Raw genomic sequence first — 72,089 nt, forward strand, 5'->3', positions numbered from 1 at the left:
AGATGGTTTTCTCCTTTTTGTGCAGAAGGTTTTTGCCTTGATGTGATCCCATTTGTCCAATTTTGCTTTGGTTGCCTGTGCTTTGGGAATATTATTCAAGAAGTCCTTGCTCAGACCAAGGTCTTGAAAGCTTTCTCAATGTTTTCTTTTAGTAGTTTCATAGTTTTAGGTATTAGGTTTAAGTCTTCAATCCATTTTGATTTGATTTTTATATATGGTGTCAGTTAAGGCTCCAGCTTCATTCTTGCATGCGGATATCCGGTTTCCTGGCACTATTTATTGAAGTGACTGCTCTTTCCTCATTGTTCTTGGCATCTTTTCAAAGATAATTTCACTCTAGACGTGTGATTTATTTCTGGATTCTTCACTGCACTCCTTTGGTGTATGTGCCTGTTTTTATTTGTTTTGGTTAATACAGCTCTATAGTATAGTGAAGTCAGGTAATGGGATTCCCTCAGTTTTGTTCTTTCTACTCAGAATAGCTTTGGCTTTTCTGGGGCTTTTTTTTTTTTTTTAATTCCATACAAGTTTTAAGATTTATGTGTGTGTGTGTGTGTGTATTTCTGTCAAGCATGTCATTGTTATTTTTATAGAAATTGCATTGTATATGTGGATTGCTTTGGGTATTATGGATATTTTAACCATATTCTTTTCCTCCAATCCATGAGCATGGAATATTTCTCCATTTTTGTGTATCCTTTTCAATTTTTTTTATCAATGTTTTAGAGATTTTCTTCTTTGTCTAAGCTTATTTCTAAGTATTTTGTTTCTTTTGTAGCTATTGCAAGGGCATTAGTTTATTTGGTTTCTTTTTCAGATTGTTTACTGTTAGAATACAAACATGCTTCTGATTTTGTATCCTGAAACTTTATTGTATTTTATCAGTTCTAATATGTTTTTATGGTGAAGGCTTTAAATTGTTTGAGATATAAAATTATATTGTCTACCAACAAAGATGATTCGACTTTTGCTTTTATTTCTTCTTGTCTGATTGCTCTAGCTTGACTTTCCAGCACTATTTTGACTAACTGCTGTAAAAATAGGCATCCTTGTCATGTTCTATATCTTAAGCTTTCAGTTTTTCCCCACTTGGTTGATGGTCACTGTTGGTCTATCACATGTGACTTTTATCATGTTAAGATACATTTCTTCTATATACAGATTTTGAGAGTTTTTATCATGAAGGGATATTAAATTTTATCAAATGCTTTTTCAGTATAAATTAAAATGATCATGTGGTTTTGTCCTTCTTTCTGTTGATATGTGTAACACATCAAATGATTTGCATGTGTTGAAACATCCTTGCATTTGTGTAATGAATCCTCCTTTATCATAAGGAATATCCTTTTAATGTGTGGTGAAATCATTTATAGATTTGCAGTTATTTTGGTGGGAATTTTATCTTCTATGTTCATTGGAGATACTAGCCTATAGTTGTGTGTGTGTCTTTTCTAATTTTGGTATCAGAGTGATACAGACTTCATAAAATGAGTTGGAGAGTATTTCCTATTCCTCAACTTTGTCAAACAGTTTAAGTAAGATTGATATTAATTCTTTTCTGACTGTATGCTTGGTAGAATTCATGACTGAAATTCTTTGTTGAGCACTTTGATGGGGGGATTTTTATTACTGGGATTTTCTTTGATGGGGGCTTTCTATTATTGCTTCCATCTCATTACTTGTTATTGGTTTATACATGTTTTGGATTTCTTCTTGGTTCCATCTCGATAGGTTGCACTTGTCTAGGAATCTATCTTTTTCTTCTAAGTTTTCCAATTTAATGTCATATCCTTTGAATTTCTACAGTATTAGTTGTAATGTCTCATTTTTAATTTGGGTCTTCTTTTTTCTTCATTAGCCTGGCTAAAGGTATGCCAATTTTTTTTATCTGTCAAAAAATCAATGTTTTATTACGTTTCATTGATATTTTTAATTTTTGGTTTAGATTTCATTTATTTCTTCTGTGATCCTTATTTCTTTTCTTGTACTAATTTATTTTCATGTACTAATTTTGGGTTTGGCTTGCTGTTGTTTTTCTACTTATTTGTACCTTTTTTTTTTGTTTGTTTGTTTGAAGCTTTCTACTTCTTTGATTTAAGCACTTATCATTATAAACTTATTCTTATATTGATTTTTGCTATATTCCATATGTTTTGTTATTTTTTTTCATTTGTTCTGTGAATTTCTTTTAAACTTTTTTCTTACATGTGTTTGTATATTTTTCAATGTTCTTTCTGTTATTGGTTTTTAGTTTTGTTCCATTGTGGTCAGAGAAAATATTTGTTATAATTTCTTTTAAAAAAATATTTAAGACTTGTTTTGTGGCTTAACAGATGGCCTATCCTTGAGTATGATCTGTGAGCTGAGAAGAATGAACATTCCGTAACTGTTGGATGAAATGGCCTTTTAGTATCTATTGTGCTCATTTGGCCTACAGTGCACATGAAGTTCAACGTTTCTTTGTTGACTGTCTCGGATGATTTGTTCAAGGTTGAAAGTGGAGCCTAGAATTCTCCCATATTTATTATATTAGGGTCTACGTTTCTCTTTAGCTCTGATAATATTTGCTTTAAATGTCTGAGTGCGCCAGTGCTAGGTATATAAATGTGTGTATATTTAGAATTGTTATATCCACTTGCTGAATTGGCCCCTTTTCATTATATAATGACCTTCTTTGTCTCTTCATAATTTTTATACTGGTCTATTTTATCTAATTGAAGTGTAGCTATTCTCGCTCTTTGTTTACATTTGCATGCAGTATCTTTTTTTCAGTCTATGTGCATTTTGGTAGCTGAAGCATGTCTCTTGCAGGTAACATATCTGCATGGCTCTTTTTTTTTTCTTTTTCCATTCAGCCACTCAACGTTTTGATTGGAGGGTTTAGTCCACTCACATTCAGTGTTGTCAGTGATAGGCGAGGACTAACTCCTAACTCCTGCCATGTTATTATTTGACTTTTGATTACTTTTTGTTCTTCTCTTCCTTCATTACTTCCTTTCTTTCTTTCTGTGTTAAAAGTGGTTTTCTTTGATAGTTTGTTTTAATTTCTTGCTTTTTATATTTTGTCTATCTATTATCAGTGATTCTATATATAAGTGTAAGATACTGATTATTTCATTATGTCTTCTAATTAATTTATTATGTTCTGAACATTTATTTGGCAAAACATATTATTTTATTATAACATACTTTTAAACTCATATTCGCAATATTTATGAATCAATATTTATTGATTTTAAAAGGCATTTGTCTCCAAATAACCATAAGCTTTATAGATTTTTAAAAGAAATTGTGTTGAGGATAAATACTACAATCATAGCTTAAGACAATGCTGTTTTAAATAGGCTTAATCCTGCAATTACCCAGAGAAAATAATCTTCCTGTCAATCATTAAATAGGTTATCATATAAGAAAACTGGTGTTTAAGGGTGGGCCTTTAAGAGAAGCAAAAGACTTCTAACGATTTAATAAGAAGGATGTCTAAGAGATTTTTTTCTATTATTAGGGATAAAAATTTTCTGTGCTATGTAGAGTAGAGTAAGAACAAGAAAGTTGCCCTGTTATGTGTTCACAAACCGAAAGTCAATTTAATTCCTTTTAGGTGCTTTGCCTAGTTACCTTTTCTTATCCATTAGTAAAATTTAATCTCTCAACTACATAAGAATACGCTGAGAAATATATCTTATCTGCAAGATGAGGGCAGATAGGTTAGGAGGAAGAAGTGCTCTATTAAATGCAGTTTAAATGGTGACAGTATGGTAACTCTTAGAGAACAAGGAAGGAGCCATAAGCTTCATTTCTTCCTTTACCTGTTGATATTTACTATATCCATTTACAGCTTTAGGAAAACTAGTTTGAATGTCTTAAATGACCTGGCACATACTTCCCACTTTCTAGAGTAATAGATTTCAGATAAACAGAGAGGTATTCTATCTTACTTTTTTTTTTTTTTGCCTTCTCTGGCTATCATGACAGTCCTGTTTTGCTTCATCTCTATCGGTAGATTCTTTTATCTGGTCCTACTTTTAAATCATAGTGCTTCCTGACTTGCTGGACTCAGTCTGATGTCCCTCTCATGATACGTTATCAACTAAAGAAATCTTTCTCACAAGAATCTGCAACCTTGACACTGATGACTTCCGAATTTAAACACGTAGTTCTTGAGTTCTGAATCAAATTTTTCCAATTTTTCTTTAGCCATTTTCCATCTGGATTTATCAAATCTTAATATTACTAAACAGAATCATTTCTCACTCATTACCTAGCTTTTTGTTTCCCCCAAATTGTGCCTTGTCTTGTAGAGTTTATCTAGATTAATGATTGGTGTTGCCCTTATCCCAGTTGACCTAGATTTATCAACCCTTTGTTGCACAATAAATCAACAAATTCTTTAAATTAACCTCCTAAATATCCACATTATTGCCACTTACTCCTCAACCACATTGTTGCTATTAACTGCCTGTATGGACTATAGCAATAAATTAATGAATAATTTCCTGCTTTCTAACTATACATATTTTTTTTAAATTTTCCTAAAATAGAGCGTGGGACATGATTACACAGAGAACAACAATAATATAGTGTCTGAGGAAATTTTAATATGGGCACAATTATTTACCTTTATGCCTTTGAAAGGCGAAACCTATGCCTACCTCCTTGAAGCTGGGATCTGGGACTACTTCAGCCCTAGAATATGTAGATCTGACACTCTTCCAATTTCTAGGAGAAAGACTTAATAAGTTGGCAATATCACTAAGTTTCCCTTGGATGTTTGTTCTTCAGTGTAACTGCCATATCTGTGGAGAGGCTCATGTAGAAAGGGGGATATCAGATGACACTAATGTGCAAGGGAGGGCAGTAAACTATCTCCTAATTTGATCTGCCAACCCTGATTGAGCTGCCCCAGCTGGCATCATATGGTTTGTTTCCACCAGGTCCTGAACAAAATGTAAAATCATGAGCAAAATGAATGAATGTTATTTTGTTAAGCTATTATATTTTGAACTTTTTGTAATATATGATACAACTTTTGCTTATTTCACATAGAAAATATGTATTTACTTTTATTTAATGTATAATAAATCTTATGCCCTCAATGATCTATCTATTAGAACGTGAAGTGTACCATACAATATATAAAGAACTCTGAAGAAAGCTCCAAATGTCCCCTAGTTATGAGGCATTAAAAGTGGCATTCTTCTGCTCATTATCAGTATATCACAACATATAGCAGTTAACTTGATCCTGGTTAGAAGCCATATAGATGTTGCCTAAACTAATTTTCACAAAATGCACAAATAATCTCTTTAAATATACATTGTATTAAAGGTGATATTATTATTATAGACTTATCAGAATGAGCAAAATATTCCTAACCTAGGGCAGCACCTGTGGCTCAAAGGAGTAGGGCGCCAGCCCCATATACCAGAGCAGTGGGTTCAAACACAGTCCCAGCCAAAAAAAAAAAAAAGAAAAGAAAAAGTCATAACCTAATACTATGTTTGTTTAGATTTGTCATCAGCATATTGCAAAACCAAATATAATCTAATAATATTTGTAATAAAATTGTCCAGAAATTTTATAAAAATTGAATTATTAAGAGCACTAAATAAAATTTATATCATATTTTAAATATTGATTCTTGTTCTTATATCTATTATAACTTAAGATGTTACTAATGATGTAAAAAGAAATTAAATCTCAAAGAAATTTTTATTCCCAAATATTTCATCTTCTTTGGCACTACTGTGAATGGGATAGAGTCCTTAACTACTTTTTCAACTTGACTATTGTTGGTATATATAAAGGCTACTGATTTATGAATGTTGATTTTGTAACCTGAGACGCTGCTGTATTCCTTGATCACTTCTAAGAGTTTTGTAGTAGAGTCCCTAGTGTTTTCGAGATATACTATCATATCATCCACGAAGAGCGAAAGTTTGATCTCTTCTGACCCTATATGGATACCCTTGATCGCCCTTTCTTCCCTAATTGCAGTGGCTAAAACTTCCATTACAATGTTAAAAAGCAAAGGAGACAATGGGCAGCCTTGTCTGGTTCCTGATCTGAGTGGAAATGATTCCAATTTAACTCCATTCAATATGATATTGGCTGTGGGTTTGCTGTAGATGGTCTCTATCAGTTTAAGAAATGTCCCTTCTATACCGGTTTTCTTAAGCGTTCTGATCATGAAGGGATGCTTGATATTATCAAAAGCTTTTTCTGCATCGATTGAGAGAATCATACGGTCTTTGGTTTTTAATTTGTTTATGTGCTGGATTACATTTATAGATTTACGTATATTGAACCAGCCTTGAGACCCTGGGATAAAACCGACTTGGTCATGATGTATAATTGTTTGACGTGTTGCTGGATTCTGTTTGTTAGGATCTTGTTGAATATTTTTGCATCTATATTCATTAGTGGATATGGGTCTATAATTTTCTTTTCATGTTGGGTCTTTTCCTGGTCTGGAACAGAATAGAGAACCAAGAGATGAATCCAGCTACTTACCATTATTTAATCTTTGACAAGCCAATTAAAAACATTCAGTGGGGAAAATATTCCCTATTTAACAAATGGTGCTGGGTGAACTGGCTGGCAACCTGTAGAAGACTGAAACTGGAGCCACACCTTTCACCATTAACTAAGATAGACTCTCACTGGATCAAAGATTTAAACTTAAGACATGAAACTATAAAAATACTAGAGGAGAGTGCAGGGAAAACCCTTGAAGAAATCGGTCTGGGCAAGTATTTTATGAGGAGGACCCCCGGGCAATTGAAGCAGCTTCAAAAATACACTACTGGGACTTGATCAAACTAAAAAGCTTCTGCACAGCCAAGAACACAGTAAGTAAAGCAATATATGTAAAGTAATATATGTATAATAGCCCTCAGAATGGGAGAAGATATTTGCAGGTTATGTCTCCAACAAAGGTTTAATAACCAGAATCCACAGAGAACTCAAACGCATTAGCAAGAATAGAACAAGGGATCCCATGGCAGGCTGGGCAAGGGATTTGAAGAGAAACTTCTCTGAAGAAGACAGGCACGTGGCCTTCAGACATATGAAAAAATGCTCATCATCTTTAATCATCAGAGAAATGCAAATCAAAACTACTTTGAGATACCATCTAACTCCAGTGAGACTAGCCTATATCACAAAATCCCAAGACCAGAGATGTTGGCGTGGATGTGGAGAAAAGGGAACGCTTTTGCACTGCTGGTGGGAATGCAAATTAATACATTCCTTTTTGAAAGAGATATGGAGAACACTTAGAGATCTAAAAATAGATCTGCCATTCAATCCTGTAATCCCTCTACTGGGCATATACCCAGAAGACCAAAAAGCACATCATAACAAAGATATTTGTACCCGAATGTTTATTGCTGCTCAATTCATAATTGCTAAGTCATGGAAAAAGCCCAATTGCCCATCGATCCACGAATGGATTAATAGATTGTGGTATATGTACACCATGGAATATTATGCAGCCTTAAAGAAAGATGGAGACTTTACCTCTTTCATGTTTACATGGATGGAGCTGGAACATATTCTTCTTAGTAAAGTATCTTAAGAATGGAAGAAAAAGTACTCAATGTACTCAGCCCTACTATGAAACTGATTTAGGGTTTTCACATGAAAGCTGTAACCCAGTTACAACCTAAGAATAGCAGGAAGGGGGAAAGGGAAGGGAGGGATGGGGAAGGTGGGTAGAGGGAAGGGGATTGGTGGGATTACACCAGCGGTGCATCTTACAAGGGTATATGTGAAACTTGGTAAACGGTCTGTGAAGCTAGTGAATGATGCCCCATGATCACATCAATGTACACAGCTATGATTTAATAAAAAAAAATAATAAAAAAAGAAATTTTTAAAAGGCAAAAACACAAAGCAAGTTTCAACCATTGTTCTAAGCAATATTTATAGTTATATGATATTTAATACATTACTTTACAAAACTCACTGTACTTACCAGTAAATGCTTATAGGGCTCACTTGATTTCTCTCACTGGACAGTGAAAGAAAATAATCCACATACCTTTTTGGAAATAATTTTCTTCCTACTATAGTAACAGTAGCCAAATTAATGTACAGAAAAAATAAGAGAACAAATGAAAATATGTCCCTCTACCCACAAGAACTACTGAAAGATACTGGGTAAAACTTCAGGGAATGAGAAAGTCTCATCCTGTATATTATTTCTGATCTTGATTCAAAGTCTGTACTTCTTTCCTTTCGGCATCCTCCTTTCCTTCCTCCCTCTCTTCCTTTCACACTTGATCTTGGTTTATTGCTCTTTTTAATTTCGCATTATTATATATATATATATATTTTGAGACAGGTTCTCACTCTGTGATTCAGGCTCAAGTACAGTGGCCAATTGTAACCTCAAACTCCTGGGTTCAAGTGATCCTCTCTTCTCAGCTTCCAGAGTGGCTGAGACTATAGGCACGAACTACCACCATACTTGGATTTTATGTATTTATTTATTTATTTCCTGTGGAGACAGGGTTTCACTACATTGCCCAGGATGATCTCAAACTCCTGGCCTCAAGCAATTCTGCCACCTCAGCCTCCCAGAGTGCTGGGATTATGGAAATGAGCCACCATACCTGGCTCTCATTATGATTCTAAGTGTTGATGTCTATTTGGGGCAACAATAGGACTGTTCCATAAAGTAAGAGGTATATGTGCTCTCACATTCCTTCAGAAATCTTCCTCTTCTACCTTGGGTACACATTATATATCTGTGTAACGAACATATAGATTGAAGTTTATGTACAGATTCATGGAAAGCTTTACTGAAAAACAAATAATAGAAGCCAAAGGCCCATGTCATGTTGGAGATAAAATTTTCACTTTAATAGAAAAATCTACATGAAAGAAGCAAAAACCCAATGTCAAAAAAACCACTAAAGCATTGCAGCATTTCCAACTTAGTTCTTAGAAATTAATCTATATCTGAAACAGTGCACATGTTTAGCTGGGGAGAGAAAATGGCATGACACCTAAATTCATGTTCTTTGAAAGCCAGAAGAGCTATAATTACTGGGTAGCAGATAAACTTAGTGGGGTAAAATCTAGGTTTTTTTTTTTTTTTTTTTTTTTAGAAAGAGAAGACAACAGAAAGTATTAGTGTACATAAACATTAATATTGGTAAATATTATTTTGGACAAAGTTTCTTTCACTTGAGTGTGTGTGTGTGTTTGAATGAGTGTCTATATATGTGTGTTTACTAGGACCTTATATAAAATTCATAGAGTGTTAATTATAATTAAAAATACAATCTAGCACTTTAGGTGAAGGGTAAGTTATGGTTGAACAAACACTTTTGTCTCTAGATATGTTAAAAGACAAATAAGAAAATTCTGAAAAATCAAAGACCTAAGGCTGCAGTTCAGAAGGAGTTCAGATTTCAGAGGTTAAATAAGACTTAGTTAAACATGGATAAATTGAGTATCCACAAATTTAAGGCACATCTAAATCATTTCAAAATCATTTTGGAAAATCAAAGGCGGTATTAATAACTTTGGTCACAGAAAATTACTAACGCACCTAAAAGAAAACAAAGAAGAACACTTGGAGAGACGAACAGAATGGCTCCCCCAAAGTGGAAAGAATCGAGACATTATTAAGAGCACTCCCTTAAAGCTTCAAGCAAAAGACAACCATTTCCTGAAGAATGAATTACTTATCTCCACAAGTGGTTGTGTAAGATTTGGTTAAACATAGAGGAGGAGAAGAAGAACAGAGAAAATAGTCATAGCATTTCAAATGATAGCTGGAGATGCAGGCATGGCCTGGACTCCACAGGAGTCAAAATCTTAGCCAACTTCACAGCCTTCAAATGCTCCTCCAGTTGAGCTGATTTCCATTTACCATAGGCTGTCCCTCTAGAAAGAGGCATGCATCTACTAAATCTTATGCATTTACTTTTATATTTCCTAGTCTTTGTCCAGTCTTACCTTCTTACATTTCCTGAGGCTTCCAACTGTCCATTGATCTTAGACTTTTTAGCCTTGCATCTTGGGCATTGCCCCCACATTTTACCTTGGGTTGCCTCAATCTTTCTGTGTGTCATTATTCTGAATATTTCAGTATATAACTTGTCTCATTTTTCTCTATTTATAGGTTCTAACATACATTTGCCTTTGTAATTAATGCTAGGAACATTTTTCACTCCAATAAATCTTATTGTAAGTAGTCTAATTTTACCTAGGAATTCAAGCAACATCTAACACATGCCTTGATTCTACCCATTGCAGTGTTTTTCGACCTTTTTTAAAATCTCACAACACACTTGATCCTACAGTTTAACTTCTGTGGAACACTTAAATTATGGTGATCAAAAAAAAAAAAGAGTGAGAAAAAGAATATACTTACAGGTTTGAACTTCTTTTGATAATAATTTAATTAATGTTCTTTAAAAATGTTCACAGCTCACCTAAGATCCTCTCACGGCACACCAATGTCCACAGCACACCGGTTGAAAATCACTGTTTTAGGGTTTACCTGTCGCCTCTGTAGTTTACATCTCACGTCTGACTCATCTTTCATGTTATGATTTTATAGACATTCTCCTACTCAGCCTATCCTACAAGGAATTATCAATAATCAAGACCTACAAAACTCATATCTGAATTGATAACATCAGTTAGCATGATCTAATATATTCTTACCGTGAAAGAAAGCTTTAAAATTCAGAAAGTGGCAGGAAATACAGAAAAATATGCAATTTATAAAAGGCTATACAAATGTGAAGCACAGAAGGCGAAACTATCTAAACTAATGGAAATGTTTTTATTCTTATCTCTTTTCTTCTATCCTCCATTTATTGTCTTACAATCTGCATGTGAGTTCCTCCATTCCTCTTAAAAAAGTGGGTTGTACACAAACAATTCCAACACATGACCCTCATGGTTTGAATCACTGATAAAAGCTGCTACTATTGGGTGGCTGTGCTCCTTGCTTCTTCATCACCCACCACTCATTGACAGAATAGCAACGTTATGTTGACAATTTTTTGATAAAAATATTAAACAGTTAAAGTGCTAATTTAGTGTATATATATATATATATATATATATATAAATCTCACACAGACTCACGCAGATTTACACATTTCACCTTGATAGAATAGCAGGGAGCAATTTTATTGCAAAATAGAAATTATGCTTAAGGGCGGCGCCTGTGGCTCAGTCGGTAAGGCGCCGGCCCCATATACCGAGGGTGGCGGGTTCAAACCCGGCCCCGGCTGAACTGCAACCAAAAAATAGCTGGGCGTTGTGGCAGGCGCCTGTAGTCCCAGCTACTTGGGAGGCTGAGGCAAGAGAATCGCTTAAGCCCCGGAGTTGGAGGTTGCTGTGAGCTGTATGATGCCATGGCACTCTGCCGAGGGCCATAAAAGTGAGACTCTGTCTCTACAAAAAAAAAAAAAAAAAAGAAATTATGCTTAAATTGACTTATAGACAATCTAATAGAAGGCTGAATTTACAATACAAACAATTTTTGTGAAAATTGTAGTATGTGTATTCTTGCTCATGACTTTATACTAGTGCCACATACTACAGCAAAAGGAAAGCTGAAGGATGGATTAGGTGTGGTGGCTCACATCTATAATTATAGCACTTTGGAGGCAGAGGCAAGAGGATCGTTTGAGGTCAGGAATTCAAAACCAGCTTCTAAGACCTCATCTCTACAAAGAATAGAAAAATTAGTTAGCCGTTGTGGCAGATGCCTATAATCCCAGTGACTAGAGAGGCTGAGGCAGGAGGATTGCTTCAGCCCAAGCGTTTGAATTTGCAGTGATCTATAATGACACCAGTGCACTGTAGCCCAGGCAAAAAAGCAAGACCTTATCTTAAAATAAGACAGAAAAAAATTAAAAGAAAAAAAGAACAAAAAAATAGAATTAAAAAGAAAAAAAAGCTAAAGGAACCCTTCTGAGGAAATTTTTTAAAATGTGTTATAAACATCATTCAATAATTTTATAGTTAGTACAGTAAATTTTCAAACATCTGGTGATAATCTGAAATGGGTTAACACTAGGAGATACTTATTGAAGGCTGTGAACTCTGCCATGGATCAGTCATCCATTGCAAAGTTGAGGGATTTGAGACAAATACTGCATAATTATCAGAAAAAATAGCCTGACAAAGCTCTTTGTAAACCTGGATACTCAAATGAATATTTTGTCCAAATTTAAGAAATGTCCTTTGCCATATGATAGGATCCTGGGAGAAGGCTCTTCACAGATCTCTTCTATTTCTGGCTGATAAGTAGATGTCTTAACAACATTGTTTTCCAGACTATATCTTCACGTATTTTTATAACACAAAAGGCATGTTTGTTTACTGTCCAGTGTAATCAAGATTATGTGTTCATCTGGGACAAAATTAGAACAGGGTAGCCTATAGCCCATTACAAAATATGGGAGTGTTTAAGTGTGAATATATTTATCAGTGACACAGACCCACCGAGTTTAAAAGCATTCACCTTGGTCTGTCTGTGTTGCCCCCATGAGATTTGGAGAACCAGGGAAATCAGTAGGAACATGAAACTCATACCGCTTTCTATTCTGTGAATAATAAACCTCTTTATCTCTAGCCCAGGGGTTTCATGTCTTTTGTCATTATCCATGGAACTTTTCACTACAGTATATCAGCTCCATATAGGATATGGCTTGAAACAAAATGAACTGAAGTTAGGAATTCCAGGCAGAGATTTTCATGGATTTGATACAAATTGCAAAAGATATCATGGCCACATTCACTTTATTTCCTGGTACTTCCCTATTTAGGGAATAAGCAATATAGAAACTCCAGAAAAATATACTCTATATATCTTACTGTTAATAAGTTTATGGCACTGGACAGTAAACAAACACACCTTTTTTATTACAAAAATACATGAAGATGTAGTCTGGTTATAAGACGGAAATTGAAGAGACTACTCAAATAATCTAAAACAAATCAATTCTTCATAAGCACATAAAGTTCATGAGTTCCTACAGCTTTGGGGCTAGTGTAAAGGCACAACATGATGGTTGGAAATCATGTAAAGTGAGAATCACAAAACAAATCAATTCTTTGTAAGCACATAAAGTTCACTAGTTCCTACAGCTTTGGGAACTAGTGTAAAGGTTCGACGTGATGGCTGGAAATGATCTAATGTGAGAATCTTACCCAAAGTCATATGTACTCTCAACTGAAGGTAAAATCTTCCTGTTCTGAAGTTAAATTTTGCACTGAAAGTTAGATTACGTAATATAGAAAATAAGATCTAGGAATTTAGTAGAGTGACCACCAGCTGTCTGAGTTAGGTGAGTTTAATGATTGTGTAAAATAAATATGACATCATTATTTTTCAAGAAAGCTATAGCAAAATATTATTGGCATCTGTTTTGTAGGTGATGCAATATAAAGTGTACATGGACATACTTGTCAACTTCAAGAGAAATTGACCACAAACTCTGCTCTGGGAAAGTCATAGTCATCTATGTGCTATAATCACATCATACTAAAGTAATACAGTTTTACTTTAGTATAATTTATACATACACACACACATATGTATACATATACATGTTACTATAAATACACAGTAATTATAATACAATAATACTGCATTAGCAATAAATTAACAGCAATATTTTAATGTTATTAAGAAAAGGAAAGAGAAAAAGAAAACATTTTATTTTATCTTTATTGCCCATGCTTATTTATTCTTTTTGTACATTCAATTTTCTAATCAATTTTCCTTCTGTGGAAGATCTCCAGTGAACATTTTTTGCAGGGAAGGCTGCTGACAGAAAATTCCATCACTTTTAGTTTGTCTCTGAAAACTTTTATTTTTTTTTCTTCTCTTTAGAAAGATAATTCTGTTGCATGTAGAATTCTAGCTTGACATTTACATTTTCCAACCATTTCACATTTTCATTTATTTATCTTCTTCACATGCTTTTTCATGAGATGTCTTCTGTAACTTTTATTCTTCTATTTCTATAGGTAAAGCATTATAGGATTTTCTCTTTACTTTTGGTTTTCTGAAGTTTTAATATAATATGACTGTTTTTCATTTGTTTTGTTTTTGTTTATATTTATCACAGTTATCTTTGAGTTTTCTGGATCTGGATCCGCAATGAGGTATCATTTATGTTGGAAAGTTCTCTGCCTTTACTGCTTCAGATAGTTCTTCTGTTTTGTTCTCCCCACACTCACATTCTTGGATGTTCTGTTCTGTATTTTCCTATTTGTTTGTTTGTATTCATTGGTTTTCTTTGAATATCAATTGCAGAAAATCCTATTGACCTCTCTTCAGGTTCATTCATTCCTTGGCCATCAAGTCTACTGATGAGCCTGTAGAAATTATTCTTCCTTTGTGTTACAATGTTCTGATTTTTTTCTTTTTTATTTATTTATTTTATTAAATCATAGCTGTGTACATTAATGCAATCATGGGATACGATGGGCTGGTTTTATATACAATTTGAAATACTTTCATCACACTGGTCAACATAGCCTTTCTGGCTTTTTCTTAGTTATTATGTTAAAACATTTATATTCTACATTTAGTAAGTGTTACATGTACCCTTGTAAGATGCACAGTAGGTGTGGTCCCACCAATTACCCTCCCTCCACTGATCCTCTCTCCTCCCCTCCCCTCCCTTTTCCCTTTCCCCATTGCTAAATCATGTAAGAAGCCCAAGTGCCCTTCAACCCACGAATGGATTAATAAATTGTGGTATATTTACACCCTGGAATATTATGCAGCCTTAAAGAAAGATGGTGACTTTACCTCTTTCATGTTTACATGGATGGAGCCGGAACATATTCTTCTTAACAAAGTATCTCAAGAATGGAATAAAAATTATCCAGTGTACTCAGCCCTACTATGAAACTAATTTATAGCTTTCATATGAAAGCTAAAACCCAATGTTCTTTTTTATCATTTTCATTTGAGTCTTTCTAACACATTTATCTCTTTGTATACGTTGCTCACCTGTTCTGGAATGTTTTCTAACTTCTCCATTAGAGCTCTTTGCATATTAGTTATGCTTATTTTAATTCCCTTCGCGGTAATTCCAACGTCTGTCTCACATATGAGCTGGGTTCTGATGATTCCTTTGTTTCTTTAGAAAATGTTATTTTCTTCTCTTTTGGTCATACCTTGTAATATTATATTTGTTGAAAGCTAGACATGTATTGGGTAATGAAAATTGAGAAAAATAGGCCATTACTGTGAGAATAGATTAGCTAGGAGTTGGGCTATGTTTTATGTTTGCTACAGCTGTAGGTGCTAACAGCTTCACATTCTTCTTCTCATGTTGTGTTCTGCTCTGTGTCCTATATTTACTTAGTGCTTTTCTAAACACTCCTCTTTAGGGGAATTCTGTGTGTTATAGATCTTTCAGCTTCATTCAGTGTTACAATACTAGAGCCCTGTTAGGGTGGAGACAAGGTGTTGAACATTAGGCGGAACATGGTATAATCTTACAATTCAATGCAATATTTTAGTCAACCAATGCTTCTGGGCTGAACCTTTGCAATTGTTTCTCAAGTGATACAACCTTCCTGCTTCCTCTCCTTTCCCTGGGTGCAATTTTATTAGCCTATTTCCATGGAACCTCGTTTTCTATTGACTTTTTTTTTCTTTTTATTTAGGCAGGAAGGTTACAGGGAGCTTAAATGGGAGGAATGTCCTTCCCTGAGCTGGGATGAGGCTCTATCTAATCCAGAAAAGGAAAAGCCTTTGTTCTTTAAGACTAGCCTGGATTGTGGAAAAATTCTGGCAATATTACACAGAGAAATACTGCTTTCCCTCTGTCAGAGGTGAGAGGGACATTTTCTCAGACTATAACTGTATAAGCTTGATTGGGTTCTTTGGCAAATAAATATTTCCCCACTTCCCAACTCACCCCAAGACTACAGTCTTGAGGGAATTTTCACTCCCATTAGTCCACGATCAGTTTTCAGAAATTTATTAAAATCATTATTTATACTTTTTTGCTCATTTTACCAGTTGACAACTTCAGCAGCTTCTGCTCCGGATGGCAGGTATTGGCTGTAACTCTCTGGATACACTTTTCTCTTCAGTTGGAATTGGTTTGGAATATAGTTTGCCCTGGGATCTTTGTTTTTTTATGGAATAAGAAAAATTGTTGCTAATTAGTGTCTAACTTTTCTTTTTTAATGAGGAGAGTGATGACTTTCAAACTTTTTGCATGGCAAAGCTAAAACCAAAAGGCCATAGTCATGTTTTAATTGTTTTTATAATGATTTTTTATTGTTTTATCAATACACATATTCAGATAAATAAGAGTTAAGAGAAAAAATAAGGTACCTCACATCCATAAAAAGCTAAATTTGCCATATTATTTGACAATACTCTGTCTCTTCTGCACACCTTCTTACATTTCAGAATAACTTGTGTTTCCTTTCCCTTCTCTGAAACAACCACCCTGTGTCCATCTACTTTCCCCTTCTGTATACTCTATTAATGCACAAAAAACTTGCCAAGTTAAGCGTAGTGAACAGATCTTTGCCAACTTGGGTATGAGCAAGCACAAGTTCAAGAATTTCTTTATAGGATCTTTCATCAGAAAGTCATTGGTATAGAATACTGAGCCCTTCTTTGCCACCAGCTACCAAAAATGAGGAAAAATGGATCTTGAATAGAATTGATTCAGCAGTGGAAAAAACAGGCAGTGTGTGTATATTCTGTGGCAATGACTTCAATTCTTTCATTTATAGGGTAATTATTTATAACCTGGATCTGTTGTTACAAAACCATGCTAGAGTAAAGTAAATGAAAGAATGGTGTTTTGATTCCTAAAAATTTTCTAGATGAATAGTGACCATGACCTTTTAAAGAATTTATACACTAATTACAAAATTGCTCTAAGATGAAAAATAGTACCTAGTCTTTTTATGCCCTTTGAAGAATTATGGTTTTATGAAATTTGTTCAGGTTTCTTTCATCATATTCTTTTGATTTTCTTTTCCAAGGGAATTTCATGACCTTAACTTGGCTTCCTAAACTAATTTCTTCCAATGAGAGAGAAATACATCGATGGTAAACAAGAGGGAGACAATCTAGATAGTTACAATTTCCATGGACAATGAATCTACTGGCATTCTCCTTAACAAATCAGTATTCTGTAAATTTGCTTAGACCATATCAGGCTGTTAGGGCCTAATAAGAATTCAGTTTTTAAAAAATGATCTGAACTGAGACTCTTAAGAACAACATTATAGGTCATCAAAGGAAATATGACCATACACATAATTTGGGGTTTGCAAATACGCATTATACTATTCACTATAAGTTTACATAAGTTACTAAATACCGATGAGGAGACATACTGACCTTGGCTTATCAGCAATGCCCAAAATGCGACACAACTAACTCAGCAAAATGCAATTAGCTTAATGGATTATTAATATAATCATTGCTGTGGGCACTAATTAAGATGAAAATTAATTTCATAACCTGGTATAAGAAAACATCTAATCACATAAATTATCACTGTTATAGAAAACTGTTTGCCTTAGGAAGACAAATTTTTAAGAGAATGAGAATAAGCCACCTTATAAAAACTATTTTCATAGACACCTAATATTTAATTTTTATTTAATACATATGAAATGCCTTATAAGATTATGTATGATAAATGTTATGGTTAACAATAAATTTACTTTCAGAATTTTTTCCAGAATCTTTCTACAAAATATGTAGAAATCCAGATAAATTATATACTACCTAAAATGCTACAGTTTCTGTCATGTGCTATTGTTTTTCTAAAAAAATCAATGTAAGACTTTCTCACTAATTCTTCGAAGTTGTCAGTTTCTAAATAGATATAAAGCAACCCAATTAGAAGGAATACCTTAAATGATCTGAATGACTTAGAATAAAATTTCATTCATAGAGCATTCAATCACTTATTAAATATTAGCTGACCTTCCTCTGATCTGTACACCAGAAAAGCAAAGCTGTAGCGGGGAAAAGCATGCCTATTCTGTACAGAAATCAAAACAAAAGGTCCTGCCCTTTTGGAGATTATAACCAGTGACATGGATCTATTGTTTCAACATAAAGTGACTAGTGACAAAATAGAGTCCTGAACAAGTTAATAAACAATCCAAATAAAAAACTGGTTTATCTTCTGTAATAGCTCTATAAGAGAGGTTGCTCAGAAGTTTAAGTTATTTTAGTGAATATATTCTCTGCAGGAAATTAAGGGTGACATTAGAGGAGCATAATTAGAGATTAATATTATTTTAGAAATTTTTAAAAATAGCATTAAATAGTAGAAGAAAAATATGCTCAGTCATAAACTGAGAATTAAAAGTAAAAGGAGTGAGGAAATATAAAGCAGCTGGTTTAACAATACCATGCATTAAGGTGTGAAAACCTAACAAGTAATTCTGTTTTTTATTCATCCATTTATTCTTTAATAAACATTCCTTAAGTACATTCCATATCTCAGTCATTGCACTAAAATATGAGGATACATAAATCAATAATCAATTACCTCACATGAAATTCTTTTGATCACATGACACCAATATGATAGTTATTGTTTTGGAACAAAGATTCCACAATATTCACATGCAATTGTTCTGGATCTATCCATAGCATAGCAAAACAATAGAAAGAACAGTGAATAAGAGCAGCTCTTGTCTGGTCCAGAACAACAGACCCTGATCAGGAAGTTGATGGGAAGGGATCTTGGAAGGACTAAACAGAGAAGACAAAGGTGGGATTTCTGGCTGTGTATACATATGTCATGCCCCGCCTGAAAGCATGAAGTCTTTGTCCGACATATACTTGTCTTTCTGCTACCGCCATAGTCACAAAGACATATGGATAACTCCGGCAGTGTGAACACTGTCTCATTTCAGCATCTTTGAGGGTAAAGACCACAGAGCTGGTCCTTTTGGTGGTAGTGTAGAAGCAGAACTGGGGTTGCCGCAGTTACATCAACCTGTCGATTTGACTGTTCTCCTTTCACTGTATTATTGCTGAGGAAGATTTTTTTCCTCCCAAAAACAGAGAAGAGGGGGGAGAGTTATAACATCTACATTTATCCTTTCCTTGAGGAAAACACAGATCAAAACCAATGGTTACTTCCAGGAGCACCAGGCACTAATTCAGTCATTTCTTGAAAAATAGGAAAAGATAAGGAAAGTACAATGGAATAAACGGAAGACAATTTCTTTCCTCAAGATCATTAGGATAAATTTGATCTAGAATCTTCCGAAAACTCACAAGAATCCTCATAACTTTTTAAACACACATTTGAGACATTTTATATACTTGGTATTTTTCTTTTTCCATTTCCTTTATCCTCTCAAACCACTCTTCCAGCAGCACAAAACCAATTCCACTCCTATGTTTTTGTTGTTTAAATGTGTCTACCATGACCTCAATTTTGCTAGCACCAACAGCCAAATTTTAGCATTCCAGTTCCTCAACTCGAAGCAATGTTTGAAATAGTTTTCCACACTTCATATTCCTTGGACACTTTTCTTCCCAGAGTTTTGTGAAAGCATGTTCACAGATAAGGAAAAGTATGAGGCAAGGCAAAGTTTTTTGCTTTGTCTTGTTTTGAGATATGTGGTTGAGAGATACTCCCACAGTGGAAAATTATATTTCTGGCATTCCTCACTCTAAACAATGTTGTTCTGTATTGAGAGAGAAGTGCTGGTATAAACTGTAAGGCACCTGAAGGAGAGATGAACTCGGTGCGTTAGGAAATAAGAGGAAAGATCTATGGGTAAACCTTCTTCCCTTGGTTATTTGTCCTTTCTTTCTTCACTTTTACTGTGTCCTCTGAAAGATTCCTGTGTTTGGGAAATTCTAGGAATATCCTCATGAAATCTGAAGAATCTTCAGTAGGTTATAAAATATTAGCAAATAACTATTTCTGGTGATTTTGTTAATAGAATAAAACTGGATATATTGTTTTGGACAAGATAGCATGATATCATGAGAAATAAATGAGAATATTTAATGAAATTTGTTGTGCTATCTCATACAATAATGTAGATTGTATAACAAAAGTATGATGAAAATATCTGGATTTTGACAGTTACCCATTGCTTGAATAATTTTAACACAGTGGCTGTTTGTAAACATATTGACCATTTGGGACAGAGGGCTGTCCTATAAAGGCTGCAGGAGCTAGTTAAATATTTGTTTCTTTCCACTGTTAAAAGAATCTGTAGATTGTACCTTTAACTAGAGAAATAAAATGTCAGCCTTATGAGAAAAATCTTACCATGGAAATTTCTCTTATGAGGAAAAAATGGCATAAAATACACTTACTAGTATTTTTTCTCTTCTTTTTTTTTAGAATTCAAATTTATTTATTTTTAAGTCTTTTTTTACTGTTAAATCATAGCTGTGTACATTACTGCAATCAAGGGGTACAATGTGCTGGTTTCATATACAATCTGAAATATTCTCATCAAACTGTTCAAAGTAGCCTTCATGGCATTTTCTTAGTTATTATATGTATACTTTTGTATTCTGCCTTTAGTAAGTTTTGCCTGTACCCATTCTAAGATGCACCGTAGGTGTGGCCCCACCCATTACCCTCCCTCCACCCTAACCTCTCCCCTCCCTTCCTACTATCAGGCTATAGTATTTTTTCTATAGCCTGATGAAAATTCTGGAAAACAAACATCATTTAAAACTGGTTTGGTTAAAGTGATAAGGTGAAAGTGTTCATTCAGTGACATGAATCATGTGAGAAATAGGGGTCTATTCTTCCAAGAATCAGGAATTTTTATGAAAGCCATTTTCACTGGAAATATAATTCTAAATAATATTTTCAAAAATAATTTTAGTTGGCATCAAATCCTGATTGCTGATTTTCTATGGAAGAAATGAAAATTAAAAAATTCTCTGGTTGAAAAAGTCTGGGTCTGATTGTGGGAGGACATTAACAATCGGGCACACTCAACAGGTAACCCCCAGCAGGATTCTCATCAAGAAAACTATAATCAGCTTTGAGGTGAAAGGTTCTGCTCACTGGCATATTTTACATTTATTTTTCTATCTCTTTGTCATCATTAAATTCGGCAAATTGGGTCCACAAGGTCAGTTCTTATCTACTTATAAACAAGCTGAATTTTCTTCCCTGAAAATGCAAAACAGGAGAAAAATCTCTTCATCTTTTCCCATTTTAATTTCTTCCTTTGAAGAAGTTGATATGATTTGACTAAAGCTAACTTGTTGCTCACCTCTGGGCTTCTCATTTTCACTCCTCTTTTTTTTTTTTTTTTTTTGTAGAGACAGAGTCTCACTGTACCACCCTCGGGTAGAGTGCCGTGGCATCACACGGCTCACAGCAACCTCCAACTCTTGGGTTTACGTGATTCTCCTGCCTCAGCCTCCCGAGCAGCTGGGACTACAGGCGCCCACCACAACGCCCGGCTATTTTTCTGTTGCAGTTTGGCCGGGCTGGGTCCGAACCCGCCACCCTCGGCATATGGGGCCGGCACCCTACTCACTGAGCCACAGGCGCCGCCCTCACTCCTCTTTTTTACATCGTTTCTTCCACCAACTTTTTTATTTCTTGGTAGTTCTCAAGTTTCTAATTTTAGTTTTCTGCAACATGCTCCTATCGGAGAAAATCATCCATGACTTTACCTATTGCTAAAATTCTAGGGGCTATCAAACCAATAATTTCAGACCCTACTTTTCTCTGAGTTTCATATCCAAATTCCTCTACACTGAATTTACCAGGGATAACTATAATAAACATGACCAGCGGAGAGCTCATTATCTCCCTCAATGCCTTCAAATTGCAACTCAGTCCAGGTATGCCATAAAAATAGTACTTCCGGCAAGGTGCCCAGTAGCCAGTGGTGCAAGCTGCTTTCAGCTCATGTGTTGAACTACTTGGTCATGGAGGCTGACTTGACCAAAGAGCTTGACGAGGAGGAGCAACTGGTGAGACGGCATCATAAAGAGAAGAAGGAGTTGCAAGCTAAACTTCAGGGAATGAAGAATGTTGTTCCTGTAGGAAAATATTTAAAAATAAACATATCCTACATCAAGCACAGAAAGTGAACTCAGTGGTGAGTTTAAAATGACTTGCTTTTCTTCCAGAGGCTTAAGGGACTTGGCCCCCCTAGCATATACTCAGAGTTGGCTTCCCTGGAGTTATAAATTCCATAAGCCATTTCTCTGAAGCTGTATACCCTGTGAAGCCTGAGATCAAAGGGCATGCCACCCTTCCTCAGAGATATAGGCCAGAGGGTTGACTTTTGTTAACAATATATTGTCAGAGGTCTATAGGTGCTCTGCCCTGAGGGAAAGACACAGTCATTACTTCATACTGAGTAAACTGAGTGAATGCTTGAAGATATTCTTCCATTAACTCTCTTCCCCTGTGGCTACTTTCTTCTTTATAATTTTGTTTACACACCTGCGCAGAGATTAGTCAGTGTCTGGAAGAAGATGTTTACTACAAAAGTGATTGTGTTGATGTGGTAACAGGATATTTCCTTTCTAGTTGATTTCAGATAGATAAATTGAGGTAATTGTGAAACTAATAGATAATAGATTAAGTGTGTATGCGACTAGAAAGGTATAAAATCAAACCCCTAAATAAAGATCTTTGCTACACGCCATCTCATCTTATGTAGTCTGTTTCTTGACTTAATAATTACAGGAGCAAGTTTACACCCACGGCAAAGCTGCTGTTCGTTCACATCCCTGGTCACGCAACAGTTCCCAAGAATGACAAAAAGAAGAGGAAGCAACTCATTGAAGATGTTGCTAAGTTGAAAAAAGAAATAGAGCAAGACATGATTGCAAGAGGGACTTTACCTAATAATTGCAATCAGTGTAACCTGGCTTATTGTACCCTCAATGAATCTCCAACAATAAAAAAAAAAAAAAAGAAAAAAAATATGCGGGAAACAGAAGAGTAGAGAAAAATAGAAAAAAAAAAGAAAGAAAAAAGAAATAGAGCAGAAACAGAGAGAGGAACTGGAGCAATTGAAACTGAATTCTAAGGAGAATAAGATAGATTCTGTTGCTGTTAACATTTCAAACTTGTTACTTGAAAATCAGCCACCTCGGATATCAAAGGCACAAAAGAGATGGGAAAAAAAAGCTGCATTGGAAAAGGAGCGAGAAGAAAGGATAGCTGAAGCTGAAATTCAGAATTTATCCAGAGCCAGACATATAGAAAGTGAAAAACTTCTCAAATATTGGCAGCTAGACAGTTAGAAACTAAGCAGATTCCATCTGATGGCCACTGTATGTATAGAGCCATTGAAGATCCGCTGAAAGAACAGGATTGCACTCTGACTGTGGTTGCCTTAAGAAGTCAAACCGCTGAATATATGCAAAGCCATGTGGCAGACTTTCTGCCATTTTTAACAAACCCCAGTACTGGAGATATGTATACTCCGGAAGAGTTTGGAAAGTCCTGCAATGATATTGTAAACACAGCTGCATGGGGAGGTCAGCTTGAGCTAAGAGCTCTATCTCACATTTTACAAACACCAATAGAGATAATACAGGCAGATTCTTCTCCTATTGTAGTTGGTGAAGAATAAAAAAAAAAAAAATTAATACTTGTATATATGAGATATGCATATGGCTTAGGAGAACATTATAATTCTGTTACACAGTTGGTAAACACAGCTACTGAAAATTGCAGCTAGTTTACAAAATGTTAAACAATTATGTTTCAGTAAGGTGTGCTGACCCAAGTATTTACCAAGCGCCGGTTGTTCTGAATGCTACTGAAAAACACAACTACCTTAAATCAGTTTTATGGCAAAGCTACTTACTAGTAGGATTTTAAGAAATATATGAAAGATTAACTTTAACCAGTGTCCTTTCAGTGGAATTTAAAAAACTTGTAAGCCCATTGTGGAAAACATCATTCATAGGTCAAGATAGTACCCTATTGTTGATACTTTTATTTATGTTGTATCTTGAATATTCTGTGTTAGAATACATTTTAAATGTTTAAATATCCCCCTTGTTCCTGAAAGCTTTCAGAGAAACCATTTTGATGTAATTTTTCTTGAAGTGAAATGACTTCGTCTCCTTGTTATTGCAATTGATAATGTTGTACTGTGTTAAATTTAGTTAATGCTTACAAATGAACTTGATTGCAGAAACCTTGGTATCGTTGGGATTAATGCAATGAAGCTTTTTATATAGTCTTATCAAAGTACAGCTAAGAAAGTTGCTTTAATAATTAAGAATTTTATTTATTTATTTATTTATTTATTTTTTATTAAATCATAGCTGTGTACATTAGTATGATCATGGGGCACCATACACTTGGTTCATAGACCGTTTGACACATTTTCATCACACTAGTTAACATAGCTTTCTTGGCATTTTCTTAGTTATTTTGCTAAGACCTTTACATTCCACATTTACTAGGAGGGAGGGGAGAGGTAGATGGAGGGACGGGGATTAATGGGATTACACCTGCAGTGCATCTTACAAGGGAATAATTAAGAATTTTTAAATATTCAGATGGGAATCACTTGTTAAGCTTAAAGAAATGAGGCAAACTCAAAAGTAAATAGGTGTTTTCTGACAATTTAAAACTCTAAAGAATTAGATATTAGTTATGCAACAGAGCTTTCTTTTTTTTTTTTTTTTTTTTGCCGGGGCTGGGTTTGAACCTCCACCTCCGGCATATGGGACCAGCGCCCTACTCCTTGAGCCACAGGCACCGCCCTGCAATAGAGCTTTCTAATTCACTTGTTATTCTTCACAGTTTCTTAAATTTCATACTGGAGTCAGTACCATCATCCCCAGATTTCTTCTCTAACTTTACACTGTTATATTTTCTGCTGTGTTTTTTCCAGTCACTGTTCAACTATGTTGCTGTTCTTACTGCCTTTTTCACTAAAAATTGTTCTGTGGCCTCTTTTATTCTTTACCTTGTACAAGTTGAGGGAGTAGCAATGTAAAATGTCCACAGCCACATTTACTTAATTTGTCTTAAAGCTATCTTTGTTATCTAGGATTTTTTTTTTTGCTTCATTTTCTAGCATTGGAAGAACATCTTTGTTACTTGTAATTTTATTAACTTGATTAATATCACTTGTCTGTCAAGTCAAATATTTGAGAATTTTTATGTTGTATGTATGAACAAAGGTGAAAGCCACTGTTAGGTACCTAAGATCTGCTTAGTAAAATCAACACAGGATGGTTTTTGGTGTGAACGATTTATCCAGCTCAAATTTCAAGTTACTCCATAACAGTATTTTTTCAAAGAAGATTGTACCTATATATACAAATGTGTCTGATAATTTGTTATCTAAGGAAGTGTTACAAAATGAGAATTTTTTTTATTTGATCTGTTTCTCCCAAATTAGTAATATAACTAGTCAGATTTACCACCAAGTTTATAACATTGAGTTTTTGCTCCATGAATACAACTAAGTTTTATAAGTAAATGTTTATAATATTAAAAATGGTGTGTCAGTTTCTCAGGCCCAGCAGGTGACAGTGTGGGGGCTGATATGGACTATGGCTAGTGAGAGTAGCAAGTACTACCAAACAAAATATATTCTGAAGGCTGCCTGTTTTATAACCCTTGATTTGAATTTTGCGGGATCTGAAATTTATGAAAGAATGAAATTATAAAATAGTAAATGCTTTGGGTTTATTTTGAAGTAATCTGTTACTAAAAAATTAAAATATCAGCATTAAGAAATAATAAAGCAAGATATCATTGAACCTAGTATTATAAATTCTATTTACATCAGAAGTATTCTAAAGTAACTTATTGGTAGCTTCATTTTCTGGCGAGAGTTAGAATTTCCTTCATTATATGTTTATTTTTTCATTTCTGTTATATTTTTAAATTTTTAAGTGGCTGATGGTTATAAACAAAATTTGTATGGTTTTATGTTCCTTCATAAAACTTCAGAAAAATACCATCTTAGCCATAACCTTAAAAAGTTTTTAAAAATGGCAGATGTTAATTTAAAAGCAGCATTTACTAATTTAGTTTGTTGTATGATGATGGTCTAATGGAAGTTATATAAGCTTTCTTTTGTCCTAACTTGGAAAAGTGTACGTCAGAGTTCTGGAACATGTCTTTAGCCAACCATTTTTATCCACTTAAATATATTTACAAATTGTGTAAAGCAAAAAAGAATGTGTGTAAAGCAAAAAAGAATGTGTGTAACCACAGTGAGCAATATAGTTCTGCTCATACTATCTGATGTTTGCCAATAAATAAATAAATAAATAAAAGATTAATTAAATTAAAAAAATGATGCTTCCAAGGATAATTTTTTAATATATTTACAATTGCTTCTCCCTGAGACGCCATGTTTTTCTGTCACTAGTTGGTCATTTGTGAATAAAAAATTCCTTTTACCTCACACTTCTTGTCTTCTTTTAAGGCTTTATTTTTTCCCCACCTAAGTAGCTGGGAATTTAGCCATTCCCCAATTTTTACCTCCATTTCCCTAATTTTTCTCCCTTTCAGAGTTCCTCAAACATGATCTTTATTTTCATTTTCCATTGTAAAACAAAAACAAAAAAATCAATGAGCAGTTCTCCATTGTTTTTAATTTAAATTTATAGACACTTTCAACTTACTTAAGATTCTACATAAATAAACCTGTACGTTTAGGACTCAGTCTTTTTTTCTAAATCTGTGTTATGTTTAATACACCAGCATATAGAGCTCCTTGCATATATACAGCCATGCAGCCACTTTCTCCAGTTTAGGACTTTGGACATATTATTATTTATTTCAAGAAAAATCTCTCCATATATTTTTAATTCAAATGTATAATCACTCATTAAATATGATAAACGTATGAGAAACAAAACTGAGACAGTGAAAATTAGCTTGCTACTATAACACTAATTATTTTCCCCTTGCCAATTTTTACTTTAAAATTGCTATTTGCTTATCTCTATTATTTATGGGGGGACTCTAACGCTATAAGATTTTGATAGACACCTTAGAACTTGATTTTTCTAAATGAAAATCACAGTTAAGAGTATCTAAATTATTATCCGGATTGTTGCTTCTCAAATCGAATAAGCATACAGATTTGCTAAGATGTTTTTGATAGAGAAGGTATAGGATAGGGCCTGAGATTTTCATTTCTGACAAGTTCCCAGGTGATAACCCAATGCTGATCCAAGAGCTGCACTTTGAGCACCAAGAATCTAAATTTTTTTTTCATTGAACTTCAGTAATTATGAAATTCATTATATATATTTGCTAAATACGAACACTCTGGAACCCGGACAGACAGAAATTTCAATCTATTGAGTCTGCGGTGTCTGCATTTCAATAAACTCCCATTTTTGATTAAAAATTAAAAAAATCATTGCCTCAAGGAAAAAATGTATCATAACCATTCTTTTTGAAGATTGAATTCATCATCATGTGTTTTCTTTATGTAATTAATAACAGAAAGATGGGTGATATTTTATATCGCAATAATAAATACTTAAATATTAAGGTAAAACTCTAGCCTTAACCCTCTCTTTATAGATTAAGCTTGAAATGCCTGCATGTATTCAGAAAACAGGTAACACAATTCATATATAAACATTATCTTAATGTTGTAGATAACTCTATCTACAACATTTCCAATATTACAGTAAGTCCAAAAAAAAAAAAGTTGCAAAAAAACATTTTCTAAAAGTATATTGAGCTGGGATGGTTTGATTATTTCCAACGAAGAAAATTTCAAACTTCTTAAACAAGTTCTCTTTTAAAGTAAATAAGAAGAAAAATTCTCTTATGAAACTATACAAAAGCCCCCCTCCATGTGACATACATTGTGAAAAGTAACATACATGTTTGTTTATATATTAATATATCTTACATATATTTGTGTGTATATATCATATACATATATATAAGTCATATTTTCATTTTGTCTAGAAATGTGGGATGAACAGACAAGTTCAAAACAAATACCAAATCAGTAAGATCAAGTAAATGGTAGGACCTTCTTAGGTTGGTTCAGATGAAAGATGGTATTGGCTGGTAGCACAGTGGCCGTAGGAGTGGCACCAGTGTTGCCAGCAGTTAAAGGGAGAATTGGGGAAGCAAAAAAGACTAAGACAAAATTTTCACAGAAATAAAAGAAAAAAAAAAGGTTGAGAGTTACGTTTTAGTTGCTAAGAGAGGAGATTATGACAGTGACAACGCCTCATCTTTTCCTTCCACTGTTGACCTAAATGGACATTTAATTGCTTTTCAAATAATAACAAGTGTGTTTTCTCTCTCTGTTTTGCAAGAACTTGAATTATTTAGCCAGAAGTTTATTCCTTACCCAAGTTAGGCTTAATTATCCTCTGTAAAGCCTTTTAGTCAAGTCAGTCTACCTGACCTCTGCCCTCACAATTGTGTATCTCTGCTGCATTCCAGTCTTGTTATAAGTAAAAGTAGTTACACTGTATTAGTAGTCATAATATTTTTACAAGTAACCAAGAAATTAGAAATGTCTGCACCAAAGCAACTATCAGCAGAGAAGCAAACAGTTCAATCATGTCTATCTTTGCTTTAATGGAAATCACAACTGAGAAGAAAATGAGAGAGATTATTACACAACCTTACAGAAGATCTCTTTTGCTTCTCATGAAATATTTCTCCTTGGTGAAAGAACCAGGATACCGAGGGCTACCAATAACAAAAAGAAATCATAAACCTTTGTAATTCTTAGAGTAGAATTCTCTCAGCAGAGTGAATGTATTTTATTATGAGTTAGTAAGAGCCACGCAGAGAAATCACTCACAAAAAATAGCAGTGCACTTGGGGAGAATGATCAGTTATTGCACAAGCTAAGTGGATCAGAAGTGCTTCTATGTTTCAGCCCACATCTGCTGCAAATTCCTGCATAAAATTTGCATTCGGCCCTCTTATATAATAAGTAATTAATTTTCAAATGACTGTTCATATTTGTCAAGCTGCAAATAGAGTTCAACATGTAATTATTATTTAAACTAAATTTATTTTCTATTGAATTAATAATGCACATCGTTTCATCGTGCAGACTTAAAAAGAAAAGCAACAGCCCACTGTGTAACTTCAGCCACTTCTTACAAAACCAATCATGTTTAAACCCCAGCTAATTTCTAAATCTAAATCAACAACACATACATTATTAGAATCGTTCAGTTAGCCAGTTTAGACAATATCCATTAATGTACCAAACTACTTTCTTACTCTTTCCACATCTTTCTAACATAGTTATTACTAATTTTAGTGTTCTTATATGTTAATATTGCAAACTTACATAATTTAAAAAATATTTTTGTACCATTAATCCTAAAGAGAATGTATTAGTTCCTTAATTGATTAAGGGAAGATATTATCATGAAAGATTAGTATTTGGTGTATTTATTTAACACTGTTTAGAGAAGGGTACTATTTAGAATGGACTATTTAAGGCAGACAGCCTTCCCACATGCTTTAGCCCACCTTTTCACTTTTGAACTCTCAGCCTCTGCCTTCCATGTTTTTCACTTTATCATTTGAAAAATTGGTGAATTTTACCTTTTCTCTTCTGAAACCCCAGGGGATATTTGCATTTTTCCTATACTATATAATTTTGTATTTTGTATCTCAAACTAAACTACATAACTGACAGGTCTGGAGCACTTTAATAAAGAGCTCATGGCTGGGCTTTGAAACCAGACATTCTATTTTAATTGCTTTGAAGTCAGGGTTAAGAACTATTGGTCTAAAGCTCACACATAAATTGTGGAAGCAAATAAATAGTGTTTCCAATGCTTTCATATAATATTGCCAACCAGATATGACATTTCCTCATGTGAAGAATGATGCATGTACGTGTATATAGATTTTAGTTTATTTCGTGCCCAGTTGGTGTGCCCTGTAATTTGCTATTATAATCAGCTACTCTGTTGAAGCAGTTTTTGTCTTGTTTTTCATGACAAGTCTATTACTTCTCACTCCAGTCCCTTAAAACGTACCATATATTAAAATATTTCTAGGGCGGCACCTGTGGCTCAGTTAGTAGGGCACCGGCCCCATATACTCAGGGTGGCGGGTTCGAACCCAGCCCTGGCCAAACTGCAACAAAAAAATATCCAGGTGTTGTGGTGGGCACCTATGGTCCCAGCTACTCAGGAGGCTGAGGCAAGAGTATCACCTAAGCCCAAGAGCTGGAGGTTTCTGTGAGCTGGCGGTTGCTGTGAGCTGTGACTCTACAGCACTCTACAGAGGGCGATAAAGTGAGACTCTGTCTCTAAAAAAATAAAAAATAAAAATTTCTATTGATTTGGCCTGTAATTCTTAGATGAAAGTCACTCTCATTTAGAGATATGAAGGGAGTATTCCTTTGTGCAGTTTTGTTGAAGAGAATGCTAATGCGATCTTGGTGTTGTGTATGTAACACATTTTATTCTCTGAAATTGTTAAAGGTATCTATACATCACTGATTTAATAAATTTCACAATATTTTCCAATCTGTAGATATCTATTTAAAAAATTTTTCCTATGTTCTTGGCGGTCACTTTAATGACTTTTGTATCTTGAAAAGCCCCTTGGCATATCTACTTCGTACTGCTTTCTTCAATTTCTTTTCCTCTCTATTTTAAATACTTTTATGTGTGGTGTTATGTAGCTGATGCGGATGGATTGAAGGGCATTGATTCACAGCTCCGTTCCTGTATTTCAGCTAAGCCTCCTGAGACAGACACATCTCACAGTACCACCCACTGCCTGGAGTTTCTGAGCCCTGATTCTCAGGAGCTTGGCAGAGACGGTTCAAGTAATCTCCCCGCCGTAGTCTTCTCATACGTACTGTTGGGTTTCACGCGCTCTTCTTCATCAATCACCAGTCTTCCAAAAGCTTTCTGTGATAATCATTGTTAGGGTGTGAAGTATGTACGTGGGTGAGAAAGATTTCTCTAACAAAATTTAAAATAGAAAGTATAACATTTATTTTACACCTCAAAAAAAAAAAAAAAGAATAGGAGGGCACATCCCCAGGAAATAAAGGAAGACCCTGGCCCTAAGGTTAAACAACCCTGACTCTTTATTAGGGAAGACTGAGGAGGGTGTGTGTGGGGGATCTGACTGCAGCCCAGTTAGCAGAAGACAACTGAGAAACTGCTGTACTGGCTTCTTCTGTTTCTCAGGTAGCAGATGAATAATCACGAATTAGTTTCTTCTTTCTTCTTGATTCTGGGAGGCATCTGGTACAGTCTCCTCTGGAGGAAGCAGGGAATCTCACACTCCTACTGTTCCCACAGAAACTTTTACAAGTCTCTTTAAACAATACTCAAGAAGGCATTTTGCTAGGCCTGTGCGGTGGTTCACACCTGTAACCCTAGCACGCTGGCAGGCCAACGCGGTGGATTTCCTGAGCAAGAGCAAGACCCCATCTCTAAAAACAAAAACAAAAATAATAATAATAGCCTGATGTCCTGGAGGATGCCTGTAGAACCAGCAACTCAGGAGGCTGAGACGAGAGGAGCACTTGGAGCCCAGGAGTTTGACACCATGACACTCTACCACTCTATTAAGGGAGACAAGGAACACTCTGTCTCAAAAAAAAAAAAAAAAGAGGTTTTTGCTGAGGGTCCTTCAAATAGTCCTCCTTTTCCTCACACTACTTTTCCCTTTGGAATGTAAATTGACAAGTTCAGGTGAATGTTAATTAAGATTTACACCTTTTTTTTATTTTTATTTTTTTATTAAATCATAGCTGTGTACATTGATACGATCATGGGGCATCATTCACTAGCTTCACAGAGCGTTTACACCTTCTTTTGTCTGTTCCACTTCCTTTAATTGCCAGGTAAACATCTCTGCAAGAGAGATAATCACGTTAGAAACCTCAGAGGCAGGGTTCATGGTAGTCTAAGTGTCTGACAGAGGGAAATTTATTTTCTTGTTAGCCCAATAATAAGGCTGATCTTTCCATTATATATGTTGAACACTTTAGACTGCTGAGGATTTCTCTCCCATTTTAATTGTTCTTTCTTTTCTCCCTCCTCCCTTCCCCTTCCTTTTCTTTCTTTCCCCTCCTCCTTCTTTTCCTCTTCCTTCTTCTGTCTATTATTCTCCAATGATGTCAGGTTGGCAGAATCATGAGAGTAAAAATTAATAAACATGGACAACCAGCTTTTTGAAATTTTTTAACGGAAGACAATTTATTCTAAAAAGCTTCACCAAAAAATTTATTATTTCTGTACTTTTAATATAGTTATATATTTATATTATTTATGAAATTGTGTATTCAAAGAAGCTGTACCAAGTGGAAAATGTTGGGCTTCTAACATATTGAACAAAGTACAAACCTATTATAATAAGTGACTAGAAGCCACTAGATTCCCTCAGATTCTTTTCTTGTATTTGCTTTTTTTATTGTTAATTTCCTGACATTTCCACAATACTGTTTTTTCCTTACTATGGTTTATACTCAACTCTGCTTAGTAGGCATTGTTGTACTTATTGTGGAAATTGTACCCAGGAGATTTTGAATTTTATTTTTGGAGAGGCATACATATCTCATTTTAATGTTCAAGTACTTTTTATCTATTCAAGATGACCAGCACACGTTCTACTTAATGTGTCAGAGGTAAAGTGATAGAAGAACTTACTGCAATCGAGCAAAGCCTTGCTGACTGTGGAGTGAGAAACCTGGACGTCAGTGAAATCTGCCCTTTAGGAAAGTTATGAAAATGCTCTAAAACTCCTACTAGTGATTTGTAAAATGAGGCTTAGTATAATATATTCGTATTGACTATTATGACACACCTCTAGAAACTTCTAAAGTGCATCAAATCAGCAGTGTTAGCAGCTGAAATAATTTAAGGTACATATTGCTTTTACTAAAAGAATGGATTTTCTACATTGTGTTGTGGTACCATATAAATTGTCATTAACTGTTTAAAAGGATGCATTTTACAAATCTTCTTCTTTCTAGGAATACCATTATTTAAATTCAAAGGTGCTCCTTATAAGAGTAAGAAGCTCTTTAAATGAGTTACGTTCATATGCTGTGATAGACCTGTAAATTGTTGTATTGATCTGCAAGAGTCATATTTATTCTGTTAACTATTTGATGAGACAACGTGTAAATATAAATCTTGAGAGTATTTTTTTAAAAAACCCAAAAAGTGTCTTTTATGGTTCTATTACTATAGCCAGGATTGTTTGGTTGATTAATTAGGTCTTCAGTATATGGGCTTATTTTATTTATAGACTCTGCTTTTGAAATAGTTTGTAAAGCAGATTTTTTTTTCTCTTATGTAGATCAAATCATGTGTATAAAACACTGGTGCAGGGGGAAGTGCAACAACATTTCAGCTGAATGACTTTCAATTAATCAGCCCAGGAGGAGGCGATATGAATTGGAAATTCACAGGTTCAAAACTATCTGATGAGTTTTGACAGAAGGCCTATTATCTCCTAAATATTTTTAGCATCTAACTTACATGCCATGAAAGCAAATACTTACCATCTAAATCAAATAACATAGACCCAATTAATAAAAAGTAGAGTAGATTTTTATACTACTTTAACTTTTCATGATATTTTTTGCTATGTAATTTATTACCCAAGTGACAGTACAGCTTCAAGGTAGTTAGATGTTATTGATACCAGATTCTAAAACGTATCTCTATACCAAACTGGCCCATTATTGGTCCAGCAATACTTTTACTTGATTCATGTTTTATTGAACTAATGTAATCTACTTCTGCCCATTACTTACATTTTAATTGCACTCTTGGCATCTGGCCACATAAGTTCAAACATTCCCCAGAACTTAATACACCAACCCACAGAATAACTTTCTAGGTCACATACATTAAGAAGTCTGTCAAGCACCCTGTAACAGAATTTTCAAAAAGATACATGTCCAAAATCAAGTAATAGGAAGTTAAATTATGTTTTACTCCTTAAATGATAAACAGGTCTTGATGAATATTAAAAATGGACAATAACTGTTGAAATGCATTTGTGATCCCCAAGAATTCGCTCTCCAGTAGAAATCTATTTAAGATTACTTAAATAGACCTGTAAAAATCTGTTTAAGATTATCTGGCTTTTCCTTGTGCTTTTCAAGAAACATACATATGTCTGCATTTTCAGATGTGTTCATTGTTCCTAAAAGGTTTGGCATAGAAAATCCATCTAAGATGAGGTGGAGGGCAGTAAAAGGTTCTCAGCTAGGGTAAGCTTTGGTTTCACTGTCTAGTGGAAAGAACGGTGGATGCTTGGCTCAGTATGTGTGGTGTGTTCTGCAAAATACTGTGTCACTCTGGTCCCTCTAAGGATTTGGGCTATACAGAAAAAAAAAAAAAAACAGTTATTTTGACTTTTTATGAGATAACTTTATCTAGCTATGAGTCTTGTCACTCATCACCAGTTCGTGGCCAATTATTTCACTCTTGATTCCGTTAATCAAACTCATTTTAAGTCCAGGCTGGCACATGGTAGTTACCTGGACAGTGCGTGTTCCCTTCTTCTTCACTGTCCATTACTCAATCAAATTCTAAGTTCTTCAGAATGCAGCTTAAGTTGTATATCAAACATTATTTAATCAATACTCTGCATCAAACCCTTAGCTCTGTCACTTCTTTTATCATATCACACTTGTCTGAAAAATCCCAGCTTTAGTTTAAACCCAACTGCTCTTCAACTGTACACCTGCCTACACATGGTCATGGCTGGAGAAAAAACGTACTTGATCAGAAGAAACTTTTCTTGAAATATATAACTCCAAAAACCAATAATTGTCCAGAAAACTCTAGTGTTCATATTACAGAGTGAATGAATTTCTCATGCTCCTAGATAACTATTTTATAACTTATTTTCCCTCAAATCTTAAATGTGGACCTTCTTTACTTTCTATAAAGCTGAAAGACTTCATTTATCATCTGACAGATATTTAAAGCAATCTTGAAGGAAATGCTTTTTTATTTCCTGACAGATAATAGCATCTTTCTGTGTCTCCAGCCACATTCTGTCCTCACTTCTACCACAATGAGGAATCTGAACTTGACCTTTTCTAAAGACTCTCTTTTTCCAAGTTGCATCTAATTTTAGTAACTCATGCCTCTTGGAGGTGTTTGCTGCTATATTTATCTGGTTTCATGGGTTTGTACATGTATCATTTAAAACTTCCAAGAAGATTATTTATACCTCCTTGAATTCTTCTTGGAATTGTAGGCTCTGTACCCAAACAAACTGGTGTCACCACTGGATGTCAAAGAGGCATCTCACAAATTTAACCTCAATATCTCTATACCAAACTGGCTCTTCCCTTTCATGCAAGTATCAGTAAGTGGTATTATTGTTCCCTTAGTAGTACCAATCAAATCCTATGGGTTCTCTCTGCATTTTACATCGCATCTCATGTTACTCAGCAAATCTCTTTACTCTTTCTTATAGTCCATATGCTTTTTTTGGCATCCATAATGCTGCCATCTAGTAAGGTTTTCTCTTCTGTGCATCATGGTAGTGACTACTCACTTTTTCATTACCTACAAATATCCTAGATCATTTTTTTCAAAACATAAAAATGTATCTTTTATTTAATTAAGAAAATTAAAATATAAAGTACAACTTTAAAATAAAAGTAAGTATTTATGTTGGTGCTAATTACTGTTTAGCACCAGTGACTTTGTATAATATATGTATCTCTAAACCCAGAGACATTATTTCAGTAAGGAGACTTCAAAGATGATTTGTTTGAAGGTAAGAGTGGACATTTGCTTGGAGTCGGTGGCCCTCTACTAATATTTAGAAGAAGGATTTGAGATGAGGAATATGCTGTAATAAATGAGGTGCCCCAAATAAAGAATTCTATCACCAATGCCATGATCATATCCTAAATGAGCTCATTGTTTTCTCATCTCCCTGATTCTCCTGATTTACCCTTACTCCAGTCACAGGGACATTGGTACTCACCTGTTATGACAAACTCACTTCTACTTCAGATAATTTACTCTTGTTACTTTCTTGATCTTGTCCAACATTACATATTCTCACAGTTTTCATTCTTCATTTTTTCATGTTTTGCTCAAATTATATCTCCACAAACAGGACCTGAATTTAAAATATTCAGGAAACCATTTTGTAAAAATATGTGCTGTCATCCAGCCTGTGTTGTTCCATTTATAGAGTATGGGCAGAATACATCCGGCATAATTCTTACAGGCCCTAGAATTTCTATAATGGTAAATGGAAGGTTGGTTTCGACTTTAAGTCACCAGCTGCATTAGCTCCTAACAAGAGAGTTAGTTTGTCATTTCAGGCATTAAACCCAGGCACTGACTTCTCCTTTAGCTATGAAAGTCCCAGATGAGATATTCTTAACCATTTAAGACTGTTTGGTTACGAAGAAAACCTGTTGCTCATGTGGCCACCTTATTGATTATCTGAGCTGGATCTTCTGGATAACTCGCAGCACCACCTGCATCAGCATTTGCTGTTTCACTTACGTGAAAATAACTTCTTCCCTTAACCCCCATGAAATAACCTTTGTTAGCTTCCTACTTTTCTTCTGCAGGTTCCTCACCTCTTTCGGCCTTCAAAAAATTAAAGAGGGTTATGGTCTTTCTCTGGGTTAGGGTTTGGTTTTAGAGAATATCATGACCAGTTCAATCTTCTATCCAGACCTCTAAAACTGTCTCCATAGCAGCGGTACATTTGTTTTGTTTTCTTTTTATAATATTTCAGGTTAAGGTGAGAGTTGAACAACTAGATCACAGTATTTAGATATGTTAGGTAGAATCCCTCTTGTTGTTGTGTCTCATATGCAGAAGATGTGCCACACCCCCACATTGTGCCCGTTAAGTGGGAGCACACCAATCCCACCCACCTCCACCCCTGCTCTCCTCACTCAATCCCCTCCCCCCAACTTGAGTTGAATTAAGTTTTTCTCCTATGTGGTTATGAATTAGATCCTCTACTGGCTTCATAATAAAATTGAATATTGATATTTGCTTTTCCATTCATGTGATACATTACTAAGAAGGATGTGCTTCAGCTTCATCCAAATTAATACAAAAGACGTAAAGTCACCAACTTTTCTTATGGCTTAATAGTACTTCATAGTATACATACACCATGGTTTGTTAACACATTCCTGAACTGATGGGCATTTAGGTTGTTTCCACGTCTTGGCAGTCGTAAACTGAGCTGTGATAAACAATCTAGTACAAATGTCTTCATGATAAAACAATATTTTTTTCTTCTGGGTAGATCCCTAGTCGTGGGATTGAGGGATCAAATGGGAGTTCTTATTTGAGTTCTTTGAGGATTCTCCATACTTCTTTCCAAAGAGGCTGTATTAGTTTGCCGTCCTACCGACAGTATAAAAGTGTTCATCTTGCTCTCCACACTCTGGCCAGCAGCTGTAACTCTAGAATTTTGTGATGTGGCTACTCTTACTGGGGTCAGGTGAGAGACAGCTCAGGGTGGTTTTGATTTGTACTTCTCTGATGAGTGGGGACATGAGCATTTTTTTATATTTTTGTTAGCCATTCTTCTATTTTCCTCAGAGAAGTTTATGTTCAAGTATTGCCCAGTGATAGATGGAATTTTTTGTTGTTGTTGAGTTCTCTATAGATCCTAGTTATCAAACCTTTGTTAAATTCATAACATGCAAATATATTTTCCTACTCTGAAGGTTGGCCATTTGTTTCAATTTTTATGTCCTTAGCTGTACGAAAGCTTTTCATAAAATTCAACATCGTTTCCTAACAAGAACATTTAAGAATATAGGCATAGGTGACACATTTCTTAAACTGATTTAAGCCATCTATGACAAGCCCACAGCTAATAACATACTAAATGGAGCAAAATTGAAAGCTTTTCCACTTAGAACGTGAACATAACAAGGTTGTCCTTTATCACCACTACTATTCAACATAGTGCTGGAAGTTCTAACCAGGGAGATCAGGGAAGAAAAGAATATGAATGGCATTCAAATGGGGGCAGAAGAGGTCAAACTCTCGCTCTTTGCTGATGACATGATCTTATACTTACTACACCCCAGAGACTCAACTACAAGACTCTTTGAAGTGAATAAGAAATATAGTAAAATGTTAGGGTACAAAATCATTCTCCACAAATCAGTAGCTTTTGTATAAACCAATAGCAGCCAAGTTGAGAAAGCAATGAAAGACAAAATTCCCTTCACAGTAGCTTCAAAGAAAATGAAACACCTAGGAATATACCCAACAAAAGAAGTAAAGTACTTCTACAAAGAGAATTATGAAACCCTAAAAAAGAAGTAACAGAAGACATTAATAAATGGAAGAACATACCATGCTGATGGCTAGGATGAATCAACATTGTTAAAATGTCATACTACTCAAAATACATCTACAGATTCAAGGCAATGCCCATTAAAATATCAATATCATAATCTGGATAACTGAAAATTCTCATTTCATATTGAACCAGAAAAAAGCCCATATAGCCAAGCAATGTTTAGTAATAAAAACGAAGGTGGAGGCATCACTCTACCAGATTTTAGGTTATAATACAACTCCATAGTGATCAAAACGGTATGACATTGGCACAAAAATGAAGGCATAGACAAAAGAACCAAATAGGAAAGCAAGAGATGAAACCAGTTTCTTACAGTCATCTGATTTTTGATAAAATAAACAAAGGTATACACGGGGGAAAAGAATCTCTGTTCAATAAATGATACTGTGAGAACTGAAGAACCACATGCAAAAGACTGAAACTGGACCAGCACCTTCACCACTTAGTAAGTTGACTCAAGATGGATAAAATATTTAAATCTAGACATGAAACTATTAAAATCCTAAAGAATGTGTGGGAAAAATTATCAAGCTTGTTGGCCTGGGGAAAGATTTTATAATAGTGTCAATCCCAACAATGACAAAAATAAACAAATGAGACTTAATTAAACTGTTTTGTTTTTTATCATCCATGAGTTTATTGGAGGAGCATTTTTAGTCTCTTTCAAGATCTTTCTCTTTGCATTCACAACTTGGCTGAGTATTTTACACAAGAGCCCTAGCTTTTGGTCTATCTTGGTTTCCATGGGCCTTCCTCACTAAGCTTAATTATTTCTAGTTTACTTAAAGTAAAAGACATGTGACTTCTCCTTTCAGTTGAATGTTTAGAGGTCATTGTAGTGTTAGATTGTAATGTTATGCTACATTGTAATGTTACATTAATTGTCCCACCTTCAACATTTTTGTGTCTTAGGGAATAAAGAGACCAGAGCAAGGAAAGATAATTGGGGCAATGGCTTATCATTGGTAGAGCAGGTAGCACTTGCACATTATTTATCATTTAAGTTTTCTGTCTTTGAGCATCACTTATAGAGCCCCAAGACTATTACCATATAAACATCAAAGATATCAAACCACCAATCATCATAACAGATATATTGATAATGAAAACATTTGCCACATTGCAAGCATAACCAAAATATGACACCAAGACACAAAATGAACACATGCTCTTGGAAAAATAGAGCCCAGAAGGAAAAAGCAAATAATTTCATCATAAGGACATTTGCATTCGATCATTTATTGTAGCTCAATTTACAATCACCAAAACAAGAAATCAACTAAAGTGCTCATCAACCTGTGAATGGATTAAAAAAACATGGTATAAGGAATAATTCAGCCATAAAAAGATGGGGTCTTTACAGCTTTTGTATTAATCTGAGTAGAGTTGGAAAACATTCTCTTTAGTAAAGTATCATAAGAATGGAAAAGCAAGCACTTATTGTATTTGATACTAATATGAAACCAGCAGATGAACTAAAATATGTGCTCACACAAGAGAAAAACCAAATTTAATTTGGGTTTTGGGGAGGGGAGAGGAGAATGGTGTGAGAGACAGTGGGCTCTCACTTAGTGGTAACAATGTAAGGGCATAAGGCAGAATTTCCTGGGTGAGGGGCACAGCTACAACAAGAACCTTACCTAACAAACACAAACATTGTAACCTAATCATCTACACCCTCATATTAATCTGAAATTTAAAAAAAATAGAGCCTATAGTATTTCTTAGTGCAGGGTTACCACAGACCTCAAATTTTTGAAAAGCACAAAGCTAAGCACAGCAGAGTGGTATGTCTGTGTTAGAGGAACTCACGTGCAGAGTTTTGCAGCTTATCCTCAGGTACACAGCAAGAGAAAGTGATCTTCTAAGTAGGTATGTCCCCAAGGAGAGGATCACTGTGTGTAGGTTAAAAAATTTGGCTTATGGTCAGTGCTAGTGTCTTTTAGTGTTATGGGCAACAACCTTGACTTCTTTTTTTATTGCTGAGAATGTTCAAGGGCCCAGGTTGGGTTCAAGACTGACAGGAAAATCATGGAGCTGGCCTAGTTACAAAGCCATCAGTTTTGCTTATTTAGGACAAAGCAAGAAAGCAGGGAGACTGGGGCACCATACAGTATGGTGTGTGTTTCTTTATTCGTTTAGATGAATGTGCATTTAAATAATCAAACGGGTATTCAGTAGATACTATTCAGGTACTTACATTACTAGAGTTTTTGTTTTTTTTTTCTTCTTCATATCACACAGACTAATTTGGGAAACCAGACGATCACTATAGAACAAACAATAACAAACAAACAAAGCAGTATTTCTAAGTTATTTAAAACATGTGCACATCTTATCTCTTAAACATTATTGATGTCTATTACCTCTTAAGTGAGAGAGAAAGTATAAACCTTGCATACATGTTTTTTTCTGCCAAACTTAAAATGATTTCAAAGAAATCTAAAATTCAAGAGAATCAGAACCAACATGAGAATCAAGCATGTTTAAAAACTGGAATAATACCAAATAGTTTAATTATGAAAGGGTTTCATTAATTTAAATTTTAGCAAAGTGGGTGATAATATGAAAATAAAAGAACAAATTAAATAATAGTGAAAATTAATATCATTATTAAGAATCTTGTTATTTATGATGATACCAGGCAAAACAAACATAACTTACATGACAAAACACTATATTTTCTTAACTTGGAAATTGACACATTGAAACATTACGTAATGTTCTGTAATGCAATGAAAGTCATCAAAACTACTGATTGCAGTTATCTAAGGAATGCATTGGCTAATAGTTAATGGCTATTTCTGAAGGTAAGTTATGGTTTCTAGTTCATCATATCTGTATCAGAAAGCAGTGCCTTTTATTTTTAAGAGATACATCTCTAAATGTCAACTCTAGCACTGTAAAAACATTTCTTTACTAAACTTATGAATATCTTTTGTTTTCAAACCAGATTTTCTATTAATTTATGGCTTAGCCCTACCTAATTAGCCCAGAATTTGATTTTATTCATTGAAATGACGGGAAAGAGGCTATTAATTATAAGCTTAGATACAAACTAATGAGAACATCAATAATTTTACTGCAATTTTCTCAGAAAATTTCAAATCATAAAACCTTACGTGTGTATTCTGGAGTTAGAACAAGTTTTATGTCCATTAACATGGAGACAATATATTGATTGCTGACTATGATATTATGAAAATTAACTGAAGAGACAGCTCCAAAAGAAAAAATATTTAAAAAAGGGGATATTCTTCAGTATCAATTTATCCTTTATAAAATTAGGATGTGTCATTTTTGAGCCAAGTAATACATACTCAAGTAATATATTTTGACTTGAAAAAAGATCAGAATATGCACAGATATTGAAAACTCAGCAATACATGTTAATACCTTTTGTATCCATTTTATTAACTGTAGATTATTGCCATTAAAAAATTCATTCATTTATTCAAAAATATTTATTGCAGAACTAATAATCCCAGTCACTCTTCTTTGATGAGGGAAAGGGCAAACTCCTAAAGCCTCTAATTAGTTGAGTGAGAGATTGTAGTATACAAGGGTCAGGTTTAGCATATCAGATAATAAAAGTGCTATTTATATGTTTTATTTTGGGAGGGGGAAGAATCCATAGGTATATATAAAAATAAGAGTGTAGATTTAGTGGTGATTGTTTAAGATATACTCGTAGGAGGTTTTCTATTTTCTTGAGTAATTTTTAAAAGTTCATCATTTGACAGTGTACTAATAAAGCAACACTTGAAGTTGGTGACTTTGAATTCCATGTGAATCCACTAAGAGGTTTATGTTTTTTGCCCCAGCAAATACATCTGCATGCATGCAGACACAGAACAGGTGGGAAGTTTTCTCTAGCTAGATTTGGGCTCTGTAAGATGGAGAGAGAGAGAGAGAGAGAGAGAGAAAGAGAGAGAGATAGCGAAAAAAAATGAGAATAGGTTTATAAAGAAAGACCATGGGATCAAATCTGGGCATGGCGAGATGTGAAGATATGCAGCTGGCTTCCTATGAAGATATGAAGACATGTGAATTGGACCAAGAATTGTTTGAAGGGTAGATATAAGTGAAGTAAGCTGGAGACGCAGGACTGAGTGTTGCAGAGTGGAGCACTCACTGCTGAGATTATTAGAGAGTTGCAAGTAAAGGGTACAGCCCATGGATTAGTATATTTTACTATCAGTTCAGTAGGTCATGGCTAACATTTTAAAATAGAATAAAACAAAATACAGTAGGAAATAATAAAAAATTACAATTGACAAACCTACCCTGACGAAGCTACCCTGACACATCATACTCACCCATAACTCTTAGTTTACAGGAGGATTCAATCTTGGCACAAAGTCTATATATTTGGATAAAGGCATATACCTTATGTTACATCACTAACAGAATAGCTTTGCTGTCTTAAATTTGCTTATTCATCCCAGTCCTGGAGCCACTGATATTTTCCCTAGCTCACTTTTTTTGCCTTTTCAGAATGTCATCTATTTGGCATCACACCATACACAGCCTTTACAGACTGGCTTCTTAGCAGCACGTAATCATTTAAAGTTCTTTCATGTCTCTTCATGACTTGATAGCTTGTTTGTTTTTGTTTGTTTGGTTTTTAGCACTGAATAATATTCCATTGTCTGATACACCAGTTTATTTTTCCATTCACCTACTAAAGGGTATCTTGGTTGCTTTTAAGTTTGGGCAATAATGAGTAAAGCTACCCATAAACATCCACGAACAGGTTTTTGTGCACATAAGTTTTCAACTCCTTTGGAATACCAAGGAAGATAATTGCAGATCCTATGGAAAGAGTATGTTTAATTTTGTAGGAAACTTCCAAACCTTCTTTCAAAGAGACTGTACAATTTTGCCTTTCCACACCAGCAATGAATAGTCTTCCTTACAAATCTTAAACATTTAGTCTCCCAGATTTTGGCCGTACTAACAGCCATGCAGGAGTCTATCACTGTTGTTTAGTTTGCATTTTTTCCGATAACACATGATGTCGGACACCTTTTTGATTTTCATGATAATTTCTTCTTTGATATGTAAGTTATTTAGAACTCTGTGATAATGTTTAATTCGCTTATTTTTAATTATTATTAGTTTCAATTGCAGATCTATAAGGCTACAAATGTTTAAGTTACATTGTTTTGGTTTCTATGGTTAAGTTCAAGTCCTAGGTGAGCCCTTCACCCAGGGGATGTGCTGTTAACCATTACATTGTGCACATTAAGTGAGTTAATTATTACTTTTCATTTCAGGAAGTCTAAGAATATTTTCTTTGTGGTAACAAGTATCTGATATTTGAAAATAAATGTTTGCTTTTGTACAATCTCAATATATATATGGGTTCTCCAATTTTCGAATTCAGGAACTTGTATAACTACCTCAATATTTTTCCAAATTATCTGTCAATGATTGAGAAATTGTGTCAGTATCTTTTGTTATCTTGATAGACTACTTATTTTACCCTTTAGTGCCATCAATTTTTGCCTTGTATATTTTGAGACTATAATTTTTCCTTGTATCACAATTTTATAATGTTGTTTCTTTTTCTTTCTTTCTTTTTTTTTTTGAGACAGAGTCTCACTTTGTCACCTTTGTTACTGTAGTGTCACAGCTCACAGTAACCTCCAGCTTTTGGGCTTAGGCTATTCTCTCGCCTCAGCCTCCTGAGTAGCTGGGACTACATCCACCTGCCACAATGCCTGGCTATTTTGTTGTTGTGGTTGCATTTTGGCTGGGGCTGGGTTCAAACCTGCCACCCTCAGTATATGGGTCTGGTGCCCTACTCTCTGAGCCACAGGCTCTGCCTATAATGTGTTTCTAACACTACTGTTATAATTTATAGTTTATACATCTGACAAATATGGCTTTCCTCCAGTTCTATTTGGATAGCGTTTACCTAATCCCTCATTTCACATTTTTAAACTTTAAACTTTATTTCTATAATTTATGAGATCTTTGGTAAATATTGTATTACGAAAAGTATAATTTAAAAATAATTCTGAAAAATCTTTGATATTGACCTTTTCTTTAAGAAAATTCCATTTTAGTGTTTCCTTATTTCACATTACAACTAGTTCCAGTTTCTCCTTCATCTGCTTCATGCTTATTTATTTGTTAGATTGTTGGAGGTCAAGATGGTCCTTGTTGGATTTTTAAGTACCTATTTTTCATTATTTCAAAATTGTCATATTGCATTGTGACTTAAAATGTTGTTATGATGTCCAAAAAATTGCATCTACTTATTTTTCAGTGTAGAGGATTCTGGATAGTTACTCGATAATTCTGCCAAATGTAGATATGTTTTTTTTTTTTTTTCTACTTACATTATGTCACCCAGGAAAAGATACTTAAGTCTCAGTTCTCTCTCTCTCTCTCTCTCTCTTTCTCTTTCTCTTTCTCTTTCTTTCTCTTCCTTCCTTCCTTCCTCCCTTCCTTTCTTCCTCCCTCCCTCCCTTCCTTCTTTCTTTTTTGTTTTCTGAGATAGAGTTTCACTCTGTCTTGGGTAGAGTACTGTGGTGGCACAGCTCACAGTAACCTCAAACTCTCAGTTTCAAACAATCCTCTGGCCTCAGCCTCTCCAGTAGCTGGGACTATAGGCGCCCCCCACAACACCTGGCTAGTTTTTCTATTTTTGGTAGAGACAGGATCTCAATCTTGCTCAGCTTGGTCTCTAAACTCCTGAGCTCATGCAATCTACCCACCTCAGGCTCCCACAGGCTAGCATTACAGGTGTGAGCCACCGTGCCCAGACTTTTTTTTTTTTTTTTTTTAATAGAGACTGGATCTTTCAGTGTTTCCCAGGCAGGTTTCAAACTCCTGGCCTCAAGCAATCCTTCCTCCTCTGCCTCAACCTCCTAAAGTGCTTGGATTATATGAACCACGTTGCCTGGCCACAGTTTTTTCATCTTTATAATGGATAAAAGAGTAAAAATAATACCTACCACATAAGGTGTTGCAATTATTAAATGTGTGGCTATGTGGAAATTACTTACTTTAAAAGCAATTATAATACCAGCCATTGTGCCCACTGAATCAGAATTCTAAGAAAAGGAGAAAGTGATCTTGTCTATGGAATTTACAAAAGCTCTCTATTTTTAGTTATGTGTACCTACTATGACTGCACTCATTCATATAAATGTCAAAATTACACACACACAAAAAAACTGTCACTCTTTTCTAACCTATGGACTTTAAAATACTTTCTTTACCTCTTTGAGGATTTGCGTGCTTTTCAGTCACCTCCTTTCCCATTCCATGAAGTACAAAACCAGCTGTAGAAACAGATGTTTCAGAACACTTTGGTTATGGTTAAATGAAAGAAATTTTCAGTTGAGTGATTAAAATAGGTTACCCTGCTGGCGTTATTAATAGAGTTTTACTGTTAAATATTTCCTAACATCCTGAGCACCTGAGGGTTTTTCATTTAAGTTCTTCCTGTCTATTTATGCTCTGAGTTTAGTATGCATAAACTCTTTCTTTTTATCCTTTTAATGATTTACTTGATATTTAACCTAAGGAATGGAAGTTCTGTGATTTTATGGGACAGATAGAATTGAACTGCCTCCCACAAAGTCCCCATAGGTATAAGAGATAAAAGATACATTTGGAGAATGTATCACAGGAGGATACATTGTTATGTCCTGCAGAAGATAAAAGATAAAACCAGACTAATTGGGATTAAACAGCCCACTGCCCTTGTGAAAGATAAGTACCAGAATCACATTACCAGAATTAGCTACAAAAAAAAAAAAAGAAAAGAAAGGAGAATATTAAAATGACAAAAAGAAAGTTGATTACATTCTAAGGCAAATTCAATAAAACATCACTTTTTTCATGAGTGTCTCTCCTTAATTAAAATTTTAAACCCTGATAATCTTGAATAATGGAATTATCTGTTTTTTCAACTATTTACATAGATATTCTGATCAATAAACTATTCATGTCCTATAATTAATACTAATACCCATGCAGTGAGAATTCTCCCTTAACAATCACATTATGTGGTATATTAATTGACTAGTTATGTTGATTCAGAAGAAATTCCTGGATTTTTAAAGTTATTAAATTAAACTTACATGTTATTTTATTATATTTATAAAAAATAATTTATAGTCTGAAACTATGGAAATATAAAATGCTAAATACAAATACACCAAGTTAAAATGTTACTCTGTTACATTAAAAATTTCATAAATTCTTAAGTATCACAAAATGCATTTGATTGAAATTTTCTATAATCTTAAAGACAAAGAAACCTGTGTATTATTTGTGAATTGATTGATTTACAATGGTGTAAATGTTAATTTTAGACAAGCTATCAATCAGGAATATGCAATACTTTGAAATCCTCTTTAGAGTAGTTTTTTAAATATAAAAATATTAATATACTTACTTTACATACAAGTATACTCAAACAACATTTAAATTGAATTTAGTGAATTTATATTAGTTATTATGCTGTGGCTGAATAGACTTTCTGGAATACAATAATCCAAAAGGACAGGAATTTTAAATGCCAATTTGATGTATATTTTTGGTATTGGTAATGATTAGAAAGCGAACTATTATATTTATTTTACTGATGTGGATATGCCTTATAAATATTTCACTTGGGATAATGTAATTTTTGTATTGTAGTACATTTCTGGTCATCGGTTCCCATATGAACAATGGGGCTAAATTGAGTGATTTTAATATTCTTTTTAGATTATAAAATGCTCAACTTATTATGAATTACTCAATAATGCCAAAAATATTCAGCTTTACAAATGTCATCAAGAATTTCTAATAATTTATAATATATTTGGGGGGTAAGATACAATACTCTATGAATATTTTCATATTTCTGCCCTGTTAGGGCTTATTCAGAAGATGTTTAAAGAATATTTCCCAGAAGAAAGACGTAGTGAGTTCTACAAGAGAGATATGAGTGTTATTTCTTCTAACCTGGCAAACCAAAAACATAGTAAAACCATGGAACTTCTCATCTTTTCTCTAGGGGATGTGTTTATATTTCAGAGCTAAAGACCCTTTCTCTCTAGAAGGAATAAGCAGCAGATGGGAAAGCTTCTTGAAATTAGCTTGGAATCTCATAAATTGGGGGGTCTTTTTCCATGGTGCAACTTCAGCACTCAAGCAAGATAATATCAGACTTTTACCACATCACCCCACAGAGAAAGGGACTCAGAGAACTGGCCCTAGGATGCTCTAGGAAAAACAATCTCTGTTTTCTGATCTTGAGAACTTGTGTAGTCCTTCTGGAGGCATAAGTGCATATAACTATAAAAACTTAATACCACACAAAAATTAATTTTCTCAGTGTTCTTCTTGTCTTAAAAGTCATTAGATTAATAGTCAATTTCTGTAGAAAATTCTTAAGCCTTTTAGTGTGCCAGACACTGTGCTAAATTTATTTCACATACACTATCTTAATTAATTTCAACTCACAATTTTAGTAAACTTTCTTCAGAGTCATAATTTAGATAATGCAGTACATTTATACTGATTTTCACTGCTTAAGAATAAATCTGGAAATCATAAATATGTTATCACAAAAATTCATATCTTTAAGATGTATTATTTATATGTCTTCACTTTTAAATCCTTTCTCAAACTAACAAACACACCAAATGTTTCTTTCTTTTTTTTTTTGAGACCGAGTGTCCAGACATTTCTTTCTATATTTATAACAAAACCATAACTCCACAAACACATGAGAAACATATTAACAAAGAAACATAGTAAACTAATAAATTGAACAATACACACAAGAAAGAGCCTGCAAGTTATATGGAAAGCAAATGTGTTAATTTTCAAACTAGTGAGCTTCACTGAAAATTTAGTGGGAATGCCCTATTATTAGATTGTAGCCCTAACAATATTCACATGGAAAAACATACCTTTTTTTTTATTTCAAGTTAATCTGAAGGTAAAAATGTTTAGGTTACATTGTTTTCAGTTCTAAAGTAATGTTCAAGTTGTAGTGGAGCTCTTCACCTAAGGAAATATACTTTTGGATGAACACAATCTTATTCATGTTATTTGAAAAATTTAATTGTGCTTGTTTTCCATAAGTTAAGAATGCCTTAATTGCCAGAAGTAAAGCAAACACTTTTAGGGGGAAATGACTTATGACATACTGTACCCAATTCTCTGTACTTGAGTAGTTTGGTGAACCTAAGCTAAGGCTGAACTTTGTGTTTACAGTGTATGCATTTTGATGGTTTAAGCTTTCCCATTTTAAGACAAAACATGTTAAGTTACAGACAATGAAAACATATCAGTAGTACCATTCTATTCAACAGAATGCACACAATTTAGATATGAAGTACTTAGGTATGTTTTTATTGACATTTATATTGAATGTAAAAACAAAACAAAATACACATGAGCCAATACATAAGCACACTTCCCATTAGTCTTCAAAGCAATGATATAATTACATGTCATGGACTTTTTAAGCATTCCATATTATTCTCACTAGAAGATGAGAGCACAAAAAAGCTCATAATATTCTCAGTATTATTAAGAAAATAATTTTCTTGTTTCTTGTGGACAACTGAAAGGATCTCAGGAACCTCCAGAGGTTTGCAGACCACAAGTTGAGAAATTATGATGGCAGAATATAACTGTATTTTCTCTATTTTGTTTTTTCTAAAGTATTTTATTATGTGTAGAAACCACAAATTATATTCATTCCACTATGAATAAACATTTGGCTGATTTCAATTTATTTCATTGCTATGAACAAGTTTATTATTAATGGTATTTTAATTTTAGGCACAAATTTCAAGAGGTTTTCTCAAGTGTATATATTTAGCTGGCTGTGGATAGACCACACAATTATGATAACAAAAATAACCTTCAAATTTGGAGGTTAATAAAATACTTGTTTTCTAAAGTTGTCACACTGATTTACACTCCCCCCTGCAGGTTAAGGGACATCCCATTTCTCACAACCTCAACAACATTTTCAGATTTTATAATTTTATTACTAGATAAGTATGAAATGATTCTAATTGTGGCTGTAGTTTACCTTTTTCTTAATCATGAGTTTGAATATGTGGTTTTTAAAAAAAATTTTTTTCATACATACATTACCTATATGGAATGCCTGTTTTGTGAAGTAAAACTTTTTCTATTTTTTTGTACAAAAATCTATTTTGTTTGCTATTAATAAAGCTATGCCAGTTTTCTTTTGGTTAGTATTTTCATAGTATACCCTATTTCACTGTACACTCAACTTTTCTCTGTCCCTAAAGACTAAGTACATAGTTGTACAGAAACTTATTTTGATTAATTTTTCATTAACTTGGCTAACTTTGTTTTTTTACTTAGACTTTTAGCTTATTGATATTTAATGTAAACAGATATTTGAAGGTCAAGACTACCAACTTGTTTAGGACTTTTCATCCATCACACTTGCTCTACTTTTATCCCCTCTGTTTATTAGCTCCCTTTGTGGGGTCACATGTGCTTTTTCTTTCTTTCTTTTTTTTTTTAAATTAAGACAGAGTCTCACTTTGTCACCCTCCATAGAGTGCTATGGCCTTCCAGCTCACAGCAACCTCAAACTCTTAGGTTTAAGTGATTCTCTTGCCTCAGCCTCCTAAGTAGCTGGGACTATAGGCGCCTGCCACAATTCTTGGTTATTTTTTGGTTGCAGTTGTCATTGGTGCTTAGCAGGCCCGAGCCGGGCTCAAACCCACTACCCTCCGTGTATGTGGCTGGTGCCCTACTCCCTGAGCAATGGTCTCTGAGCCACATGTTCTTTTTCTTTTTCTACGTTTCCTCCTTTATAAGAGTATAATCTTTATATTCTATCTCTAGTGATTACAACAGAATTTAGGACCCAATTATGAAATGTATCATGATCTAAGTTAATCAATATCTATCATATCCTTCTCAACAATACCGAAGAACCCTTTACTCTTATATCTCTCATCTTACGTAATGATGGTTAATATAATTTGGTCTTTCTAAATTCAAAAATACATTATAATCTTTTTTCTAGAATTGATTATAAATTGGTATAAAATGTACTCATTTTTCTACCACATAGTTTATCTTTTATTACACCTTTTATCTCTGACTTTATAATAAATCTTGTTTACCACAATATATATTGTCTATTTAATGTGTGACCTTCAATAAATAATTGTAATACCTGGCTAAAGCCAAGAAAAACAAACAAACATTGTCCAATAAGATAAAGCAATTATTATAAGCCAATAGGTTTGATATAGATGTTGTAATTATAAAAGTAGGAATTGAAGTAACTATCTTTAGTGTATTCTAATGTTCTAAAGAATATGAAGGCAGGCAACATGCAAGATCAAACAGATAATTCAACAAGGATATGGAAACTGAAAGAAAGAAAAAATATAAATACTGATATAAAACTCAGTACATGAAATGAATAAATCCACTTTAACCAGGCTCATCAGTAAATTTGGCACATTTTAAGAAAATCAAATCAATAAACCTGAAGTCAGGTGGATAGAAATCACTCAAACCTGAATGCAAGAGAAGAAAAACTGGTAAAAGGATGAAAATAGCCACTGGACACAAGGGCTATGAGATAATATCAAATGAATATCAGAAAAAAATAAAAGGAGAATGAAGCAGATGAAATATTAATAAAAAATAAATGAAAGTTGGCCCCAATTAGCTATAGACACCAACTCCTGATCCAAGAATCTCAGTAAACACTAAGAAGAATAAATAACATAAAATAACAAAAAAAGAAAACATAGGAATGTTATATTGAAATTGCAGAATCTAAAAATAAATATTCAAGATTGCTGTAAGAGTAAACACTATCTACAAATGAACGAAGATAGAAATTGTGACTGAATTCCTGTCAAAAGTCACAGAGCAGTAAAACAATGTACAATGGAAGGGAAAGACAATCTCTCAGCTGAGCACTTGCACTCACAGAGGGATTCTTCAGTAATGGAGACAAAGACTTTCCCAGACAAACACAACTTGAGGGAATACACGTCAACAGACCTTACAGCTAAGGTTGGAGCGCTTTTCCCCTCTGAAACCTGAAACGTAATCCTCTTTGTACTGAGAATAGTATTTAGAGGTAAAGTACTGAAGAGGGGATTGGATCATGAAGGTATTGCTCTTATGAACTGGTTACAAGATTAATGAAGGAATGAGTTCTGTGAGTGGGTTAGTTACCAAGAGAATGTGTCTATCATGGAAGCCAGGTTGGCTTTCTCTCACGAACTCCTTCACCGTGTGGTACCCTGTTGTCTCAGGACTCTGCAAAGAGTGACAATGAGCAAGAAAACTTTCCCCAGATACACCAATATGGCCATTGACTTCCCGACCTTTAGTACAGAAAGATGTAGTTGTTTTTTTTTTTTTTTTAATGAGTTACATAGTGGGTGGTATTCTGTTACAGCAACAGAAAATGGATGAAGATACCCACCTTACCAAATGTGATAAAGTTCTGTTGGCAAAAAATTCTTGTAACATTGTAAACTTGGATCAATGCAAAGAAATGAAAAAAAAATGGAGTGAAATAAATGAAGGTTTAAAGGTATAAGGATTATGCATAATTGTGTATATTTATATATTATACTGTATACACATGCATATATACATATGCTTATACATATCTCTCTGCAGATATATGTTGTGTATATATAGATGTGTATATGTATAAATAATTAAAATAGTGCTCTTTAGATAACTAACTTTAAAGATAATTTTAGAGATTGTTAAGACAATAACAATAATATTGCATTAGCTGTTTCTCTTTTTCCCTCCTAAATATGATATAGTTTATCATTATATAATATGGAAACTTGTTTGGTCAGTAAGCAGTCATGTTAACTAGAGAAGAAATAACCGCCCTTTCTATTTACTATTTCGTTATAACTGCTAGAAGATTTGGATGAGAATGAAGGCAGAGAAGTCCACCAATATCCGAGTGGTTACATAAGTGGTGTTTCATTTTACTTAATGTGGATTATAAATCTGTCCAATTCTATAAATGTGCCAACTATTTCAGCACCAAGACATTTTAATCTCCTAGGACACACTCTAGATTCTCTGCTTGATCATATAATTGTTAAAAGGTAGATTTTCAGATGCAGTTTTGAGGAGATTATACAAAAAATATTCTAAGAGGTAATATTACCTAAAGGAAAAATAAAATATTTTTTTGAGTAAGACTATGCCACAAATATGCCTTTAATCAAATTACCTATAAAGGTTTTTGAATAAGATTATGAAAAAATATCTTAAATATATACTACATGTACGTGAGTATATAAGCAAGGTGCAGCCTAGAATTCATTGGCAAAAGCAACCTCAAATCATAACTATATTTTCGCATAAAATTAAAGAAACAGTTGTAGTCAATAATAGACAAAATTCCATTACTCTGGGTAATTACATTCACCAACTTTATGAAATAAAACTCCAGAAAAATTATCCTTGTCAAACTTTCTATTTTTCTTCCACTCCAGCGACTTGCTAACAACTAACATTGTTATTTTCCTTCATCTAATTTAATAAGGAACATTAATCATCCATTAGTTGGTTCTTTAGCTTAACATTATTTGCTCCAGTCCACAAATAAGACAGCTAGGGCTTGAAGTTGTTAGCATTGGAATTCTCTTAGGATATAGCATTTATCTTGTCCCTTCATATTAGTTCAGTTAATTGCATTTGATTTTTTATTATTCTATTTAATGAAAAATATACACTGCTATAGGCAGGGCCAGCCCTAAGCAAAATAATTAACTAAATTAATATGTGTTTCTTTGTGCATTGCTCTTCTATTTAGGAAGAATCATATATGAAAGTTATTGAATAAAATGATTGATTAGAATGTTGGCTTTTCAAGCATCATTGCAAGTGAATGGAACAGTTGAACCTTTTATAAGATTGCTGTCTAATGAGCTTGTACATTGAGTGATCACAGATACATAATAAACTTAATGAAGTAAGTATGCTAATAATATAATTCAACACAAAACTTGATGCACACTATCAATGTATGAGAAGGCAAAGTTAATAAAAAATATCAATGGTTTCTATTATACATCAGCTAAGCATATTATATGAGAGTAAGGTACCCTTTAGTGACAATATAGTTGAAAATCATAAACAACCCTCCTATTAGAAAATTTAAACACAGTTTTTAAGTTGTTATATAAAAGAAGGATTTTGCAGACTCTAAAAACATCAAAAATGTAGGACCTCTGAGAGGTAACCTGTCTACAAGACAGTTTTTATCAGAGATTATCTACCGTACCCATGTTGTAGTTCAGGCCATTACAACAAAACTACCATAGATTGGATGACTTAAACAACAAACATTCCTTTATCACAGATCTGAAGGATGGGGAGTCTACAGATAAAGAGTCAGCAAAGCTCATGTCTGGTGAGGGTTTTCGTGGTGGGTAGACAGCCTTCTACGGTGTTCTCACGTAGCTTAGAAGGAGATCATCTCTCTCCTATCCCCTGTTGTAATAGTATTAACCTCCTTCACGAGGGCTCTACCCTCAAGACCTAATGACCCTCTAAGGCACCAACTTAAAATGCCAATGCATTCAGGAGGAGGCTTGAAAGTATGAATTTTCTTGGGTGCTGAGTAAATAGCACCCAAGAAATAGTGAAATGTTGTTTTGATAAATGCCTGAGTTACAGAGGAGAGAAAGTAAGTCCAATATCTCCACAAAGTGGAAAGTCTCACTGCACATGTCCAGATAGATAAGACTTTCCCTAAGTTAACATTCTCAGTACAATTGGGAAGGATAAACAACCATAACTTGCAATATAAAACTGGCTATCTTATTTTTAATGCTGAAAGAGGAAAGAAAAACATACAAAACAAATCAATGAAATAGCTTTCCAGCCCATTAATAAGGATATGCTGACTGTCCTGTGATTCTTAAAAATTTGAAGTTGAAAATTTATTGAAATATTCCTTTATCAGAAGTACCTTCAGGTAACTGGCAAAAGCAAACCAAATCCTCTTTGGAGGAATAGGTTTTTGAATGTAGATTTCAAAGCATTTTATAGATAAGTTCAGGAAACGTGGGCTCACAATCAAAATGAAAACACACGCAATAGGCAAAGCAAACAACAAAACAAAAATAGGTCATAGCATTATAAGTGAGAACAAGCAGGGGAAAAAATTTAAAAATCCTCAGTGGATTCTAACAAATAAGAAATTAGATAACAAATTTTGGAATTCTCAGATTGAATATTAACCATTTATAGTGCTTGGTTTAAAGAAATGTAGGAAAAATACATTACACGAAAAAGAAACAAAAGACTTAGGTCAATTAGACTTTGCTGCCAAACAAGCTTCTTTAAAATTTAGTTCGTAACTTAAATGAATTTAGTAGCTTTTCTTAAGAAAAAAACAACTTCAAAGCTACAGGAAGAAAAAATGAAATAAAAACCAAATAGATACAGTAGAGAGATAAAAATTTTTAAAAAGGGATAGAGGATTAGAAAAGTAAGATAATATGACAAAATAAAGAAAATAAAAAGAGGGAAAATAATACAAAATATGAGGCAAAAGACAGCATCATAATCTGACTAAAATGCATTTAAACATGTTATTCATTCCAAATGAATCCTCCTCTTCATTTGTTAGCCTGTATATAATATAAAAACACAATTCAATAAATTCTGTATTAAGAGACATATCTCAAACCTAAGAGGATAGAGATTAAAGTGAAATTATGGCAAAAGATATGCTATACCTAAAAGAAAGTCAAGCTCTCTGCTAGTATCAAACAAAATATTGAAATTTCAAAGTATGACTCGTAATAGAGTTACTATGATAAGAAAAGCTTTAATTTACCAGGAAGATGTAATGATTTTAGTTTTATGTTTGATTAGTCTTATGACCTATAAAAGAAGAATATATGACACCACTGGTCTATCAGCCTGAGTTCCCCACTGAAGCAGAAATAAAAGATATGTGTATCTGAAAGATGAAAGATTGTTTCAAGGGGAGAGATGAAAGGAAAATGGAGTCCAAGCTTGTGACATTAAAATGGCTTTATGCCACCTTTCCAACTGGGCTGGGAAGAAATCCACACGTGGGTAATGGCAAATGGGGGTTTAAGGTCAGGAGGGTGGGGGTTGGGACATTCATCTGTTGTAAGGGTTGGGGTTGGCCCATTTATCTTTCCCAGGTGGGATATCTGGTGGAGTAGGGTAGGGGGTTGACCCATTCACCTTTCTTAGGGGGGACATCTGGTGGGAGAGGGTAGGGGGTGGATTCTTTTAGGTTGGTCCACTCCACTTGGGCTGAGTTTGATCCTATCAGTATCTAGTCATGAAAATGTGGAGGCTGAGAAGTCCCAACATTTTGTAGTCAAAAGGCCTAAGAATTAAGAGAGTTGACATGCATGTTTGAAGAACTGAGAATCAGGAGAGCCTGTGGTTTAAGTTTTTGCTTGAAATACAGCAGGCTAGAGACTCAAGAAGACATAGTGTTTCAATTTGAGCCTGAAAGTAGGGAAAGATTGATATTGCAGATAAAGTCTTCCAGGCAGAAGGAGTTTCCTCTTACTCAGGGGATAGAAATTCAGTTTTTTTGTTGTACTTAGGCCAACTGATTGGATGAAGGTCACCGCATTAGGGAGGGCAGTCTACTTTACTCTTTCTACTGATTCAAATGTTGATCTCATTGAAAACCATCCTTACAGACACACCCAGCATAATATACCACAACATGTAGGGACCATGTGGCCCAGTCAAGCTGACACATAGAATTAACCATCAAAACTGCTGGCAAAAAAACTGTCAAAACAATCAAAAATAGGATATATTTTAGAATATTTTTAATCTATCAGTAATTCATATAGATCATTTAAAAATGGATAATAATTGAGAAGACTTGAAATTTAATGCTACTAACAAGCTTGCTCTTTAGATATTTTATTATCCCCCAAAACACATTCTTTTCAAGGATGTAATGAAAATTGCCCTGGGAAATGTACCTACTAATTTGCCATGCACCAGTCTGTTTCAGTCCATAAAGTTTTGGGCTCAGTTAATTTGTAATAGAAGACAGCAGCAACACATACTCTGATACTTGTAATTAACTTTTTTTTTTTTTTTTTGGAGAGACAGAGTCTCACTTTCTCGCCTTCGGTAGAGTGCCATGGCTCACACAGGTCACAGCAACCTCCAACTCCTGGGCTTAGGCGATTCTCTTGCCTCAGCCTCCACAGTAGCTGGGACTATAGGCGCCTGCTACAACGCCTGGCCATTTTTTTGTTGTGGCAATTTGGCCGGGGCTGAGTTTGAATCCTCCACCCTCTGTATATGGGGCGAGCGTCCTACCCACTGGTAATTAACATTTTACATTTGCCTTGTTTCAGATTTTTTTCTATTTCAATATACTGAATTTAAATTAAACAGAGTGTAATTTTGGTAATGTCTGGACTCAGTTTAGTTGTTACAACTGAGGGAACAGATGCTACAGCCATCTAGTGATAAAAGATAGGAATGTTGCCATTAACCAATAAGGGCACGGGACACTTTGCCACCACCAACAAAAAGTCATTTGGTCCTAAAATACCCATAATGCCACTTTGAGAAACCTTGAATAGATGGACAGATAGATAGATAGGTAATGTGTAGATAGCTAGATAGATGAAAGATAAAGAAATATATATAGATGCAGAGAGAAAAATATTTTTATATATATAGATAAATATATATGTGAAGGTTTTATTTGTTATATTGAATAAAATTCTGATGTAGACAATCAGATACTCGGCATTAAATGCCCTATATCATAAGTATTAAAAAATTATCTTTCATCAATGCAAAAATAGTATTACCCTAACAAAATATAAAGTATTTCCCTAATGTAATGAAATATTCTATTCATATTTAAATTTATTCATTTATTTCAAAATCTTTTATAATAATCTTTTTTTTTCAATTTTTGGCCAGGGCTGAGGTTTGAACCCGCCACCTCTGGCATATGGAGCCAGCGCCTTACTCCTTTGAGCCACAGGCACCACCCTATAATAATCTTTTAAAACCAGAATCAAATCAGTTTTTATGCACATATTTTGTGTTTATAGCTCTAATATGCGATAATCTAAACCTTTTCACCTGATCTTGACCAATTTTCTTGTGGTCTTGTCCTATAAATTAGCATGTCCACAGAAATTCAATCTATTCTATGGTGAATTACTTTGTGTTGGTCACTTAATCAAAAAGCATTAGTGACCACAGAAAGATGCCATGCCAGTGGTGAGCAGGGATACCTTTTTCTTTAGCATGAGGGGTATACAAAAGAAAATTACTTATGCATTTCAGGCAGAAATGGAGTGAATATTCTTCCTAACTTCCTCCAATGAAAAAATCCTTTTCTCTCAACTGGCAATTACCTTACATCATTAGAACAAGTGAAATTCTCTGTGTTATCACCCATGGATCAAAATCATGGCTTCAAATGACCTTATATTCTTCCACAGTTTTTTTTTTTTTTTTTTTTTTGCCAGTACCCCATTTTATTTCAATTGGTGCCACTATTAATGTTGGGTAGGACAGAACTCAGGAAATTATGCTCAGGCCACCACCAGGACCAAAGTAGTCCATTTACTACTGCCAGTAACATCAATTACACAGAGGTCTGAGAAGAGATTATGATGTGAGAGAAAAGAGTTATAGATGTGTTCTCAGCACTGGGAACATTCGAGACCACATCGATTTGTCAGAGCAATCACAACTGTAGAAGTAAATGGTGACCACTTTTTTAAGAATGCAAGCAACACAGCCCCCAAATAACCTGGGTATTGCAACCAAGAATGCTGAAGGCTGTGTCTTTTAGGTGTTGAGGTACTGACTGCAGAGTCCTCAAAGGAGAAATTTTCAGTGTGCACAAAGAAAATGGAACGACTAAAGTTTTTTCCTCACAGACTGCAAAGGTCATCTTTAATGTGGCCTAACTTTAGAGTAAATTTTATCACTGCCTCAGTATATTCTCACTTGGAATAATAATATTATTCTGCTCTTGAATGACGTTAACGTAAGGTTTTTAAAACCAGAGGAAAAAAAATCCATTTGAACATCAATCTCATACGTGAGATCACGTTTTATGAATTCAGCCTATTCTAGCATTAACATTTGTTTAAAAACAAGTGGTTTGTGAAATATTAGCAAGCAATTATTGAATCATGGGTTGCATGTTTAATCTGGTTCTTAAAAATTATTGCAAAGGGTACTAAAGAAGAGAAAGAAAATTACTATATTGGAAATAGCATAGCAAAGAAAAATTCAGAAGAGAGTTCACATAATTCAGTTCCTAATATTTATGACTTAAACACTAGTAGTTCTTTTTATATAATTCATGCCACATTTTTTATATTGGATTTATTCTCTGTCACAAATTTAATGTGTTCAGATATAGTGCTATGATATTTTTTTACAATATCGATTGTTTGTCTTTTCCTTTGTTTTTTAAAAAAATTTTCTTTAAATCTTATTTCCACTAAGTGATAACTAGAGGTTGGATTTTCCAGTTTTACAATAAATATGCCTCACTGGTATGTCTGCAGAACTCAACAATGGTCACTGGCCATCAGCTACTAGATCTACCTAATCACATTTGTGGCTACAATTCTCTTCTAGAGAAGGTTTCGAGACATCGGATGCTGTCTAACAATCCATTCAAATGGATTTCTTGGTCTCATAGGGAAATCATAAAATTGACAAACCTGCATTTCGTTTCCTTTTGGACAATGTTACCCTCAATGTTACACAGGTAAACAGAACACTTTTCCTTTCCCTCAGGAAATGTAGCTCTGTGCAATGTGCTAAAGCAGTAGGTCCCTTTCCTCAGATTAAGAAGCTGCTGAGAATTCTTTTCTTTGTGTTTGTTTCTTTCTACCAGCCATTGTTTTACTTGTCATTTTACACTGAGAAAAGTTCATGATTTGCAGTACGAACATACCACATCTATTTGTCCTAAGAGCAATATTCATCCATCATACTGCAATAAAATTGTCATTTAGTGTTATGTAATTTTGTGCAGTGCATTTTGTAGATTCCTCTGGTTGACATTTGCCCTTCTATTTTATATGCATATATACATTTATGTGTGTGTAAAGAATTGGGTACTGTTCTTTACATATCATCATGTAATTCATCTTGAATTACTTCTTTGATGTTTTAAATTGATGGTGGTATTTTTTGATTACTACTTTTTAATTCATTAAGTTTATGCTGTAAGAGTGTGGCATTCTACAGTAAGTAAAAAGTATTAAAGTACCAAGAAAGTAAATTTTAAATTGCTTTTTCTCTTTAGTTTTTTTCAGGGACACTTACCATGAGATGGAGAGTCTCCTAACCCTGTTTTCATCATTGCTCTACATAGCTGGGTTTTTAGATATTTATTCCTAATCGCACCCTTTCACTCTTATCCCTCAATACTATTTATGCACTTAGGTACTATGGTACCATAGCTAAGATACCATGGCATTTCAGAGGAACGAATGTTATATCAAAGATTTTTCTACTGTCCTCACACAAATTTTTATCTGCTTGTGGCTGATATTTACCCCCATTTGAAAAGCATGTATGAGACAAACAAGTCTAAGATTTATTCTGAAGTTGTCACTATAAGGCCATTTCAGCATCTTCATAGAAGCTAACTTGTATCCTCCAACCTTCCCACCCATCTTCTTCTGCACCATCATCTTGTTTTAACAATTATTGTATGTTTTTCCACTACATCTAGCCAAATGCTTACAATAATAATGAATGACCTTATTAACTATATTTCAAGGATATTAAATTTTACAAAGTCTACTGAAGATACACTGTGATGACTGAAGTTTCACTACGTGCATATTCTTACTATACACGGCTAGGGGAGAAGATACACACACAGCTGTTTTCTTTTTTGTTTTAGAAAATGTCAATTATATAATCATAAAATTTTGCATACTGTTATTGAACATGCCTTATCAATTCTTCAGTTAATGTCAACTTTTTCATGCATCAATTTACAATAGTAATTCATAAGGATAGTAATTCTCGCTTTGTAATATATGTTCCTAGTCATATTTCCCAAATTCATTTATGAAATTTGACAGTGTGGAAAAGGGTAGGTTTCCTTTCCTTAAATATAATTAAGGTAATCAATCTATTTCTGTGGAATTACTTTGTTATTTATTATGTCTTTTTCTCCTATTTTAAAAGCAGACAAGTATTTATCTATGCTCTACTTTGCATGTTTTTAAAATTTCGTGCCTTTGAAGAATGAATATAGATAAAATTACTTTGGTTTATGATGTAACTGTGGGAGCATCTACTTTTGTGGATTGTGGTAGTTCGAAAATTCTGGGAGGATAAAGCAGGACAAAATTTCTTAGATATCTTGAAAAAATTGCACATTTTAAGAAATTCTATAAGGCCAATAAACTAACACAAATAGCCTTTTTATTACAGGTCATTCTAATCTACATGTATTTACGCTTATTCATTCACACATCTACATATTTATTTATTGCTCAAATATTTATTTATCAATTACTTATTGTGGGTAGAAAGTGTTAGCTCGTGGAGCTATGGACTTGGATTAAATATCATGGTGATTTTCAAGGTGTACATAGCTTAGTTGGAGAGATAGCTAGACAACATGACATCAACCTTTTAATTATTCAATTATTCTGCACAGTATACAGCCTAAGGAATATTAAAATACAACATCTATAGCAAATATTTCACTGAAAAATTTGCTTAAATATTCATGCATGTCTTTTACATATATTCAAAAGTCTTAAATAACGCATTAATTACAAATAACAAAATATCATAAAGAGAATGAAGGGGAAGGGGGTGGAAGGGTGGAGGGAAGGTAATAGATGGGATTACACCTGCAGTGCATCTTATAAGGGTACATGCAAAACTTACTAAATGAAGAATATAAATGTCTTAACATAATAACTAAGAAAATGCCGTGAAGGCTATGTTAACCAGTTTGGTGAAAGTATTTCAAATTGTATATAAACCAGCACGTTGTACCCCATGATTGCATTAATGAACACAGCTATGATTTAAGAAAAACATTTTTAAAAAAGAGAATGGTCAAGATATTTTTAGATTTATTTTTACTTCCTATAAAATCCGATTCAATATTAAATGAACATGTAATCAAATTTACCTTTATAAAGACTGGCATGAAATCAGCTTTAGAGAAATATAGTCTCTTTTAAATTTGGTCATATTTTTTCCCAATCATCTTTAGATACTCTTAATTTTTATTCATTTTTTTCTAAGAATTCAGAACATTAAATATTTTTAGTCAAAAAGAAACCCATTTTTGTTTAATAAGAACTGATTTTGGCATATACATTTTTTGGGACAAAATTAAAGAAAATGTGGAGAAAACTTTATAGCAATAAAAATATAATGTCAATATTTGCAATCAAGAGAAATGTCAGAAATAATTTTTGCTAGTAAGATTTGAAGAGGCATCCTTTAATACGGTTTATATAATAGATAGTTTTGATCTCATTAAAACACAGTAGAGAGATTGTTCCACTTTTGAATTTTTATATTTAGAAAGGGTTTACTTTTCAAAACTAACTTGATGTTAGAATTAAAAGTATTGAGGAGGGTCACTAATGCCTATAGTGGTGGATGTATTTTTTTTTTTTCAGCTGATTTTACAAATTTGTGGGCTAGAATTCATGATAAACAGAGGCTATTTATGTTATTTACACTACCAAGTTGTGTGTTTTGGGGATGTGATATCACCGAAGCTAAGTTGGTTCCTCTGTTAGGAGCACTTTGTATTTGCCTTTTATGAGAATGAATGAAACTAAATCAGCTCTTAAAGCTGTATAAAGAAGAAACATTTTATGACCCACTGCTCAACTACTTATAAAGACATAAGTACTGACAGCAGATACGCTATGACAAAAAGCAGAATATTAGCTTTAAACAAGGTCATTATCAAAGTCAGATAAAGCACTGAAATCAGGAAACCAGCATCCAAATACAGCACTAAATGTTATCAGCAAGACAACATTCCCACTATCCTTTGTGATTTCCACGTTCACCACCTCTAAGATGGCAGTGTCCTATTGTTGGACACCTTAGGTTAGTATGCCCTACTTTAGTACTTCACATAATTGGAATCTTCTATTCTGTTCTTTGGATCCTGCAATTGTCGAGCATCATGCTCATGACCTATATTTGCTGGTGTGAATAATCATATTTTACTTATCTGTGATGCTATTGACACACATTTATTTATTTTTCTTTGAAGACATATGTAGTGTTGATTATTTCACTATGTATCTTTTGGTAAACATGTGAATACATTTTTGTTGGAAATATATCTAGGAATGAATGGAATTACTGAATCAAAGGATTCACACATGCTCAGTTTTATTAGAAAACAGCTAATGATTTTCCAAATAACTTTACTTTCACTCAATAGCAATGAATGGAGATTCTAGTTGCCTCTCACCCTCAGCAACACTTCACACTTTCCCACCATTGATGTTTTTCATTTTCCCCTTTTATTCTCCTTCTTAGAACCTGTGTACTCCTGAAATATTTTATAATTACATGTTTAGTTCCTCCATCTACAGTGTAAGTCCCATGAGAGCAGGTATTTTTCTGGTGTGTTAAATCCTATATATGCTTACTTGAAAAGTGACTTAAATAGGATATTTACTGAAAGAATAGCTGTTGATTTAGTAACTAAAAGAGCACTATTTTATTTGTTTTATAGATGCAGAAATATTGGAAGGTTAAAAAAAATCTTCCTTAACTTATCTTTTCCATTGACTTTTCTCTGGGCAATTCCTAAAATAAGAAAATAATTGAACATATATGAAATCATGTTAACCATACTATTATGGTCAAGTTTTTGAAAGACTGGTTTTATTTGTTTCTTGGATGTGCAGAAGCTTTTTACTTTAATCAGGTCCCATTTGTTAATTTTTTTTGTTTCCGTGCATGCCTTTCAGGTCTTCTTCATAAATTCTTTATCTAGGTTGATGTCTATAAGAGTGTGTTGTACATTTTCTTCTAGCATTCTTAGAATTCTATGCCTTAGGTTAAGTCTCTTATCCACTGTGAATTAATTTTTGTGGGAGGTGTGGATTCAGTTTCAGGCTTCTACATGTGGCTTTCTAATTTTCCTGGCATCATTATTGAATTAGGGATTCCATTCCCAAGTGTATGCTTTTTGTTTGTTTTGTCAAAGATCAGATGGCAATATAAGGATCGTTTTATATGTGGGTTTTCTATTCGGATGTATTGGTCTATGTCTTTGCATTTGCTCCTGTATCAGCTGGCTTGGTTACTATAGGATTTTAATATAGCTTAAGTCTAGTAAAATGGTGCCTCCCAATTTATCCTGGCTGCTTAAAGGTGCTTTGTCTATTTGGGCTCTTTTCTAGTTCTATACAAAGAGTAGGATTATTTTTTCTAGATCTGCAAAAAATGACATTTTTTAAAATGGGTATTGTATTGAATCTGTAGATCACTTTGGGTAGTACAGACGTTTTAACATTGTTGATTCTTCCAGTCTATAAGCATGATACATTTTTCCATTTGTTTACACCCTCGGTGATTTCCTTCCTCAGTAACTCACATTTCTCTTTGCAGATGTCTTTGCATGCAATAGTTAATAAAGGGTTAAAAACTGGAATCTATGAAGAACTTAAGCCAATCCACAAGAAAAAAATCAACCCACAACAGTGAGCAACAGACATGAATTGAAGCTTTTCAAAAGAAAACACTTATATTAAAAGTTTATAAACATATGAAAAAATGGTCAACATCTCTAATCATTGCGGGAATGCACAACAAAGCCACAATGAGATATCACCTAACTCCAGTGAGAATGGCTGTTATCAAAGAAGCCCCAAACAGCAGATGCTGGCATGGATACAGAGAGAAAAATCTGTATCCGACTGCAAATCTGTATAATCTCTATGGAAAGCTGTATGAAGATACTTCAAAGAACTAAATGTAGACCTACAATTTGATCCAACAGTCTCACTCTTGATTATATACCCCAAGGGGAAAAAAAAAGTTGTTTTATCAAAAAGACACATGCACTAAAATGTTCATTGCAGGACAATTCACATTGGCAAAAAAGACCATTCCTCTAAGTGAATTATTGCAAGGATGAAACAACAAACACCTCATGTACTCACTATTAAAGTGGAAGTAATCAATCAACACCCATGTGCACATTTTGTATTAGAACTCAATGGAATGCAAGTTAGTGAGAGGGACAGCTGGGAAGATTAAATTCACACTTAACAGGCACAATGCACACTATCTTGGTGCTTGGCACACTTATAACTTTGACTCAAACCATATAAGCAGTTCATGTAACCAAAACATGTTTACCCCATAATATTCTATAATTTTCAAAAAGGCTGAAAATTAACATAAAAATATAAAATGAGTACAGGCAAAACTTACTAAATGAAGAATACAAATGCATTTGTAACTAAGAAAATGCCATGAAGGCTACGTTGAACAGTTTGATGAGAATATTTCAGATTGTATATGAAACCCGCACATTGTATCCCTTGATTGCACTAATGTACACAGCTATGATTTAACAATAAAAATAAATAAAAATAAATAAATAAAAGAAAAGGAAAAACTAAAAAAAAATATATATATATATAATATAAAAAGACTTGTCTTTTTCTTCTCTAGTCTGTTTCTATGTGAGTTATCATACAGTTATGAGGAGTTATTGAGAGAGAGCTATATCTGTTATGTCTTTGAGTTCAACAGTAATTACCCTGTATTTTACTTCTGGAAGACGTAATTCTAGAGTCACCCATCTAAATTAATTGGGAATCTTGTTCAATTTAATCTAGGTTTTTTGTCAATTATTAGAATTATGCATTCTGGAAGATAATACAGTTAGTTCTACCTGAGTCAAAAGTTAGCATCCAGAACAGCTAAGCCATTACAGCTTTCATTATCAAAATATTATTGATAAGAATTATCAACAGACGTTCAGGATTTAAAAATAGAAAGACATTTATTAAAATATATTTTCTTATGCGTGAGCTTATGCGTGTCTTTCTTTTTAGAAGAAAGACAAAATTTTGATATACAGGAGGTTATAGCTAGATTAGCTATTATAAAAATTTGTTTTGATAATTAAATAATTAATAAAGAGGTAATAAAATAAAACCCTACATTAAGTCAAGCATAAGTATAAGTCATTAACTTTCTATTTCTAGTGATACTTTTCTCTGCCCTGTTTGAGTAGTGCTTTAAATATATTCACCTAAATATAACCATATACAAAACTTTAACCATATACAACTTTAACCATATACAAGCCAAGGAAGATTTTATTATGCATAATGGTGGAATGACCTTCAGGTTTACCAAAGGATGTTGTGCTACAAAATAGAAAGTGCTATCATTTATCTTATTTTCAAGAAAAAAAAATATGTTCAGATCCTCAGCTGTAGGGATAACAGGATGGTGCCTCACGGTACCTGAGGAGAAATTGTATTTCCTCTTGCTTTTGCTGTGTGATAATGAGCCCTAATCTCTGTCTTATTGGCTCCTCGTATCTTTAAAGTTTTGAATACAAAAGTCCCCATGTATTATGTAAAGATTTTTATGGTAGGGGAAACAAAATGAAATATTTTTCTTTATCCCATAGAGATAAACTATGTAAGATAATCACACTATGCCAGTTTGAGTCACATTCACTGCTCTATGTATTAAGATAATCTGTGGGGAAAAGATACAGAAGTTTATAGGAAGAAAGGATGAGGGTTGGAAGTTTAAGGGAGAGATGGAATCTTAGGTTTTATAAGATACAAGTGTATGAGGGCAATGGGAGAAAATCAGGGTAGGGAAGAGCAAAGATGGTAGAGAGTGGAAGAAAAGGAAAGGCGAGGAAGAGAAAAGAAAGAAAGGAAGAGCAAAGATAAGAAGGGAAGTTAGGGAGAGGGTGTAGACTGGAGTTAAATGGGAATTCAAATGCTTCTAGACATTCTCCTAAGCTTGTTTCTTACACACTGAAGCTTTGTTCGCCCTTCTCTTATAAAAGCAAGAAAACCTATTAAACCAAAAACCATATGAATCACCCGGCTCAGGTTGATTTCGATAGATATTTAAATCCCTTAATAATTTATTTAAGAGATGCAATAAAAGGGGCCAGAAGTGCACCATTAAGCACAGAGCTTGTTTGAAGTCATCAGTCTGGTCCCATTATTGCTCTTCATTAACCTTAACAGCAACAAATACAGACTATATTCATAAAGCTGATTTATTTTAATTAATGTCAATAAATAAGAGTTAAATACTATACCTAGAATGTCAATGATTTTGATGTTGTCAAATCAAGTGGTTACTTTTTAAAATCTTATTCAGTATTCAGTGAAATCGACCAGACTTATATAAATTATATACAGAGGTATAGATTATATGTCACGAAGACATAAATTCTAAGAAACGTGATAAAAATCAACTCTTATAAACTGACAGGGAATTTATAAAACAAAGAAGATACAGTGTATACAATAATTTATCTCTTTATATAATTGTTTATTTTTAAAGCATCCTTACTTTCATTTTACATTCAAACATAGTGCTTCCTCTTTTCACAGATTCATGTGGTTAAAGCAATATATTATAAAAACAAACAAACAAACCAAAAACCCCCCAACTTTCTCCACCCTTTCCACCCCAAAAGAACTAAATACAAAACAAGCAGTTAACTGGAGTTCAGAAATAATTAAGGTATTTCGTAGTTAATGATAATTTTTCACATTTCTCACTGTTCTTACAAATTTTCTTCTCAAGTATTTTTGTTAAATTGCTTCCAACCTTGTTTTTGATGATGAACAGAACAATTTGAGTATTACACCACAAAAGCTCTGATTTACGTTCCCTGTTATGAAAACTTCTTTTTTAAATATATTTTTCTTCAGTCTTTAATGAAGCATTATAGCAGAATCTTAGAATACAAGACAGCTCTACCACATATTTCACTTGACACGTCAAGCTATTGCAAGATTTGAGTATAGATAATATTAATTTTTAATATCAACTTTTGTTATTTTAAAGCAAATTTGTTAAGTGGTAAAAATTATTACAATGAATGAATCATCTACTTGTTTGAAAATGTGTCTTTAATAATTTTAATAGTCATACTCAGCATTGACTTTTTAGTAAAATTGTAAAAACAAAATAAAATAAAATGTCACCTAATTTTAATGTCATATACATTTTTAATTTAAATATTTTAAATTAAATATATCCAAAGCCTATAGCATATTGTGAATCTTTTTAAAATTCTTTAGAATCTAATACTAGCCTTTCTTCAAGGTAGTAAGATCCAAACACACACACTCTCTCTCTCACACACACAGACACACACAGTCTTCCTCGAGTGCCAAAAATTCCTCCAAGGGATAATTAACCAGCTTGTTTATAAATCAAAGTTTATATATCAAGTTTATGTATCAAGTTATTAAGATGAGTAGTTGCATGTGGGATGATGGAGTAGTTTGGATGTGGCCTTCTATCTATAAAGAGTGATTCATAATGAGTTTGTGTCTAGATTTTTTTTGAATAATACATTATTCACATGACAATTAGATTACTTTCATTCAGAATACAAAAATATGTAGTAAACCATTACACAACCTTATTAAAAATCATTTAGTGGCCAGCCTGAGCAACAGCAATTCCCCTTCTCTAAACATAGCTGGGGGCTTCAGTAGATGCCTACACTCTCAGCTACTAAAGAGGTGAGACAAGAGATTGGTGAGCCCAAGAAACTGAGATTGCTTTGAACTATGACACCAGGGCTCTCTACCCAGGGTGACAAAGTGAGACTCTGTCTCAAAAAAAAAAAAAGTTTAGTGAAGCATCCAAAGTAAACATTGATATATTAAGTATAGCTCATGAGCAAACACTCATGGTTACAGAAGACAGAAGATAAATAAATGACGAGTTACATAGTAGCCAGAAGCAAGTCTGGTGAAACACACCAGAAAGGCTTAGCAATTTTAGGTAAAATAATGTATCTTTGAATGTGAGATGCATTTTAGGAAGATCTTGAAAACAAAGTACTTGATTGATTAAGAAATCCTTACTGCAACAAAAAAATAGCAGGAGGCTTTGGTGGGCTCCTGTAGTCCCAGCTACTCAGAGGCTGAGACAAGAGAATTGCCTAAGTCCAGGATTTGGAGGTTGCTGTGAGCTCTGGGACCCCCCGGCACTCTACTGGGGGCAATAAAGTGAACTCTGTCTCTACAAAAAAAAAGAAAGAAATCCTTGAACCAACATTCTCTGTATTAATCTAGATGGAAATGGAACACATTATTCATAACAAGAATGGAGAAGCAAGAATCCTATGTACTCAATTCTCATAAGAGGACCCCAGTGCACAGTGGGGTGGGGGTTGGGGGAAGGGAAGACCAAAGAGAGAGAAGGAGGGAGGAGGTGGGGGAAGGGAAGAGCAGAGGGATGGAGGGAGGGGAGTGGGGGTGACAGTGTGTGACACACCTTTTGGAGGTGGGACACAATTTTAAGAGGGACTTCACCTAACAAATGCAATCAATGTAACTGGTTCTTTGTACCCTCAATGAATCCCTAACAATAATAATAATTTTTAAAAAAGAAATCCTTAAAGCACACAGATGCATTTCTTCACATTGCATTCTCATAGCAGAAGCTTAGAAATGTATTAATTGGAAAAGCAGAAAGAAAGATGATATCATTGAACTGAGTACTTCTGGGCCGTGGAAGGCAAACATTAGGGCTGCTACGAAAATAGGAGTGGGAAGCAATGAACAACATAATATACAATGAAAGCAGACACTTACATTGCTGGCTCAGTTGCAGAATCTTAGCATTTAGCTTTAAGTCCCCAGTGTGGTGGTGGTGAAGGAGTGGATTCTCTGAGAGAATTAGTAACCAGAAGAAATGAAAAGAAACCACCTTTTATCTTACAAGAAGAGTTCTATCATCTGTTTTAGCAATGTGCACAGGAATTCTTTATAAATATAAATTCACAGCCAAGGAATGTCTCTAACTTCTAACATGAAGTTGAAATTTAAACATTAACTTAGAAGAGACAATATAGTGCCAGTACAAACGTGGACCATTGTTTAAAAAAAGAATATTCAAAAAATATTCTGACTTCTAGAAGATAAAAATAGGTGAAATTTGAAACATAAATAGAAAACATAGGTGAAAAATTGAGGAATTTTCTAGAAAGTAAAGAAAACCTTATGAAAAGTTCAACAAAAGGCTCGGAGTCTGTAGCACAGTGGTGAAAGTGCCAGCCATGAAGACTGAGGGTGGCAGGTTCAAATCCCACCCGGGCCAGCTAAATAACAATGACAACTGCATCAAAAAATAGCAGGGTCTTGGGGCCAGTGCCTGTAGTCCCAGTTACCTGGGAGGCTGAGGCAAGAGAATCTCTGAAGGGCGACATAGTGAGACTGTGTCTCAAAAAAAAAAAAAAAAAAAATTCAATAAAAATAATTTTTAAAAATGAGAAGTCTAGAAGCTGCTGTATCTAAATATCATAATATATCCAAATCTAAAACTTCATTGATTAGAAGAAGTACTGCTATGTTAAGAGTCCATTAAAAATAAGTATTGCTACTTGAATTATGACAGAATTTTGATTATAAAATGTTTCCTAAACATGGAGTACCTAGAATTAAGGGAAATAACATTTTGAAATGAGATACCCAAACTACAAATTAAAAAATATATACTGAAATTTAAATGTGTGAACAACTAAAATGTTTGACCTGTTTGTTGTCAGGGCGGTGCTCTCCTCAGAGGCTGCTTCCAGACTCTGGTGGCTTCCTGTTCTCAGGAAGCTGTCAGGTGGCAGCCTGACTCCAATCCCCTCCTCCGTCCTCACAAATCTTTCTTCCCATGTGTTGTTGTGTCTTTTTCCTTGTCACCACGACTGCTCTGGGAACTTACAGCTGAATGCTTTATAAGGACACTGGTCATTGGATTTAAGATCCACTTTAATCCTGAATAATTTCATCTTGAAATGCTTATCTTAATTATGTCTTCATAGACTTTTATTCCAAATAATTTCATAATCCGAAGTTTGGGGGTTAAGATGTGAATATATCTTTTGGATAACAGGATTCACTTACTACAGTGGGGATAATGAAAATATCCAAATGTATTCTAGAAGCCTCAACATAGGGCAAAGAAATCAGTTTCACAGAAATAGCCATTTGTCTTCAGACCAGATCTGATAGCTCAAATATTATAACTAGCCAATATATTATAATCAATTGTTAGAATGAATACATTCAGTTACTCGTGACCAGTCTTACAAGTTTTATTTTGCATTTTTTTTTTTTCAGCAAATGACTTCAACAAAAAGAGAAAGATATATGATAGAGAAGAATGGGGTCTAAGAAACAGCGGGTCCAGTGCAGGAGAGACACAAGTGATTTTGGTGAAAGTAGAAAGCTGCAGAGGTTCAACAGGATACACTTACCAACGGAAATCTTTAATAATTACCAATCACTTTGGTGATCAAATATGTTGTTCCTTCAAACATTTTGAGATTTATACGTATTTTTTCCTCTTTCTTCCAATAATATCCATTCAAAGCTGGCAACATGGTGATTATAATTTTATTTCAATACATAATAATCAAAGTGAAAATAAATAGACTATACATTACCTAGAAATTAATGAATGATTCATATTTCTAGCTTTTATCTGTAGTTTTTGGAAAGAATAAAAACATCTTTGAATGTGTAAGGTACAACTGCACCTTATTAGGTAGAAACACGATATATATATATTTTTTTAATTTTGATGCTTGAACTTTATATATAAATTGAAGGATGTTAATTGATTTTAAGTAAGCAAAAGAGAGGAAAGTATTGGATTACCTGTTGTCAGGTCAACATCACCTGTTCCCCCATGTGGATTTTTTTAGTATTCCAGGTAGAATCTCTTACGTGATATACAGTAAAATTAGCCAACTTTGCTAAAGCAAGCAGCAGACATTAGCAGTAGTGAGCCTTTTATGCTTTTTATGAACATTTTATGATATTTTAGTACCATCTCCTCTTATGGTGGGCTTTTTTCATGTCTTGGCCAGTAGGATGTAGCAAAAGGATTCTAGCAGAAGCTGTTAGGGCTTGCACGCTCCATGCCACTTGGCAAAAGGTTGCACATACATTATGCTCAAAAATTAATCACAGCTGAATAATACGAAGGCTTGTTTAGAAATTGGGAGTATGAAGCATCATACATTTGATAGAATTGACAAGACAAAGAAAAATAACTAGGTTTACAGGGCAACAAACTGTAGGGAGGCAAATATATGAGAAAATAATGGGAGATAAAATGGGAGTTAATAAATTTGTTATGTAGATTCTTTTGGTGGCATCTTAAGGGTCAGAGAGTCTAAAGTTGAAAAGAAAGTAATTAACTTTTGTTAATTACTGGTATTCTCAAATTTATGATCACTTTTTGATAACTAAGTAATAGCAGAGAACATTTCTTAGAAGTGACACCTCCTAAGTACCTTCAAAATATATATATTTTTTCCTAACTAGTATATTTTGGGGTGACATATTCTGCTATCCTACAAATATAATACTATAAATGAATAATCACTTGTCATTTTGAAAGCATCCAGCAATAATAATATATTGTTATTATCATTGTGATTTTTATTTTACCTTAATTATTATAGTTATGCATCTATAATAATACATTTGAATA

The 72,089-nt window shown here is 34.0% G+C and overlaps 1 pseudogene; it reads left to right on the forward strand.

Annotated features, from left to right (window-relative positions):
- Nucleotides 1–21,910: 21,910 nt before the first annotated feature.
- On the forward strand, nucleotides 21,911–23,697 carry LOC128597371 (deubiquitinase OTUD6B-like; annotated as a pseudogene).
- The last annotated feature ends 48,392 nt before the right edge of the window (nucleotides 23,698–72,089 follow it).

This window comes from Nycticebus coucang, chromosome 10 (genome assembly GCF_027406575.1).
Source record: "Nycticebus coucang isolate mNycCou1 chromosome 10, mNycCou1.pri, whole genome shotgun sequence".
Taxonomy (NCBI): domain Eukaryota; kingdom Metazoa; phylum Chordata; class Mammalia; order Primates; family Lorisidae; genus Nycticebus; species Nycticebus coucang.